The sequence below is a fragment of the Stegodyphus dumicola genome, chromosome 2 (assembly GCF_044657685.1).
Source record: "Stegodyphus dumicola isolate Sdum_Otavi_A_Nest chromosome 2, ASM4465768v1".
Lineage (NCBI taxonomy): Eukaryota > Metazoa > Arthropoda > Arachnida > Araneae > Eresidae > Stegodyphus > Stegodyphus dumicola.
Genome location: NC_140769.1, coordinates 21,431,487 through 21,499,936, shown reverse-complemented (window position 1 = coordinate 21,499,936; position 68,450 = coordinate 21,431,487). Strand labels below are relative to the sequence as shown.

The window sequence follows — 68,450 nt, the reverse complement described above, 5'->3', positions numbered from 1 at the left end:
GATAGGAATAACATTGTGATAATTGCCAGTAGCTTGACCATGGCTGCTTTTCATTTGTTATGCTCTTACTGTAACCAGGTTCTTTGGAAGTTAAATTACTCACACAATTTTTCTCTCTCGATTTTCGAGATAAAATTAGTTAAAAAAATCTGATGTGGACATACCATGACTTTCTTGTACGCCTATTAAATTACATATATTCTTTGCTGCACTAAGTTAAAACTTATTTCATTCAAAAGTGAGATAGGAGTCTCTAGTTCTTTAATAAAGTGGGCAGTTGCACAATTACTAAACTATTAGTTTTTATTAATATCAGATATTTATACAATTAATAATTCAGTAGTCTTACATGAAGTATTACGTACAGTAAAATCCTTTTATTATTCTTTAAATAAACGCAAATCTTTTATATATTTAATAATATTTTTTAATTATTACGTTGCAACCCTCAACAAGATGAAAACAAAAACAAAACTTTGGGAGGTTGCTAAATTGTTAATTTAATTTTGTAGCATGTATTTACTGGGTTTAAAGACCCGAGTAATGAGCCTTTTTGGCACTGCCATTCGCAACCAGAAAGAGAGGTGCACAACTAGATGTTATAGCACTCCCATATACAAAATTTCAACACTCTGCGGATAATCGTTTTTGAGTTATGTAAGATACGTACTTAAGTACAGATGCCATGAAAAATTCCATTTTGGAATGAAAGTCCTTTATTCTGTCCGTACGTACAGATGTCATGCAAAGAAATAATCAAATTGGATTCGGGAGCATTCAGAATGGATATTTCCGCTGAAATATTGAAAACCGAAATATTTCAAAATTACATTACTGCCAATTGGGAAACTATGCTGATAAGCATAATAGTCACATCCACAAGTTAACATCACATCTACATAAATCACATACAGTTACACAAAATTACAACTAACAAGTAAATAACTATTATGAATCTGCCGCCCAGCCGGTATAGTGGTTAGTGACCGATGGAGCCGAGTACGAATGCCGGGGAAGGCATGGTTGTAACTTTTCGTCCGTTAATGTGGCCACCAGTTAGATGCTTTCATAATGAAATGACCACCACTTCCGCCCCTTGTAGTGGCGCAAGGCTATTAAATAAAGCGTTCTGCCATTAAAAAAGAAGAGGAAAAAAGTGAATTTAAATAAAATATAGTTTATACTATTTATTACTTTTATCTGTAAGATACATTCGTTACTTATTAACCAAGTTCACATATTGAGTCATTTTGGGGAGCTAATTTGGTAAAAATGTACACAGATGGTTCATCAGATGACACTGTCCAACAGGGTGGAGCCGGTATTCACATCACTCTACCCAAATGGGTCAACTACACTCTAAAGCCATAAATATTCGTTAAAGTTTTACAAAATGTGAAACAAATAATAAAACAAATTCGGGTGGAGGATAACGTAATTCAAAAATTGATGGCTCTCGGTATCGTCGTTTTTTCACAATGCGGAAAACATATATACATTCATGCAGATTCTTCATTATTTAATTTCGTTAAATATAATACAGGACGATAATATTTGGTGGCAATATTTTGAAAAGTGATTCAGTCATTTAGAGGGATTCAACGGAAAATGTCGTTTAGAGATTGACAGCCCTTCCGGGCTAACGTTCCTTTGGGGTGATAATGTAGCACATATTAAGACTATTTCTATTATATCTAGATATGATATTTATATGAAGCCGCAGAAGAGAATGATTTTCAAAACAACGTTTGATTTGCAGAACTTCAAAATTCTTGTAATGCAGGAATGTTACAAAAAAAATTACTTGTTATTCCTTTGCCCTGTTGATGATAACGAGGCACAAGATTCGAAAACACCTACTGCATTAATTCTTTTTACCGATTCTGGAACGAACGGTAGTCGACACTCATTCCAAAACCTAACGAGAATTATTTACAGATACCTAAATGTCGTACAGATATACATGCAGACGAAAATGTATTTATATTTGTTGATACTATAAAAATAACATAGAAGAAATTAAGTTATGGTAGTAATTTCAAACTACTGACTTTAAATATACTATAAACACTTCATTTTCTTCACTTAAAAACCAATTAAATTATGTTATTCAGCTGCCCATAAAAATACAGTTTTTAACAGAAATAAATAAAGAGACAAACATTTGATTACGTTGATATAAATTAAACCATTTTTTTACACATGACCAATTATACGTTGTAGGGATTTATATTTATTTTAACTAAAAATTTAAAGTTTTGAGTTTAGACCTTTCCTGTAAGCCTTCATTCCCCTAATTGTCAGTGCCAGAATAGTTAAATGTTGTTGTTTTGTTACTAATCTCCATATTTAGGAATATACTAGACGAGGTCCACGAGTCCATTCATCTTCAGAAAATCGAAAACAAGCTTAGGAGACTTGTAAAGGTCCTCAAGAGACAATTCCAGGCACTCAAGGATATGTTCCGGTGATGCCGGTGCATTTTGACATTTAGAACAAATTGGGTGCATCCTAAGACCTGTCTCAAAAGTAAGTCCTTTCAGATGTCCACTGAAGAATCGGGAAAGTGTTGTCTGAACACATCTATCGCGATCAATAGCAAGAAATATTCCAGGACAATCACCTTGATACCAGGGATGATTCGGGGGAACGAGACAAATTTGCCTGTCCGCGTGTCTTCTAATGGAATGCAGTTCAAGATATGTCAATGAATTGGTAACTGGTAATGGTTCTTCAGAACTCTCCTTCGCCAGAATGTCTGCCATTTCATTCCCCTATATGTCAACATGGGAAGGAATCCACTGAAGGTGCATTTCACAGAGTGACGAGATCTGCTTAAGCTTGCTATGAATTGCAATTCCGGCCCTATCACCAACTTTTCGCCAGTTTGAAAGATATTGGATGGCGCTACGACTGTCAGACAAAAACCATACTGCTTTAAGATCTGTAAAGGACGAAACAGCGTTTAGTCCCTCTTCGATGGCTATAAGCTATGGCTCCACCCATGAGTTAAATGTTGTAGCGCGCGTGAACGAATGCAAATTTTTTACTTTGAAGGAAGCAGTTAAAAGCCGAGTTTCGGTACGAGAAAGGGAGAGTTAGGCTCTAGCTGCCGTCGGTACGTTTGCTTATTGCTGGTTCATATGGCTTAAGTGCATTTATCTGCTGCTACTAGCTTCAAAGGGGGTTTAAGTTACGGTATCTCGCTGAGCGCTGTAGTCTAGGTCTATCGTTTTTTCAAATTTTAGTTTAATTACGTGATTTTCAGTTACCGTCGAAGCAGAGGCGAAGTTTGTTAGCGTCGAGTTGACGCATTGTAAATTTTAAAGAGTTAACAAAGGGTACTTTAACCCTTCTCCTGTGTAGTTTCTTGCTACTCCAATTTCAGATAGAAGTTAGCCCCCCTGTTAGATATATAGAAATTAGCCCACCTGTTAGATATATAGAAGTTAGCCCACCTATTAGATAGATAGAAGTTAACCCACCTGGATTCTACAACGTAATAAAACATAATTCAAAATCTCGTATTACCGACATTTCTATTTATTGGAACAACAAATTAGGTTTTGTTTCCAAACGATCAACCGGAAGTATACTTTATTTAAAACTCCTTGTTATTTAAAACATGACCAGCTGCCGAGCGGTAAAGTCGCTGAACATTGGTAGTTCGGTCCGAGGTTCGAATCCCGCAAACGGGCTGGCTGCATGGGCGTTTTTGTGGTTTTCCCCATGTGTAACGTGTATACGAGCCAGTTTTCCTTAGAAATCCTCCACGAAGGCATCCATCCCCTTAGGCGGATAGCCCTCGATGCTTTGCCGTAATTAAATAACCTAACCTAACCTATTTAAAACATGAAATTGGCAACAGGACATGTGCTGGTCAAATCAGACTTTTTCTAAAAATTTGATTTTATATATTCCCCCCTCCATAAAGTAAGATTTAATGGGGGGGAGGAGGAAAGGATCGAGAACAATTGGCTTCGCTTGTGACTTGTGAACACGTGTAATCTAAATTGTTCATGCAGCAGTAAATATATCATTATAGGGATGAATACAAATTACTCTTTCTTCAAAAATAAAAATTTGCGTCAATAAATTATACCTGAAGCTGTTTTTGCTTTACGTTCTCGGTTTCCTTACTCGAGACAGAAATACAGAATTCTGCGTTATCTAAACTGCTGGCCACCCAAATTGCAACGCCAGGAAAGACAAGAGATATCACAACAAAATTTATTTAGTATATAACATGTTGACCAAGTATCAAATGATTAAATTTATAGACTTCTGTGAAGTATGGTTCCTTCCAGAATCAGTAGCCAGAGTAGCTGCCATTGTTGGAGATCACCGCTGCCACACGCCTCGGCATTGATTCAAAGGGACTTTGGATGTGTTCTTGAGGTAAAGCAGACCAAGCAGCTTCCACATGTTGCCAAAGTTGATCTGGTGTTGCAGCTTGGGATGTAATCTGGCTCAATCGTTCAGCAACCATGGACCACATGTTTTCTATCTGCGAAAGATCCGGAGAGCGAGCCGGCCAGGGAAGCAGTTCTATCTGGCGATTGACGAAGAACTCTTGGACAATGCATGCCACGTGTGGTCGCGCATTATTCTGTTGAAATATGGCTGTGGGCAAGCCCTGAAGGTAAGGTAGGACAACTGTTTCCAACACCTCGGAGATGTAGCGCTGGCTGTTTAAAATACCGGCAATGCGTATTAGAGGAGTGCGAGAGTGATATCCAACACCGCCCCATACCATAATACCCGGTTCGGGACCAGTGTGGCGGTGCATAATGCAGCTGTTCAGCATCCTCTCTCCACGGTGTCTCCAGACTCGAATCCGACCATCGTGGTGTTGCAGACAGAAGCGTGATTCGTCAATGAAGACAATTTCATTCCATTCTGCCGTCCACATCCTTCTTTCATCGCACCATTGGCGGCGGAGACGTCGGTGGTTCTGCGTCAAGGGTAGACGAAGCAATGGACGTCTTGCGGACAGACCACTCGGCTGTAAACGGCGTCGAATGGTACGCTCAGACACTGGATGATGCGTTACAAACTGAAATGGTTCGTGATGTGACTAAGCGATCCGTCACTGCCATGCGCACAATGCTGTCATGTCACAATGGTGCACTGAGGTGGATGCGATTGAACACGTTGGTCCGTCGAACCATCCTGCATCTAACGGTCCGCAAATCCGCATTACAGTTGTTTAGTTTCGTCCAACACGACTACCGATTTCCCTGAAAGGTAATCCACTATCCTTCCTCTGACGAACTCGGATACTTGATCAACGATGATCGCTGTTTACTACGAGGCATACTTGATCGCTTTTTTGAAAAAACCACAAGAAAAACACAATTGCCGAACTTGAAATCGTCGAAAACTCCAAGCCTTAAATAGCGCTTTGAAGTGGCGCCACAGGCGCGTGTGATGTGCGTCTGCGCTGAAATTCTAATCATTTACATACCTCCGCTAATGCATGTTGTAAATTTCATGTTATTTTATGAAAATTCAGGTGTTGCATTCCTTCCCTCAGGGTGTTGCATTTACGGTGGCCAGCAGTGTAATTTACTGCGCTTTTGCTAATGAAAACATGAACGGTATGCAACTAATGGTAAAGCTGATCTGGTAAGCTCTGTGGCACAGATTCAGTATAAAAACATTTATAAAAAGACGCAGCATATGAGAAAAAGCTGTTTGAATTTTAAGAATCAATTCTGACTGCTGAGATTTAAAGCAGACATTTCTTGACACTTTTTTCTGCTAGAACAATATAAAAAATTTCATTATAATAAGCAAAACGTATGCCATAAGCAAATTACTAGAACTACCAAGAACATAAATTTCCGAAGAGGCAATAATCGCTCTAAAATATGCGTTTCTCTTATTTATCTTAGATATTAATTTTTTCATAATATGTGTTTTTGATTAATGGATAAATTCAGTTTATCATTTATATTTTTTAAGGGTTAGAATAATGACTGATGCTTGTCAGTCTTGCAAATCGTTTTTAGAATACAGTTATCTAACTGCAGTTTCAAATTCCAAAGCCCACGTTAGAATACCGTGTGAGCTTTGAATGTCTGTTCGATTCTTCTCCCACCCTCTTCTCGTAGGTGTATACTCGTCTATTCTTGTGGCGGAGTATACGAAACGTTCCCAGTGATGACACGAATAAATAACTAATGAGTTTGGCCGTTCTCGGCAAATGCTTGAGATGCAAGTATCCATCTGGGAAGAAAACAAAATTGTCTAAAATGATTTCGATTTCGAATATGAACATCATTAAGAGCAAATTCCAATTAACAAAATACTCATTTTGCGAACTGGAATTTTTAATCTACGAAGATATGCTTTTAAATAGCTAAAAACAAGAATTGCTTTTAGCTATTTAATGTCTTTACGCCTATATTCACAGAGCTATGCTTAACAAACCTTTTCGCAAAAATAATTTGTTAATTAAAACATAATACCGGATATTTTCCCTTTAACTAATTTTATCATCCTAAAATCGAGAAAGGAAAATTAATAAAGTAACAAGAGTTCAGTGATCTTATCCACTTGGTTAATGGAGGATAATTTTAATGTTTAAATTATAATATAACAAAATTATTGCTGAACAAACGTCAAGTACTTTAAAAATTAAAATGAAATAGAAAAGACGCACAGAAATCAAATTCAATTATTCCAACTAAAATCTTAATAAATTGCATTAATAATTTAAGATAGAAGCTTAGCAAATGAATTTAATACATTTTTAATAAAAACACAATGCTAGAAGACTTATTAGAAGATAAAATTGTAATAAATTCTACGTGATGCTGTTTTGTAATTCATATTTATTTGAAAAGTTTATTTAGTTAGAAATTTAATAACAATGCAATTGATACATGGCAAAATAAGGAAGTCTCTAAATTTCCTTTCATCGCTCGCTATGCAGATGCAGCGTTCGTACGCATTTCTGCACATGGAAATGAAGTACTTTTAAGGACCATTAATGAAAAAAAATTAAGGACCCATCTGCAAATGGGAACTGAATAAATCCAATTAAAGATATTAACTATATAGCAGAAGACTAGCTGTTGTTTGCCTAGAGAGACATGCTGATCAGAACAGACCTGAACCCCTGGTGTTGGCAGGGTTAGTAAGTTTTGAAAGTTAGTTATGCTCTATCTGTCTGACGCAGTTAGTGTCGTAGCTTCGTGTAGAGTTTCTGGGAGTTGTAACCCAGTTAATATACTTTAAGGTTCCGATAAGCCACTAAAGCACCAGCTCTGATAAGTATTTTGTATTATTTTAAATCTCATCTGATGCAAAGAATAAGTTTTACACTGATTGGCACATTTTTGTGCTGCATCTTGTCACCCCGCAAGGATTAATGAAAGGCAATAACTTGCTTTAATATGCGGAGATAAATTTTAAGGCAGTTAGTGACAAATAATTAAATTAGGTAGTTAGATATCCTTATTCATTACAGATTTATATGGCAACTATTAAATTTTATATACTTTTTAAAAGTATTTGTTAAAAAAGCACTATTAAATCACAATCTGTTAACATGTCACAGTTTAAAATACCTGTAATTTATGACATTGATTCTTAAACGATATTAAGATAACTACGCATTAAAAGCTACAAAACATTTACATTTTGTAGCAACAATACTCAACAATTATGCATCTTTTTAATTTGAAGTTTTCCAGACATTCTGGCTAATTTACAACAGTTTTATTTAATTTATATCAAGCATTTTCTCTAACAATCAGAAATTTGTTTCAATTATGCAAACCAATATTCCCACTACTTTCTGCGTATTTTATCTCCTACCTTGCCAATCTCTCGACTATGTACGCATGAGGTTTTACTTGATATGATAAAAGTTAAGTAGTCCCAAACCCCCGATAGACGTGAAGCAGATTATCGCTATGTCTGAAAGTTACTACAAAGTCAGATAAAGGTTTAAATAAACCTCTTTTTGTTTAAAAAGACCTTAGAACATAAAGGCACGTCTTTATGCCAGCAAAATCAATTACAGCTTATGGTGATCCAATTAAAGGGGAACAGTCAAATTCAAACTAAAAATGTATACTAGAAGTTAAAGACTACACAATTTAATTTTAATCTAAGCTGCTTGGGAACACGCTGTAACAGAAACAAATTCTATCTTACAATCTAAAATACTTAGTTTAAAAATTATCTAAGTAATTTTTATTCTGGTGAGGAAACGGAAAATTATAGCAAAGGCTGAAATTATAAAAAAATAGTTAATTTACATAATAATAACTGTACATATCTTTGAAGAATCATTTTCTTTCTCTTTATGTATTCGGTTTCTTTCTTCAATACGATTCCTCTTCATTTTAGAACTTTTGGATTTAATTAAAGATTTTTTTGTTCTAAAAAATTAAATGCATTTAGAATGTAGGTGCTAATTTTATTTCTTTAGTAAAATGAACATTCAGAATAAATATGAAATGATATATGGTAAGAGCCGTTTACACAGCCGATGTAGCAAAATATTTAGAATTTAGTGACACATCGAGCAACAAAATCTAGAATTTAGAATCCACAGATCAGATGGGAAAATGCATAGCGCCAGCCCTATGTATGGTGCACAAAGCTGTACCTAAGGTTTTCAGCGCCCGGGGACAACTGAAGATTTTGTGCCCCCTTCTGTACGCCAAGAATGGAAAACATTTAATTCTAAGATTTTGTAACATCAATTTGACACCCGATGGATGCTGCGCACAGGGTCAGATGTCCCTCCTTGCCCCACCCTAGCTACGCCACTGATGATGCATTGAGACATATAAGATGAAACGTTTAAGTTGTCAGTTTTCAATTTCTTTATAAAAAGAAAATGTCCTTTCTATAAATGCCTGTCCATGTGATAAGATTAGAAGCATTTTTGATATTTTCCATGCTTGAGTCTAGTGAAAAGTAGAGAAAACAAGGGGGAAGATAAACGTGTTAAGAAAAGACTTCTAGTATCAGACGTGAAACATTCAAATATTATGTTTTCATTGTTCTTCCGAAAATTTTCCAAAAAGTAAAAGTTCATCACAAACTTTCCGTAAAATACATTCATTACGTGTTAATACCATGCACACATTTTTCTGGAATCTTCCAGATTCGTGATCTATAAATCTTGCCTTCAAATCCTTCTAAACTTTCCAATGTGTAGTGTCAAAAATCCTAAAGAAAAATTAACTCTACCAATTCTGTAACAGCAAAAAGGCAGAAATATGTTGAAACAAAAATCAGAGGGAAAAAAAGTGTAAAATTAATTTTCTAGAGAAAACTGGTGCATATTGAGACAATTACATAAAAAAATTAAAACGAAGGCATTTTTAATTAATTGCATAGCTATTTTGCTTTTGCTAAGAACTGTTTCATAAATTGTTATTTTTCAGATTCAAAATATTGTATTAATTGCAAAAATGGAAAGTAATGTCATTTTATAACATGATAGTGAAAAGTAAAAATGTTTCATTTTAATGTTATTTCTTGAGTACAGTTTTAATATATTAGCATTATTTTAATGAAATTGTTTAATGTTATAATGTTTTAAAAAAATACCGTCGAAAAATTCTCAGATTTTTGAATTAAAAATTTTCTATAGAAACTGATCTTAAAATCGCTAAAATGTTGATAAATCGCCAAATTTTGATCCTTTTAATAAAGAATTCACATTCTCAAAAGCGAAAAATTGTTTAAGAGCTCTTCATTAGAAAAAATGAAATCATTTCAACACACATTTCACTTCTTGCTCAGAAACTTGAGTATCCCACCGTTTATATTAAAAATAGGAACAAATTATAATACAAAACAATATTCACCCATTCAAAAGACAACTATATTTGTCAATAAATCAAAAAAAAAATATATACCCAAAATGCTAATTCGCATTCAAAATGGCAGTCGTAAAAACAGACAGAAATTTCAGATGATTAATATTAAGGACCTCCTGCCGAGTTTCATCGACATTAAAGACTTTTAAGGTCCAAAAATCGATTCCAAGAAACCCTAAGGACTTTTAAGGACCGTACGAACCCACAGATAGTTAATATAGCCTTCAAATTTCAGAAATGTATTAATGGCAAGAAGTAAAAATGATGTGTTTCACCGTAATTTATTTTAGCAACATACAAAAAAATATATTGTTGTTGCTGCCTTATGCTCACTTGTCTGATGTAGTCAGCCCAAGCCTACGAAAGTCCTCATGGCAGGGAGCACTAGAATACACCTGCCGTTGGCAACAGTCTTGAGCACCATTCAGGTGACATTGCGATTTAGTTCAGTTCCGCCCTCCAATTTTGATGGAAAGCACCCGGGGGGAGGGGGGATCTTATCAGCTCGCCACATAGAGTGCCACCATACTGCAGTGACACTATATATTTACAAACATCCATGCCTTCTCCAGGACTGGAACCCGGGCCCTTCAGCATGGCAGTCACTGATGCTAACCACTATAACGGCAGACCCAAAAAAATTTAAACAGTACTAATTTACCTCACTTTTATTATCCAATTTTGATTATTTTTAATTGCATATAAAATATGAATTTAATATGTTTTTAGCTATATAAAGTATAGGAAATAATCTTATAGTACGGGATTTCAGGAAAATATGAAAAGAAATAGAAGGCTTAATGTTAGAGAGAGAAAGAATTCTTTAAGGACTCGCTCAAGTTTTACACTTTAATCCATCATAATTTTCCCCTTTAATTTCTAACTAGTATAGAAATGAAGCTACATGAAGACTGTATAGCTGTGTGATACGTTATGGAGATTTCCGGTTATGTTTTTACCACCAATCCTCGAATTCCATATCACAGATTATGTTCTTACTGCATTAATATAAATATTAACAAGACGTAGTGCACAATAAAAATTAAACTTTATTTAGGAACATCGCGCATACTCCCCGACGGCCTGCCTGTTTCGCTCTGCTCGCTACTCGTAAGAAACTTCTCCTCTAGGGTTGCCACACTTATCGGAGGGCGCAAGGCGCGCTCCTTATCGCCATCACCACAGAGTTTCCCCCCCCAGTTCCTTTAATGGCTATTCAAAGGAACGACATAGGTTATGAAATTATTTCAGAGTATCCGTGCTGTCGGGTACTTTTTTTTTTTATGATTATAAAATTAGAATATAAAATTAGAAAAGATCAAAATGCAATTCAATATATAACAAGGTATTGACAGATATAATAAACATGAAATAACAAGAAATATGTTAAGATATGAATTTTAAAAAAGTGTTTTAAATTGTTATGTAAGAAGCAAGTTTCTTAGGGAAGTGAACATGCCTTCCCGATCTGGTGACAGTTTGTGTCTTAGAGAGTTCGTTTGCAGATTTATTCTGCTGAACTGTCTTTAAGTCTTTATTTGTTTTCAGTTCAGGCAAATTAGAGTCCGAAAGCAAATAGGCTGGTTTCACACGGTCTATAGACACAGTAGATTTCAGACCGTTAACATCAATTGTGAAAGTTTTGTCTGTTCTAGAAAGGACTTTATGCGGACCTGTATATGGTTGGCACAGAGGTGGCTTTACTCGATCGACACGTAAGTATACATGCGTACACGACTTTAAGGTAGCACTTACGTAACACTTTTCTTGGCAATGTGCAGATGTTGCTATTGGATTCAATTGTTGCATTCTATGCCGAAGATTCGTGATAAATTGTGTGTCATACGGAGATATCTTAGATGACGTTATCATATCACTAGGCAGCTTGAGAGTTGTGCCATACACCAGTTCAGCACAAGATAACTGTAGATCTTCCTTTACGGCTGTCCGAATACCAAGCATAACAACTGGTAGTGTTTCAGTCCAGTTATTGGTCTCGTGAGCCTTGAGAGAAGATTTTAAATGTCGATGAAATCGTTCAACAATGCCGTTGGACATTGGATGATAGGCTGTTGTTGTGATTCTGTTCGTACCCAAAATGCGCGTGAATTCTGCAAAAAGTGCGGATCTCATTTGAGAACCTTGGTCTGTTGTTATGATCGATGGGCAGCCAAAACGAGATATCCAACAGTTGAAGATGGCTCTGCAAATGGTTTCCGTTTTCATATCCGGGATGGGAATGGCTTCAGGCCATCTGGAGAATCTATCTATTAGAGTCAAAAGGTACACGTTGCCTTCTGATGGAGGTAATGGTCCAACGATATCCATATGGATTTCTGAAAAACGTGCATCAGGAAGAGAGAATGTGCCCAGTGGTGCTTTAGTATGCCTAGTAATTTTCGATTTTTGGCAAGATTCACAGGATTTCACCCAATTTTTGATATGACGTTTCATATCGGGCCATACATAACGAGAACAAATAAGCTTCGTAGTAGCTGCAATTCCTGGATGTGACAGATTATGCAGATGATTAAAGATGAGTCTGCGAAAGGAATTCGGAACAAATGGACGAGGAATGTCTGTTGATATGTCACAAAGAATATTACCATCAGAATATTGGCACGGTTTAAATTCCAGTTTCAAAGATGATGTGTTGTTTTTGAGAAGGTCTTGTACCTCCGGATCATGGCGTTGAGCTTCCGAAAATTTTTTAAAATCCAAAAATGGAGATTTTGTTATGGAATCAATTTCGATTCTTGAAAGAGCGTCAGCAACGACGTTTTTTGAACCTTGCACATGCCTAATATCAGTAGAGTACTGAGAAATAAAATCTAAATGGCGCAATTGTCGAGGTGAACATTTATGAGGGTTCTGTTTAAAAGCGTATATTAACGGTTTTTGATCCGTATAAATTATAAAATTTCTGCCCTCTAACATGTGTCGGAATTTCTTAATTGCAGAATAAATAGAAAATAATTCCCTATCGTACGCGGACCATTTCTGTTGACTTTTACTGAGTTTCATAGAGAAAAATGCTATAGGTTCCCATGTTTGTTGAGACAACTGCATAAGTGTGCCGCCTATTGCGACGTCTGAGGCATCTACCCAGATGCTTAGCTGGGCTCCGGGAATAGGGTGTCTCAAAAGGGTAGCCTGAGCAATGGCATTTTTGGCAGCAATAAAGGCTTGTTCAGCATTCTCGTTCCAATTTAATTGTGGGGATGAATCCTGAACACGAGAACGAGATTTCTTTTTATTAATATAGCCTTCTAACAATTTTATTAAAGGGGAAAGAATATGTGCTGCTTTAGATATGAAACATCTGCAAAAGTTAAACATGCCTAAAAATCGGCGAAGCTGAGTGAGAGTGGTAGGTTGAGGAAAATCTAAAATACATTTGACTTTGTCAGGAAGAGGTTCAATTCCGTTTTCACTAAGGTGAAAACCTAAGAAATCAATGGATGTTTGACCAAAGGTGCATTTTGAAACATTTATGCAAAGTCCATATTCCTGAAGTTTGGAAAATAAAGCTTTCAAATGCCTGCAATGTTCCTCAGAATCTTTAGAGGCTATGAGCAAGTCATCGACAAAAGCGTAAACGCCTTCTAAATCCCGCGTGACTTCATCTATAAAACGTTGAAAAGTCGCAGATGCATTGCATAAGCCGAATTGCATACGGGTACTTTCGAATAAACCGAATGGTGTGCATATGGCAGTTTTGTGGATGTCGGCTGGGTTAATTGGTATTTGATGGTATGCCTTAATCAGGTCGACATGACTAAAAATTTTAGTACCGTGCAATGCAGCAGTAAAATCGGCTAAGCATGGAATAGGGTATTTGTCTTTTATTGTTTGAGCGTTCAATGCTCGATAATCTCCTACAGGTCTCCATTCCAAACTTCCCTTTTTTGGAACCATGTGAAGTGGGGATGCATAATTGCTGCTCGAAGGTCTCAAATGCCCCGATTGCATCATAGTTTGAAATTCTTGTTTTGCTATTTTTAAGCGATCTGGAGCTAACCGACGAGGTTTTGCAACCACAGGTGGACCTTTAGTTATGATATAATGAACGGTGTTATGTTTAACAGGTTGGTTAGGATCTGGTAATCTAGTAACTGAAGGAAATTCTTTTAAAATTTTGTGATATGGTGTATCACTAAATACAGTTTTTACTGAATAAATGCTTGCATTTTTCACGCAACCGACGGTTTTAAAATGCGTTTTTAAATCTTTGAGACATTTGTTTCTGAGATCAGGCACCAATTCAAAGAAATGGAGAAAATCTGCTCCAAGAATGGGTGTACTAACATTTGCTATAAGAAAAGTCCATGTAAACTGTCGTCTTAATTTGAAATCCAAAGAAAGTGTTTTTTGACCATAAACATGAATAGTAGAAGAATTAGCAGCGAAAAGTGTTTGTTGGGACGAATTCCGTTTTTGAGAATTATTTGCTGGAAGCAAGGACACGTCAGAGCCGGTATCGACCAAGAATGAAAGGTTTGTTCTACGGTCACGAACGAACAGGCGACGTGAAACTTGAGGCAAAGAATAAGTCGCCTCTATTCTTTGCTGGTTTCGTTTCCCTGCCATGAACAAGGTTTTGTACATTTGTCATCTCTACACTTTTTCCCAAAACGTCTATGATACCAGCAAACAGAATAATCTCTCCTTTTGGAATTGCTTCTTTTCTTATTGCGATCTCCGCGATTTGGCGAGCGACCACGAGAAAGAGAAATGCGATCAATACGTTTGTTTAATTTTTCTATTTGTTTAAATAATTTATCCTCAAGAGACTGATCGACTGTGCGAGAAACGGCACAAGTCCCTGGGGTTGGATTTACTTCTAAAATTCTGTCGGCAATTTCTGCAGCTTTATCTACAGTTAAATTGGAAACCGCTGCCAAAATAGACTGAACAGTCGAAGGCAAACGTTGAAGGAATAATTCTAACATTAAGTTATCAGGAACATTTAAAGATTCTGCTCGACGTTTCATATTTCTAAGCAATCGGAAGGTTTTCGAGAACCTAATTCTTCTCCAGATAATAATTGGCGAATTTCTTGCTGAGAAGATTCTCCTGAACGATTTATTAACTCAGTTTTAAGCTTTGCATATGGATCAATAGGGTCTGGTTTCATAAGTAAATCCCGTACTAGTGATGCGATATCTGGAGGAAGTTGAGAAACTACATAATTATATTTAGTAATGGATTCTGTGATAGGTTTGGGGGTGGCAAGAGCAAAAGTACTTTCACACATAATAAACCATAAAGATGGGTCTGATCGGTTATAAACCGGAATTTGGACGGCATGAACATCAGACATTGTGCAAGGTTTTTAAGCCAAAATAAAAGCAAAAATTTAACTAAAGAAAATTAAATTAAATGATAAGTAGAAAACAGAATTATAAAATGATCTATAATTAGTACTCATCTGTGATTCGGAGGATGAAAACCGATGTAATCCATTACTTCTGGTTTGGAGATCTTGAGTGATGGCTTGTAGTCAAAACCGAAAGTGCTTGAGAACTGTTCATACGATTTAACACAGTCCGGGTTACCATTATGGAAATTTCCTGTTATGTTTTTACCACCAATCCTCGAATTCCATATCACAGATTATGTTCTTACTGCATTAATATAAATATTAACGAGACATAGTGCACAATAAAAATTAAGCTTTATTTAGGAACATCGCGCATACTCCCCGACAGCCTGCCTGTTTCGCTCTGCTCGCTACTCGTAAGAAACTTCTCCTCTAGGGTTGCCACACTTATCGGAGGGCGCAAGGCGCGCTCCTTATCGCCATCACCACAACGTAATCAATCACAAATGTCTTATACAGCAATATCCTGCAGCCCCCATGCTACTTTAACAAAAATTAGTACATTGCTTTGTTCATGTACAGCTTATGGGGATGCCGATCACTAGCCTACACTTGTGTGGAAGGTATTCACTATATTCTAAGCCTAATATGGTTTGAAAAATGCAGCAGAACTATTACCTCATGTTTCTAAAGGCCTGTCCATACAAGTATGGTTGTGAATATAGTTGCTTCTATTTTTTTTTCACCATCGTAAATTTACATTATGCACAGAATATTAACTTGAGTTTTGTGTTTAGCTTTTTTGTCCACAATGTAAATGAACAACTAGCTGACTGAGTTAGAATTAAGTGTCATAATCTGAAAGAACTTCTGGTTTACATTTTTTTAATATGGCTTTAGAACCACATAGCAATGAGTTTCTAGTTAAAGAGACTGTAACTAACCATGTCAATAAAATCATTAGGATTGTACAACATTCTCAATCCTCTCAAACTGCATATTGGTATAAATTAAAAAGTCTTTCTTTTTAAAGAAATAAACGGCATATTTATAAAGCAATCATCAAACAAATATATTGATATGTTTCGCTCGTATGGAACACTAGGCAACAGAAACCTAAATAAATTAGTTTCTACAAAAACATTCTCTGCCTTACAAAACACTCCTTAATTATAACAAATATGTAAGATCTATATGTATTTCAGCATCAAAAACTAGCATCAACAAAACAAGTTATAAATAATAAAGAAGTTGACTGTAAAACAGTATCCAATAAAATACATCTACTCAATTTTCGAGGACAATTAACATGCTGGCCATGTGGCATACATTTATTGAATATTAAACTATCTCTATAAAGACTTATTGTTTGATTAGTTTTGTTTTTTTATACAGTAATAGTTAGAATTGCAAAGGGTCATTTACAACTTCAAAGTTTTTTCATTTTTTCACCTCTGCAAATTTCCATTCACCATTTTCTCTCTCTCTCTCTTTTTTTTTTTTAATGTTTCCAATATTTAATCATGAATCATTTTATTCTTATTTTATCTATTATGAATTACTATTGTTTCAAATTCTAGTTTTAAAATGTGCCCTGTTTATATAAATCAATAACTTGCTGGGTTCAGATTTGTCTGCACATCTTGTATAAATTCTCTTTATCTTGTTGCATATTTTATTCTGTAGATAATTTTTTTTTTTAAAGTTTGAACCTCCTCCTAAATAAAAAATCTGATGTGTACACCACATGACTTCCTTGTACGGAATATCAAATTATATGCATTTTTTCTTGTATTTCGTTTCAACTAATTGGATTGAATTAAATCTACTTCGCCGACAGCGCATAAACCACAATAGAATAAATGCATTCTTTAAAATTCACTCTATTTTTTTACCATAGCGACACTCTGGCGCTAGGTTCACTTAACAGTATTATATTTTGTTCATATTATAGCTCAGAATGCACAAAATTTATATCATTTAAAGAATTATCTAATCGTTGCCACATGTTCTATTCAAATACTATAATAAAACTAGAACTATGTATAAAAGAAATTAAGCAAACAAAACAAAAAAGAAACAGTTTTTCACAGACGACTGAGTATTTCTCATTCAATTAAATAAGTTCTCAGTTCACGACAAGGCAAAAATATATAAAAACTCAAATATCTGTATTAAAAATTACAAAGTAAACCTTAAACACTTATTTCCTCGAAAAAATTTCAGAAAGGATTAAGCATGATTTAATTCACAATAATAAATGAAGGCGTTATTTTTGTTGTTGCGAAACTACGTTTCTCTAGTTGACAACAAATCCACTACTCTGCTATTCAAATGTAAACAAGCAATGGTCGCCATCAAAAAAATTATTAGGCTTAGTGGCACTTAAACAACTTTAAAATTGCTGATAATTCTAAAAATATTGCATACAGATTTACTAAAGGCATAAAAACTGGAAGATAAGAACAACATAATTCAATCATTTTTAAAGCAAAAAACTGAGATTACTGAGCCAGGTAACAGAGTGGATATATATAAATATATTTATATATGTTTGGCGCAGCCGACTGCAACCAAAATACGAAGTGCACATCTACATGTTATAGTAGGCCTATATACAAAATTTCAACATTCTGAGGCTACTCGTTTTTGAGTTATGCAAGATACATATGTACGTACATACGTTCGTACAGACACCACAAAAAATTCTCTTCAGAATTCATTTTAAAGCAGTTTTATAATTTTTTGGAGGTAAAGAGTCTTTTAGTCTGTCCTTACGTACAGATATCACCCAAAAACATCGTTAAATTGCATTCGAAAGCGGTCAAAATGGATATTTTCGTTGAAATATGCTGCCTGAAACTTTTCGTGATTACTATACTCCCTTTTTACTTTGTACAAGGAAGTAAAAGTGGAAAAAAATACACCAATAATATTTACATGGCACTATCAAACCCATGAATTCCCGACTAATGATAAACCTTCTTCTGTGAATATTTTTGGTGCCAATAAGACATGATTAAAAAAAAGGGGGGTTGATAAGACAAGTAATGAATATTACTATTAGAATATTACAAAAACTTAAATATTAACCCCCCGAGCGTTACGGCCAGAAAATTCCGTATAGAAGGCTAACTTCTATATTCATTATACATGAAAATTTCTTCTAGCTTTTAATGTATCTGATTTCAGTTGGATGTATATCGGAAGAAACGGAATCAAGGTACAAAATGAAAGAGTCAATTTTTAATTAAAATCATGAAATTACCATTTATCCATGACATTTTGAGAAACTTTGAAATTTCAGGGCTAAACTCGTAATGCTCAGAGGGTTAATTAGATTTTTGATAACAGCTTGTAAATTTAATAAAAAGAAAAATATAGCCACATTTCTTTTTTTAAGCTTACTATAATCACTGGGAGTAAGATGAGAAAACTCATAGAAGGAATGTAAATGCAAACTGTTATTCACATCCGATATTCAAAGGATAAATATTTCAGCTGTAACAAAAGTTCTAGATCAAAGTCGAATCACTCATAATCCAAAAATGAGATGCATGGCCTGGAGGGTTTTCCATAAATTTTAATTAAGCTTAATATTTACATATATACAATGTTGGCTAAAATGCCTGAATCGAATATTTAAGGCTCAAAAGGCAATAACTGAATAGTTCCAGCTAATATCTAAATCGAATTCTATTGCGTAGTGCATCGAAATTCTACCTTCAAGAAGAAGAATATTTTTTTCAAGTCACGTGTTCAGAAGGGGAAAGGTCAAGTAAGCCAATAGATGGACTCCTAACGCCATCTCTTGGCGATATCAAAGAATATTCCTTAACACACTCCCTACCTGAACTCTGACAAGAGTTCATCTAACTCAGTTATACATACAATCAAATACATAAATCACTATTCTGTAAAAATATTAAAAAATACTAATTAGTCAAACACTTCAATTCCAATACAGGTATCAAATAATAAATGTTATAACTAATAAATGAACTAAATTTTAAAATATTTTCCACTTAACTGAACAAACTTAACTAATGATATTCAATTTAATCATTAATAGACAAAAAAGGAAAAAAGCATAACTAAATCGTTAAAGTTCAAAATATCTAAAGTTCAAGAGGATATAGATGTTGAACAGTACGTTTTAAAATCCCATTACCAGTTTTTAATTCGAATGATCGGATTTTACCATCACGTCCAGGAATAATTTTTATGATTCTACCAAGTTTCCATAAGAGTTTGTTTTTATTATCTCCTTCGACTAAAACAACATCTCCTACTTTTAGTTCTGGTTGAAGTTGCGGATTCTTCAACAAATGGGCAGTTCTAAGATCTAATAAATATTGTTGCTTCCATTTCCACCACAACTGTTTTAACAGCAATTCTTGATAACGCTTTCTTTTTAACAGCGTTTCTCTTGTCGTTTTGCTACCGATGATTCTAGCAAAGGTCAAAGGATACTTCAAATCAGTTTGTCCAATGTTTAAGAAGTGCATTGGAGTCAACGGTTGCGGCTCGTCATTGTCGTTGTAAACGTAACTTAGAGGTCGTGAATTAAGAACTAACTCCACTTCGACAAGTAGTGTAGACATTTCTTCGAAAGTCAACAATGCTTTTCCTACGATTTTTCTTAAACATTATTTAACAAATTCTTTAACAGATCTAACAAGTTCTCATAAAACCCTCCCCACCATGGGGCTCGTTCGATTATAAATTTCCAATGGATTCTTTCTTTCGCAATGAAATTCTTGAATTTGTCATCTTTTAAAACTTCTGAAAAATTCTCAAGTTCTTTCTTTGTCCTCTTAAAGGTCTTGGCGTTGTCAGAGTAGATGATTACGCAGTTTCCTCTTCTGCTCAAAAATCTGCGAAATGCAAGTAAAAAGGATTCTGTTGACATATCTAATACAAGTTCTAAGTGTACAGCTCGGGTTACTGCACAAACGAACAAAACAATATAGGATTTTCGAGTGTCTTTAGAATTCTTTATGTAAACTGGTCCGGCGAAATCAATTCCACAGACTGCAAATGGAGGCGATTCTTGGATTCTATCCTTTGGTAAGGGTGCTGTCATCTGGTCTGCTGGTTTAGCTAAATATTTTTGCAAATTATACAACCTTTTAATGCTTTTTTGACTAACTGTCGTCCTTTAGGAATCCAGAAGCGTGATCTGACTTTAGCTAAAGTTGCAGCAATTCCTCCATGCATTATCTTCTCATGTTCTTTGCATATAATCAGAATCGTTAGTCGAGAATTTTTAGGTAAGATTATTGGATGTTTATTATCTAGTGAGAAGTCAGAAAATTCGAGTCTTCTTCTCAACCTCATGATTTCCTTTTCATCAATGTAAGGAAGAAAATTATACAAAGAAGAATTTTTTCCAACTGAATTACCTTCTTTGAAGGATTTATATTCTTCGGCAAAAAACTTCTTTTGCTCTGATCTTATCCAGAAATTTTCTGCTTCTTGTAACTCTTCAGCTGTGAGAGTTCCTTGAATGTCATTAGTTTTTCTTAATTTTCTAATGAAACGTGTTGTCCAAGCAGTGACTCTTTAACACCTTCTCTAATTTGCTATATTTTGATATGTCGAAATCATCATCTGCACCTGATATATGATCAGTTACTAATAATTCAACTTCTATTCTAGAATCGGGAGAACTTCTATGTTCTAAAGTTAATTTAACTACGTCATAATTTTTTTGGATGGGAGAAGTATTCCCAAAAGTGTAAACAGTAAATTTTTCTTTTTTTATGACTTCGAGGTTTAATCTGTCCGCTAACTCGCGAGCACAAAAACTTTTCATACTTCCACTATCCAAGAGAAGTCTGGCAAACACCTTTTCCTTAGTTGTTTTAACTTTTATCGTGCAAGTCTGTAAAAGAATTGTATTATTTGCATTATGTGAAACGGCCAAAACAATTTCTTCTTTCTGTTCCTTACTTTGTGTATCATTTTTCGAAATTAACATACTATCCTTTTTATGACTTGGTGTATTTTTAACTATCGAACTGGATTTAAAACATATGGCTTCTGAATGTTTACCTTTGCAAATTTTACAAACTTTAGTTTGGCGTTGTCGGCACTGTGAGATTTTGTGTTTAGGGGCCAAACAAAGAAAACAACGCGCTTGTTTTTTCAAAATATCTCTCTTCTCATTAACTGTAAGGCATAAACAGGACTCTGAGTCACGGTTTTGAAAACAAAAAATGCAGTTTCCATTTGATGACGCGGCTGCCATAAATTCATGTGTGGTGACAGTTTGTTTATGTTTCGGCATCGGTGGATATCTGTTAATACTTTTCATTTCCAGTTTTGACTTGCATGGAAAGGATAACGAATTAATCTTTTCTCGCGATTCTATTTCTAATCGGAGAAAGTCTAGAAATTTGTTTAAATCATAGGTTGAAGTATTTTCAGTATTTGTATGATGAAATTCTAAAGTTATATCGTTCGGGACAATTTTCATCAAAATTGGAATAAACATGTTGGAATATGTTTCTGGCTTCACACCGAATGCTAAAAGGCTTCTGACTTGAACGTTAATTGTATCATAAAGTTTTCGCAATTTTGCCACTTCACTTGAACTTTGAACGGGATTTAAATTTAAGAGATTAGAAATGTGTGTATTGATAATAAGGTCACTTTGACCGAATCTATTTTTAAGAATGTCTATAGCAGAGTCATAATTAGCCTCTGAGATTGAGAGACCTTCTATGGCTGATGCTGCGTTTCCACATAAATAAGTTCTCAAATAATTAAATTTTTCGATCTTCGAAAGTGTAACATTATCATGAATAGTGACCTTGAATGAATTCCAAAAATTCATCCAATCGTTATAATCTCCGGAAAATTTGTGAATTAACAGTTTGGGCAATTTCACATTGCCTTCAATCTGTCTATTGGTTTCAACTTCTGTAGATGAATTATTTAAATTCGTGTTGATATTTTGAGTATTGTATTTCCTTAAATAACGGTTAATTTTAGACTTCGCTATTATTATTTTATCATTATATTCCATAGAAGTGTTAATATCTGAATCTAATTTTGATTCATCTTCAATCAAATTTTGTATTTTTTCATTTAAATCATGTTCCGTTTCTTTACTATTTAACAATTCCAAACAATTTTCTAACTCTTCTTGATTTTCGTCTTTTAAATACTCATCTACATTTTTAATAATTTGAGTTACAGAAGCACATATATGTGCTCGATTCTTAATTAGTGTCTTCTGTTCCATTTTAATAAATTATCAAAGGAGACTTACCATGAGAAGTCTTCGCTTACAAAGCTAATCCAAAAGGCGAAAAACACAAATTTTCAAATTCATCAGATTCTTTTCTGGAGCCGATGCACCATTATGTAACGAAAGTTCTAGATCAAAGTCGAATCACTCATAATCCAAAAATGAGATGCATGGCCTGGAGGGTTTTCCATAAATTTTAATTAAGCTTAATATTTACATATATACAATGTTGGCTAAAATGCCTGAATCGAATATTTAAGGCTCAAAAGGCAATAACTGAATAGTTCCAGCTAATATCTAAATTGAATTCTATTGCGTAGTGCATCGAAATTCTACCTTCAAGAAGAAGAATATTTTTTCAAGTCACGTGTTCAGAAGGGGAAAGGTCAAGTAAGCCAATAGATGGACTCCTAACGCCATCTCTTGGCGATATCAAAGAATATTCCTTAACACAGCAGAGTTGTGTTTTACTTTAATTACAAGCACATTCCTTCAAATATAACTTTTTAAATGCTTAAACTGGAATATTTTTCAATTTATAGAAATAACAATAACTTAAGCACAACAAATCAAAAGGTAATAATTAACATATTTAATTTTTTAATGAAAAGCCATTTATTTTCTTTTAAAAAAAATAGCTACTTCTTGTTTTTTGCTGTGAATATAATTTTCTCTATAACCTATTAAATTTAAAATTGAAATAAATAAATTTTATTGAATGCACTTCTATAATTTATATTTGTAATATTATTTAGCGAATGATCAAATTATAGAATACTTGTACGTTATTACATGTACTCCCACACATCCCATAAACAATCAAGTTAAAGGGGGAGAACTGTTTGAGAAAACTATGGAGTTGATTTTATTATACAGTAGATGGCTTTTGAAGTTATTTAATTCTCCTATATAGTATAGATTTAAATACACTTTTATAAATCGTAATTTCTATTAAAACTTATTTATAATAACTTTTTATTATGTTTTTTTGTTAAATTAAACTTTCACAATAAAATGAACAATGCAGTGCACTTCTGAGCAAACACTGAAACAGCAGATGAAACACTTTGCACTTGCAACTCTCCGCGAGTACCATGTGATAATTTGTTCTCATTTATCAAACTGGGTAAACACAAATTTCACTAGTGTCTTCGTTTGGATGATGTTTTTCCGGTGATATACATTTTGCTCTCCGATTTACATTGCCAGCGTTTTTGTGTGGAAGCATCTTATGACATTCAGATAATCTGGTCTTAAAAGATTTTTCACTTCCTCTATCCTCAAAAGAAGTACAAGAATCTATTTTGATTGAAAATAATACAATTTGACAACTTATTTATTGCTTTACACTAATAACCTCAAACAGCAACATTAAATATATAACGGTATACTTCCATTTCCTAGAAAAATAAAATTTTAGCCCCATGGAATGTATTTTCTACTTTACAAACACCAATATTTTTTCTATTTATAATTGAATATATACATCACTCTTCATTGATACTGCAATGCCAAAAAGGAAAAACTCTGAGGTTTTGTAAACTGGAGGCATAATATGTGACTCTTCATGTTTTTAAGTGCCTACCTCTAATTAAACACATGAAAGAGGTACAGTTTACATGATTAAAAGCCTGATCAAAAAATTTTTTTTCTGCCACAAGACAAATCACCCTGAAACACTGTGTTTGAAGGGATGCCTCGAGTTCATCAGTGTGCCATTCATGATCACATATTGCAAATACAAAGGCCCTGAATCTTTGAACTCAGATATTTTGGTTCGACTCTAGAAGATGGCTATATGTTTGTTCTGAAGGGTCACCACTGTTTGATGATGTGTATCACAGTGTTTATCAGAAAGATGAAGATCTCAAATGATAACAAGTGACGAGGCAAATTTCTACCTAGAACAGCAATGCACAGTAATAATTATGTTATTGCGAATGAATTTGCCTGCCATGTGGTAAACTAAACAGTATCTACACAAATCATCAGAAGGGTCTGCACAATACTGGACTTAGAGACAGGTGGCCAGCAATGGTTATTTCATTGAATTGAAGCCACTGCTTTCAAAGGCCATCATGGTTATACACCATAACAGCAATTAAGGCTAAAATGGACCTCTCCAGCAATAAGTTTTGTTTTCATTTCAGAAGCTGTGACTATTACAAGCTGGTCTGGAATCTACATGGCCAACATCATCAACAGACTTCATGAGATTGTCATGCTTCTGAAATAACACTTTGCAGCAGCATAATGTTTTTTAGTATCTGGACCCCTTTGGTCTTCCTTCCTAGTACAGATCAATATCATGTTGATTTGGATAAAGAGTCACTATCATCCATTCTTAAAAGGTGTTATATCAGCTACTTTTAAAAATGACTATACAAGATGGATGATGCTAGTACTGGATTAACTTGTGTGGACTTAACATGCTATCATGATCTGCCATTTCTTCAGACTTGCTTTCCATCAAGATTTGGAGTTTCATTGGTCAGATACTGAGAAAGGAAAAGTCAGATATGTTTATGTGTTAGCATCGACAAAAATATTTTCTAGACAATAATTAATCCTCTGATTGACAGCATGGCTTTCTGTGCATAGCTGTTATTCATACTGAAAATATCAAAATTATTTGAAAATTTTGTTGTCTTTTCTTATCATTTGCTTATGACTAAAATATGTATTGATTCTGTGATTTCAAATTTCTACGACCTTTCCATCTTAAGTGCCACAACTTCATTATTGAGCAAGACATATGGCATAGAAAAAATTAATACACATCTTCGCCATATTTACGAAATTACATATGCCAGGGCAAAGTTTATGAAAAAAAATTTACCTGTGTACATATTAATGCATCACTAAAAAAACTCGCATTCTCAGAAATATGTAATGCTTTATTTCATGAATGCTGTTATTTACAAAACTTTAATAAATATATTTTATTAAAAAACAATGTTTATGAACAGAAAAAAAAAATTATGTTAGTTTTTTTGCTTTCCGATAAATAGAATCCACAACTTTTTCAAGACAATGAATAGTTTCAAGGGCTGCTTCGTATGTTTTATCGCTATCAGATGCCTCAAAAATTATAAGTATACCTTGACCTTGATCAAGAATACCTGGAAAAAAAAAAAAAAAAGGTGATGGTTAGGGCAATTTAATTTCTTATATCTTTTTCATAAATATCATAGATTAGTCTATAGACAAAAAAATCAAGTTAAAATCTATGCCTGCAACTTAAGAATATAAATGCAATCAGCTACTTTAAAAATGAGGTGAAATAATAATCTTCAATTACAACAAAAATTGTAATGTTTTTAATGATTTCTCAGCTCTTACCATACAGCAATTTCAAATGCAAAAATGTAATTTATATTATTAAAAAAAAATTAGGTTTACCATTTAATTTCTTATCTAAAATCATCTGTGACATCTTCTTTTCTACAGTCGGCTGAAATAACCACAAAAGACAATTAAAAGAAGATATTTTAAACAAAAAGCTGCATATATAAAATTTCAAAATTTATACGCTTTTAAATACTTTCCCTTACAAAGCATAATAAATGCCTTCTTTCTATGTTAATAGAAAATTACAAAGTATTTTCAATAATAAGAAACTAAAATATTATAGAAATGACCATGAAACTGAATGTAATTGAGTTACATAACGCTAATGTACCATTCAGATAAGCGTGCAGGCGATGACTGACGTAGATTCTTGTTGCTGTGATGATTCTTCTTTTTTATTTTTAGTTCATAAAATACACTAATGTGCCAGAACATCATGACCATCCCCACACTTTTCAATAAACTTGTTTGGATGACATGGAGGACACATGATTAAGTGGGAGCAGTATTTAACTGCTGCTGGAGAAGCTAAAGGATTGCGGGCAAGGCTAATAATCTAAGCGAATTTGAAAGAGGGCAGATTGTAATGGCCTGAAGTCTCAGAACGAGCATCTCCAAAACTGTATGACTGTTAGGTTGTTCATGATCTGCCATTGCTGGTATCTATGCAAAGTGGATAAATGATGGTGAAACCAGCAGTAGACAGTAAGGTGTTGTACGTCCACACATCATCAAAGAAAAAGGACGTTGGAGACTGTTCAACTTGGTATGGCAAAATCGGCACCATAGAGTATCTCATCAGCCCAATACAGTGCAGGTCCAAGTGTTTTAGTTTTGGAGCACAGTTCAGCAGACACACACAGCAGACATTCCACTCGTGTGCATCTGTTGACCAAGTGCCATTGTCAACTATGCCTACAGTAGGCCTGGAAACATCAAGACTAGACCTTGGATAAGTGGAAGACAGAGGCCTGGTCAGATGTATCACAATATCTCATTCATCACATCGATGATCATGTCAGGGTAGGCCATCTTCCAGTTACTCCCCTCCGTACAAGGTCATACAAAGGCTGGTAGGGGTATTATGCTCTGGGGGACTCTTAGTTGTGGTAGAACAGACCATGAAAGCGGCTCACTATCTGAACATAACTACAGACCAGTTCCACCCTTACGTGGCATCTGTGTTCCCAACTGGACATAGTACCTCCCAACAGGACAATGGCACATGTAGCAACGCTCGAATTGTGTTGGAGTGGTTCAAGAAGAATAAGGATGAATTCCAATTAATGTCCTTGCCAGATTTTAAAGCTGATAACAGCACATTTGGGGTGTCATGGAGTGGTACTCAGAACTCAAACACCACCATGGCAAAATATCTTGACTTTGCCTGACTGGTTCTTAAGACATTTGGTACAACCTATCTTCAGCCATCTACCAAGAATTTGTGGCATCCATGCAAGGCGTGTTGCAGCTGTGTTACAGGCCAAAGGTTGCACAACACGTTTGTGAGTAAGTGGTCATAATGTTTTGGCTCTTCAGTGTACATTATTAGCTTAGTAATAACTCTATTAGTGATGTTTTCTCTTTATATATTGCAGTCCTATATCTATTAAGTGTCAGAAGCTCAAAAGTTCCTGCCCCTGCTTAGTGTAAGGTTCCTATTATCAACAATTATATGGATTTGCAATGTTCAACCATTTTCAAGAGGATTACAGGTGAGCATCTTACTGTTATGACTTTTGCTTTAAATGTAACATTTTTTAAAGTATAAGACATAGCTGCTGAAAACAATTTTGAAAAATTAAAATGAAAACATAGTTGAAAATGTTACATGTGATATCTTAGAGGAACATCTAAAAGTTTTAATTGAAGGGGGGAAAAAAGAATAAAATAAAATTCTTAGATACTCAAATTGAACATTTACTCTATATAAACTTAACTGAGAAGTAAACATTAGTACCGATTACGAAGAAAAATGTTTCGAATATGGTAATAAACTTAAACATTTACTGAAACAGAAGGAAACTTTAATAATTTGTTGACATCTAAAAAAATGTTAAGCACTTTGAATGATATCTTAGCTAAGAACACTGAGCTAACTATTTAGGTGAAAGATAAAACAGCTATTTTTTTACAGATCTACACAAGTATCTTTTGTTAAAAGAGACATTGTAGATAAACATGTACAAACTTGCCTAGATTACAGCATAACTGAACCATGTCTTTCCAAATACTCTAATCAAGTTGTAATAGTACAACACAAAGATGGTAGCCCTAGAGTTTGTGTAGAATACCACAAATTAAACAAGGATATATTTAAAGATCCGTATCTTTTACCGTTCATAGAGGATATGGTGGATAAACTTCAAGATGCTTGTACGTTCACTAACACTGATTTAAAAAAAATGCTTTCTTTTATATTAAATGTTGAAAAAACAGTTGACATTACACTTCATTTGCCATCCATAATGGACAATAACAGTTTCTACCTGCACATTTTTGTCTCTACCTCAACTTCTGTATTTTAAAGATTTGTGAAATCAGTTTTCAAGGATCTGATCTTGCAGGGTTATGTTTCACTGTATTTAGAGGATATCATAATTCCTGCAAAAGCTGAAGGTATTATGTTCAGATAGTCAGTACACCTGAAATCCATTTCTCAGTTGCTTCTAATCTAAATTTTTAAATCATAGAATTGAATTTCTTAGTCATGCCATCGAAAATGGTTAATTATTTTCATCTCCTCTTTAACAACTGCTGCTGTTAATTAGCCCAAACCTAAAAGTTACAAGTGATACTGAAATGTACACCGATGCCAATATCGACAGTTATGGTTATACTCTCTAATATGTGGTGTTGCCATGGAAACACCATATGAAGTTTTGTGAGTTCTGTGCATGTCCGCCTCTGAGGAGCTGCGGATGGGGAAGAGAATGGCGTGCATGTAGCGGCAGTTCCTTTTTCTCATCGGAATGTTATTATTGATGTGTTAAATAAAGTTTATATATTTTATACTTGTGTCTTGCCTCACCATAGAACCTCTACACATATATAAAATCCATCACTGATAACTGCTTACATTCTACTGACTGCAATGTCTTCAAAATGACTATGAACAAGAGACTTAAATATGTGAATAGCAAACCGTTCATTGATAGTAGAAGATTTTGATTATGAAACAGAATACTGAACAGGAATACGAATGACACATGTTGATGCACTGAGCATATCCCGTTATGGTCATCACCTAAGATAGCCTCATTTTGAAAACACTAAATGCTCAAAAGCATGATGATCACATTCGGGCTATCAAAGAAGTACTAAAAGTTCGAATTATTTGTTGCTTTAGAATCAAGGCAAACAATTCTAATTAAGGACACACATCTTGCTTCTAAATGAACTGAAGAACTTATCAAATATGAATTTTATTAAGACAAAATTGATAACTATATCGCAAATTGTATTCCTTGCATATTAATTAATCATAAGTGTGGAAAACAAGTTTAGTGATATTCTATACCCAAACAAGATGCTCCACATAATACATATCTGTTCCAAAATGCCTATAGATGGAGATCTAACGCATTTCTTTGAGTTAACGATTAGAATTTTGAATTGTAACTAGACGTACAGACGTAAGGGAGTTGCCAGCCCAAATAATTACTAGCAAGAGAGAATTTATGCTCTACTTCAGTAACATTAAATTGTAAATAAATTAGTTGTTGTTGTGTTTCAAGAGAATTTTATCGTCTATTATTTCAAACCTCAACCACCAAAAGAACTTGATTAACTTTGATGACAGTAACCTTTATTGGATTTGTTTTATATCACATCAATAATTTAGGACCACTTGCAAGTACTCATAAAAATTATAACCATACATTTACTATTATTGACTCATTTACAAAAAATTTTGCCAGTTAACCTAGACAATTATCCTTTGGGTATAACTTCAGATTAAGGTTTAGCATTTACTTTTAAAGATTTTCAAGATTATTGTTCCATGAACAATATGTAGCATATTCAAATTAATACTGGCCTGCCTCGTGCCAATGGACAAATTGAAATATTGTATTCTGTCGTAATTTCAGTTCTCTCCAAACTGTTGATTCAGAATACAAGAAAATGGTATACAAATGCTGGTAAATTTAGTAAGTCATTAATTCAACATGTTCATTAAGTATGAATACAACTCCATTTGAACTCAAGTTTGGAACTAAAATTAAATCTGCTAATCACAACAAAATTACAGAGCTGTTAAATGAAGAGGAGCAGTTGGATTTTGTCAGAGCTCGTGATGATCTAGGAGAGCTAAACAACAGTGCAGGCTGAAAATTGTAAAACCTACAATCTACGATGTAAATCATCTCGTAAGTTCCAGTGTGTGTGTATTTAATTATGGCAAAGCACACTAGGGCTATCTGCCTAAGGGGAGGGATGCCTTCGTGGAGGACTTTCTAAGGGGAACTGGCTCGTATACACATTACACATGGGGAAAACCACGAAAACACCCATGCAGCCAGCCCGTTCGCGGGATTCGAACCTCGGACCGAACTACCAGTGTTCAGCGACTTTACCGCTCGGCCGTTGGTGGGCCCTCTCGTAAGTTCCAGCTTTATGATGTTGTGACAATTAAACGTACACAATATGGACCTGGTCTTAAACTCAAACCCAAGTTTCTTAGACTGTACAAAATTGTAAAAAATCAACCCAAATGATACTTATGATGCTGAAAAATGTGTTTTCTTCAATAGATCTCTCAAAACAGCACGTTTCGAATTTTTTAAACTTGGACTGGTTCATCAGAACATATTACCTGAATTTTAGCACACATTTTCTCATACGAAATGATCGATACCTTGAAAGATTGAAAGGATTTTAACCCTTTCAATCTTTCCACTGATAATGATTCAATATTATTTCCATTTATCTGCTTGCTTTATATTTTTTCTTTAATAGTATTTTCAATGTTAAGTATCACTATCTACATTTGCAATCTGAGGGTAAATGGGAATGCAGGATGGCCATGCAACTGTGAATGTAAGTGCATTATGCAACGCTAAAGTGCTATCTAGATGATCACACACGTGAAAATATGGACGATTGATGCAGATGTTTGATACTGTGATGATTTTTTTTCTTTTCTTGTTACTTTTAATTCATGTAAATAAATCATTCTTTAGTACTAACTCAACGAGCATAGTGATGTTTTTCTTCTATATACAGTGGTTCTACAATATTATTTTGTGGCACTTGTTATCATTTGAACATTATAGTTTTGAAATAAGGCCATAGACATAATACACTACTTGTGATTATACATGCTATCAAAATTTTTTTTTTTATCAATTTAATCTTAAAATTTACTTACTAATGGCAAGCCAATAACTTTGGCAACATGCTGCAGCTAAACAAAAAGAAGAAAAAATATTGTTCTTAATTTATTTAACATAAAATTTTGCAGTAAGATACAAATAAAACAAAGAATATCCTTCAGCCAAAAACATATAATTTCATTCTATCATACACCTAGCAGTAGTGCATAGTATAGGCTGATAATATTAAATATTTTCTGATTACTCAGCCTATACTATGCACTAAATGACTTTTGGCAGAAAATTTACAGCTTATATTTTATCATATATTTAACAGTATTGCAAATAAATCTTTTTATTCTAAAACTGAAATAAGATTGTTTTCAGATGCTTAGTTGCCTTAAATGTTCTTCCAATGCATCTGTCTCAAATTTTGTATACATTTGTCACAAATACCTGAAAAGATATTTTATGCATGTCATAATAAAAAAAACAAGTTCTTTCACCATAAATTGTAGAGGCAGAACGCCTAAATTCCTATGAAATCACCAATAAATAAAATTAAAAAATTCAAAATGTTATATACAATGAAATATAAGATTATATATGCATAAGGCTTAAAAGTACCTTTACATTATTCAACTAATACTACATTAGTTAAATAATGTATTTAGAAAAAGTAAGAAGTAAACTGCAAAATGTTTGTAAAATCTTAAAATCTTTCTTTCTAAATAATCAAATTTTAGAGATGTACATTTTATGTAAACAAAAATATTCACTACATTTGGAAAATACTAAATTTAGTCTTTCATGGAGAAGAGACTATTTCAATTGTTTATAAGTAGTATTATATACTTTTTTATATTTATTTGGCTATTGATACATACCATAAAACCATAAATAATTTTACTAAAAACAATTTCAATGCTCCAAGTTTATGAGAATTAAACATTCAGTATCATCAAAATTTTTAACTAGCACTTGAAGTAGATTGGGTTAAATGCAGCTATGTCTCTCTTGAAAGCTATGTCTTTTTAAGTCTGCACTACCTACATTTAACATTACATATTGCAGATAAAGTTATTTCCCCAGTTGCAATATTTAGATGATAAACCCATTTTAAATTCAGAAGCAATGTTTTTTAAATAACTCATATGAAAGTCATTCATTCACTATATTCACAAAATGTTACAGCAGTAAAACAGTTTGTCACTGAACTTATGTGCAGATCAAGGTTACTCTAAAGATCATTTTGAGAAAGGAAAACTATATTTGTACATGACTGAGTTTAAATAAGTGATATTTCAGATGGTTCCCTATCTCTTCACTAACACTGCATATTTATACAGAAAATACAATAGAAAGATAAACTGTAACATTTTAGAAATACAAAGAATTAAAAAAATGGTTACACATATGCAAACAACACTAATAAATGAGCAAATGATAGGCTCGCATTTTTTAATAAAAACTTCACTAACAGTGGAAAATTATGGTACCTTCTGTTTCCAAATAAGGTTCCGTTTAATCATGAAACTGAAGACAAAAATACAATTCCATAAGAATGATATACAAATGCTTGCTCACTTGTGCTAGATAAATAGCAAGAAAAATGACATAACCTGTTTTAAAGACTGCATATGCACAATGAAAATGCACTAGCACATACTGCTGCAAGAATAATGGTGTTTATGAAGCAGTAGCAAAACAACAGCTAATACATTCCCATCACTAAAAAACGAAGCAATATTGATCCAACTCTTATGTTCACTTGGCAACAGTAAAGAACAACAACAAGCTTATAAACAAATTCTATTTTAACAGATAGAAGGATTCTAGTGAATAAAATCCAAAGTATGTTTCATTTCCAGTCGTAATTTCAGTTGAAATAATAACACAGCCAGATAGAAGCTTTTTTTCAGTATTACCACAGCTTAGATGTGGAAATTCAATAAAAAAGGACCATAAAATAAAAAAGTAAATTTCCATGTATAAGATGAGAATCTTTGCAATTTTTTCTAACCCTAAATTCAGGGGTTTGGCTTAAATATGGATTCGCTTATTTTGCAAAAAACACAGATACTTTTCTGTTAGCCATGTGCAAGTGATAAATTGTCAAATTAGCACTTTTTGATTTTGTTAGAATATATTTCTTACTTTCATGGAAAAAAATTAATTGAATTGTTTACAATGCTGGTTTGTTTCACTGTTGTCAAATGCAAAATCTGGTATTGGGAAAATTTACGCAAGGCTAATTTAAAATGATATCCTAGCTTTTGGTATCTCTGCTAATTTAGGATGTTTCCTTCTCCTCCCTTTAACTTGTTTTTTAGTTCGGAAAAATGCATGAATCCACATTGTTCTTATAACTTTCAGCAAACATGATGATCATCTGTGGTTTGGAATTTGCCATATAAGAATTTCTCTTCCCGCTCATCCTTCAGACAAAAATACCACATATAGTATACAAGACAGCAAATAAATAGGGAAAATGTGCCAGTTTCAGGTAGGGCTACAAGAGTTAAAATATCACCACTGTCACTTAACTTTACAGCATTCTCATTGGATACTACTCTACCCCTTTTACATTATTGGCAACATTTTGCCCTCATTATGACAGGCTTGCACTTTACAGGATTTTTTTAAAATTTCAGTTTACAGAGGTGTAAATTTTTGAAGAAAAAAGTAGTCTTGACTTATAGTAGGAAATATACAATATTTTTACTAGTTTTTATTTCAAAAATCTTTTGATTGCACCTCAAATCAAATTCACTTTCATTTTTTCTTTGTACATATATTATGCATATTTACAATGGAAAAAAAATATACAAAAACTTTTAATAATGCATGCAAACACAGCCTATTATTATTATGAAATTTTTAACATGGATCAGTTATAGATATAAACATTCTGCACATTACATTAAAATATTAAATATATCATTACATTTAAAAATTTATTTTAAATATTAATATTTATCAGGCTATGATTCATTACTTACCTGAACTTTAGAATATGGTTCAATGATCCTACATAAATTCTTTTCCAACATTGTATCATATAATGCATCTAAGTGAGCACGGATTATTGGATCTTCAACTAACTGTGCTTTATATTTCTGTAGTGACTGTAATTGGAATAAAAAGTGAAAATTAAGTGGATTCTCGCAATTTTATGAATGAAAACCTTTAATTATGCTTTTCAGAATTGAATGAAACAAAATCATTTCAATAAAACTTAATTAAAATAGATGAAAACACCACTAATGTTTTTTATATCATGAAAAGTAAAGATATTCTAATACTAACAGGCAGAGTTGCATTTTAGAAATGCATTTTTTAGAAGACAGAGAGGAGGTTGCACATCCATTAGAAATTTTAATTCTTATGATAAAATCAGTGATATTGATTTCGCTGCCCAGAAATGAAACTGGCAGCCAGTAATCCATAAACTAAATAAAAAACAATATAAATATTTACCTCTTGGAAGTCTGCTAAAGATCGTTTTGAGCTAGCAGCTGCAACTGCTTTCATTGCATCAACATCAATTCCTGCATACTTCAAAGCTAGTTTTCCCATAGTAATTGATAGAACATCACCTGGGCTGCAAAATAATTAACTATAATTTTAAAGTCATGCTGTAAAAACCATTTAAATATATTTAAATAAAAGAACTTATTTTAATCATGTTTTTTATTTATATTACTGCCACCCAGATAGGATAGTGGTTAGTGAATCTGACTGCCATATCAAAGGGCTAAGTTTCGAATGCTGGAGATGGCATGGATGTTTGTAAATATGCAGTATCCTTGCAACATGGGTTGGATACCCCCCTCAAGTAGTTATTCCAATCTCTTTTCGTATTATGGCTGATTCCTATCTGAAGTTGACAAAATTCAATTAACATCAATTCCTGACACCACAGATAGATGAAATAAACAGCAATGAGACAAGAAAGACAGGAGCCTTCAAACCCTGTTATTAGTTCTCAATACTCCCCCCCCCACAGCAAGAACATATGTAACAATGTCTGGTTTCTTTGTTTATCTGTTTGAGTCATTGAGCATTTATCTGTTAACTTCATTGAATGATTTTGATAACAAAGTCAATTAACATGGATTACTCATTTGTCTTGAAGAAATCTTATGGCAGCTTTTTAGTCATTCGGTAATTTCCAAATTGTGTGGCCCATCGTACTAAAAAAATGGCAAAAAAATGAGTCATGATATTTCAAACATTAAATTCTTGAGCCTTGATATTTGATATGTTGTTGTAGCATTGTTTTCTCCTTTTATCTTCATTTTTAACTAATGCCACTCTAACAGAATAGTACCTTAAATACTTTTATTTTCTATAATACTTAACTAGCATCATCTGCAAGCTTTACAATGGTACCATCATTGGCAGTAAATATATGTATGTATTGTGTTATGAGATTTGTTTTTACATCTAAGAATTTAGATAAATTCTGAATCTGAATTTCTAAGCATAAAAATATACAATATAATTCAAAAAAGAAAATTAAATTACAAAATTGAATTCACAACATCATAAAATTTTTTTTATGATTATAATATTTTTTTACTATTTACTGGTATTTTTTACTATATAACTTATTTAGCAATTCTTTCTCTATTCTTAATGAAATTGATCTCTATTACATTATACAGCTTACATAAAATTTCAAATATTCTTTCCTACCATACAAAACTGAACACACAGCAAATGGCCTAGGGGGGGGGGGATTCTGAAGATGGTGCATTTTGAGTACAGCTGAAAAATTTCTTCTATGATGGAGATAATGAAAAGAAATTATTTTTTTATTTACTTCATATTATTATATTCATATATAACACTAGTATAGTATCAACCAATTAAGTATTTTCATTATACATATATTTAGCCTTATTTGTAAGCTTACATGGATTTTGAAACTACACTCACGTTTGTGAAAATTGCAACACCAAGAAGGAATCGTCATAATTGAATGCAATTTAATACACAGTTGAGTGGTAGTGGTACAAATAAATGATTAAATGTTCAAAGCAAACAAACAAGAACAAGAGATCAGAATCAGTATTTTGTGTGGCCACCACGCGCCACAATAAGTGCTCCTACACGACGTGGCATGGAGTCAAACAAAGTTTGAATGTCTGACTGAGGAAGAGCATTCCATATCGTTTGTACCCGTACCCAAAGTTCGTCTGCAGACGCAACAGGACGAGGATCACGAGCAAGACGCCGACCAATGACATACCACACATGTTCAATTGGCGACATATCCGGGGAACACTCAGGCCAAGGAAGAAGCTGTACCTGCTGCGCTTCAAAGAAGGATTTAACAATCCGAGCAGTATGAGGGCGGGCATTGTCCTGTTGAAATACAGCGCCTGGCAAGCTTTGAAGGAAGGGAACAGCTTCGGGCTGTAGAACTTCACGGATATACCAGTTGCTGTTCAGACTGCCCACAATTCGTAGCAATTGAGATCGTCTATGATATGCTATGGCGCCCCAGACCATAACTCCGGGTGTTCGTCCACTGTGGCATTCGATAATGCACTCCGGAAGGTGGCGTTCACCGGCATAGCGTCTGACACGAATGCGGCCATCATGGTACCACAAATTAAAGCGGGATTCGTCAGAAAACACGACATGCTGCCAATCAGCACGCCAGTCTCTATGCTGATTGGCCCATTGTAGCCGCAGGCGGCGATGGTCGTGCGTTAGGGGGATCCTGTATAAAGGAGTCCGTGCGCGCAGTCCACACTGCAGCAGACGTCTATGAATTGATGAAGCACACAATGAAACACCTGTAGCTATTGGCCACAGTGCTGCCAATTGTCTAGAGGAAGCTGTACGGTCCGTCCGCGCCATGCGGACCAGGTGTCTATCATCGCGAGCTGACGTCACATTTCGGGGTCCACTCCCGGATTTCCGAGTTGTCCGACACTCGTCCGTCCACTGCTTCCAAACGCGCATCACTGTGCTGCTGTTACACTGCACACGAGAGGCTACTGCACGATACGACAATCCAGCTTCACGAAGGCCGATGATTCTCCCTCGTTCAAACTCTGTAAGTTGTTCAAATCTCGCTCTCTTTCGTCGACGAGGCATAAGTACAGATTGAGTTTTACCACTAGCAGATAACCACCGATAACCATACACGCCTCGCTACAGCCGTCTATTTATTCGGATCCATCAGCCGTTCAGAGGGCGCTGCTCAGCATACGCATGCGCTACGGATTTGCAATTCTAATCATTTGCATATCATGCGCTACTTTGCATTTCCTGAAAATTTCAGCTCACTCGCGTAAGTCCTTCATGGTGTTGCAATTTTCACAAACGTGAGTGTAAATTATAGTGCATAAAAGCAATAAAAATAGAAAATTAACATTTTAACTGAAAGTACAAAAACAAAATTGAAATCTACATTATCATTAACACAGCATAACAGAACAGAATTTTTTTTCTGATACATACAATACTTCATTTCTTACATTTGAAATCCTGATAAATTATTATTTAAAAAAAAATCACTTATTCATTTAACTTCAAATGATCTTCTTACTGGGATAACCAATCAGAGATAATTTTTTAAAAATTACTTTGCATTTTATTGCAGAAATAATAAAATATTTATTTTTATATAAATTCAACTCCTTTACCTGTCCTACAGGTGCATCTGTAAGACAGCTAAAGGATTGTTAATTTTTTCCGCTATTCAGATGAAACCCAATCTTGCTTATAGGATTTCCTTCTGTACACTTAATTTTGATTTCTCATTTAAAGGGGAAAAAATTGCATGCAATATAAATTTAGTGAACACATTTGTTATTTATGCCTTATATATCTTACTAGCAAAGCCACCTTCATAATAATATACATCTTTTATATTTATTTAATGTATCAAACAGGAAAATGTCATCACACTTTTTCAAAGACTTTAAGTAGCTCTATTCTTACAGAAACATTTGTCACTACTTTTTAGGAAAATTATAATGTTAATTTCCCCCACAAGATTGCATGTCTTTTTGAAAGCCTGAAAGTATTTTATAAAAGCTATCTTAAGAAATAAAACAGTAACTGTTCCATAAATAAAAAAAAAAAAAAAAAGAATCAGCTATTACTCATAACAAACAGATCAGACAAACGTTTTTGATGTTCTGATACAAAAACTCTTAATTTTTAATGAAGCTGGATGAGAAAAATTAAATTTTTAGAAAGGATAAAATATCTGGCAATTATGCAATTAACATGACAAATATAATCCATTTAAATGCTTTCCTTAAACTCATAACATATAAATGCTCCTCTGAAGCTACAAATAAGTGTGACTGAAATGAAAATCGACACACTCTTTTAAAAGACATGAAATATTAAGCTCATAAGCTATGCAAAGAGAAAGAATAATGATGCTTAACCTGTTTTGTTCCCAATGCACCTCTTTCACCATTGCTAGATTATTTCTTCCCTTCTCCCCAAAACTTGAAAAATATTTGAACATTTATTTAGAGTTTGATTATTGTTAAAATGTTTTTATAAGCTTAACATCAAAAAGTACAAAAGATATTGATAAATAACATAAAAAATAGTTCTTTTATATTCATAAACTAAATAGGTAAAAATGAAAGGCTCGCTGCAACCCCTAGAGAACCAAATACAAAACAATCATATTGATATAAGCCTGATTTCTACATACTTGCTGCATGTTTAAAGATGACTATACCCCATTGCACATATAATGATATATTCATAACCATTTTTGCCTTGTATAACAAATTGAAATGAATGGAGAAAATAGGTACATTTCAAAGTGTTCAAGTCAATAGCAATAATAAATACTGAAGTGATGAAAAGCAGAAAAATCGTCACTAAATTCAAAAGGTGGCATGAAAATATACATTTTGTGTGCAATGCACCAAAGAAAAGAATTATGAAATAATAATCAAAGAATTCCTTTGATATTGATATTCCTTCACTAAATAATCAAAAGAATATCCAGTACTGAGAAAAAGTGCATTATGAATCGGGATATCTTTAAATACAAAGATAAAACTTATGAAAATAAGAAAATAACAGCATTTATAACTAATATTGCTTAGCTTCTTTCTTTTAGGTTTTCTTTATCAATGACAAAATTTTCTGGTCATAATCCTTGACAATACAATAGAAGCTAAACACCAATTTGTTTTGTTTCTGTTTCCATCGCATGCTGCATAAATATAGTAAATCATTATTAGAATTGACCTAAGTAGTAGTTAATACACAAATACTGAAAATACAAGTAAAGGCCACACAGTATATACTAAACAATAATCTATATGGAATATGTCTATACATCGTATTTAATATCTGACCTCTCAATAATCTCACAGCATAACGTAATACAGTCAAAAGTCGTTAATTCGGACATCCATAATCCGGACCTCAAAGCTAAAAACTTTCTGCGCATGCGCCACGTTGGCACATGCGCTTTACGCGTGCGCGTAAGACCTTGACTACTGCGTATATGCGTGTGCGCAAGTGCAGAATACGTTTTCGCCTGCGCATTTAATGTATAACGGACGGTGTAAGCTAAAATTATCTAATTATCTATTTCAGTTAATGTTAATGATTGCGTTGTTCCTTAATCTTCGAATTGGATCCCGCTTATTATTTTTTTGCAGACTGTAAGAGCAATTTTATAAAAGTAAACTTGAACTTTCGATTATGTCAAATAGAATTTCCGATGCTGGAACTTCCAAAGGATCTACAAAACGAAAGTATGTTTCGATGTCCAACAAACAAAAAGTGGAATTGCTGCAAAAAATGGGTAAAGACATGAAGAATGTGAGACATGAAGACATGAAGAGAGGTTAGTGAAAATGAAAAAATTTCGATTGACAAGTTAGTCGGTATTCTCGGCACAGCAATTAACGGGACTTGAACAGCGGAACTTTGTAACTGAACAAGAAATTATGTCTGTTTATAGAATTAAAGAGAAAATATTATCACATAAGAAATGTTTAATAAAGTAAACAAATAAATATTAAGCTTTTTTTTTTGTAAATTTTGATACCCTTTAGATCATAATTGTTTTTTATTTCATAAATTACGGTTTCATATTTTTAATTTTAGAATTTCTGCATGCCATCTTACGAGATTTAAACTGATGATCTATATAATCCGGAATCGCCGAAGTCCCGACGAGTCCGGATTAACGACTTTTCACTGTATGGCTTTTTAGCAATACAAAAAGTTGTTTAATTTAAAACAGCTGGTATTTAAAATGAATTTGAATTCATACTCTAATTATTTAGAATTGCCATAAAGACACAACAATTCATAAAATTAACGAAGATAAATCACGGAAAAAAATAATTTTTTAAATAACTTACTCTCCAAGCATTATCTTTGATAATAACATATACTTCAAAGCAACAATAGCTTTTGGATCATCCACTGATTCATAGCCCTCAAATGCTTCATAAAAATATGAGAAAGCAGTCTTGAAATCTTTCTCATCAGCTGCATGCAAAATTCCTGATTGTAGATCTAAAGCAGCCTGAAGTTTTGGAGGGCAATATATTCCATTTGCTGTTGTCCTAGCTGTGGTCAGTGCAGCTCTAATCAAGAAAAGTTTTATGTATTTTCTCTCATTAATTAAAAACACAAGATAATTTTTTGTCATTGCTTAAAAACACAAGGGAATTTACAAGACACACCATAAAACTATAAAAAAATAGACTAAGCTTCACTTAATATACAGTTACTTTCCAGTCCAGTCATCTGGTTCAAAGAACATTAAAAAACTAAAGTTTTAGCAGTCAGTCTTTTCTGATATAGTGCATTCAGTACATTATTAAAACTTTAAAAATAATTAAAATTCTTTTTTGTTAACAGTCATAATTGCATACAAACTATAGTGGCAGTCTGTTTACATCATGTCAACAATAGCTATGAAGTGGTACCAAAAATGTACATAAGCTCAGTAGGATCCCATCTAGCTTTTCAGTTGCTTTTTTGTTCAAGTGCTGATCTTATTTAAGGTAAGAATCACACTGTTGGGAGCAGTGCAAAATAAACATTAGCATGGCACTCCTGACAACATCCAGATAAGTGGTCTTATATTTTCAGCCCACGGGTTGAATGTGGACAATAAAGCAATTTCATGCAGAATGTGAAAACTGCTTCATTGGCATTTCAGTTATGTCTTTGCTGCAAAGATTTAAGAGATTTTGATTATTTGAAGCCTGAGTTTGTATCAATTTCATTTCCTTTAAAAATGAACATATTGACACAGCAGAAAATGCATAAATGGAGCTATTTAATTAACATGTTATATTAATCTTAAGGATCTGAAGATACAGATTTCATTATCAGACCGCAGGTTGCAAATGGACCATGAAGCAATTTTAAGCAGCCTGCAAAGACATTTGAATTATGTATTTGTTGCAAAGATGTTTGAGATTTTGAATATTTGAAGTCCGAATTTGTACTATTTTCAATTCCTTTTAAAATGAACGTGAATAACGCAGCAGAAAATCTATAAATGGAGCTACTTCATTACAATGTGATATTAATCTTACTCAAAGATCTGAAGATACAGATTTTGTTAACATTTATTTGTAATTGTCAAAAAATAAATACTCTTAGTTACAATTTTTGCTTTGTTTGGGAATACATCAATAAGTGAACAACTTTTTTTTGGGGGGACAACTGAAAGTTAATAAGAAAAGAATTCGATTGACTGATGAGCATCTGCAATCTGTGACGAAGGTAGTTTCTATTCAAGGTTACAAACTTTTTCAGAATCACAATGCCATTAACCTTCACAAAATGCCTAAACTCAGGGACAATGAATTAAGTTTACTTCTGCAATTCCTGTAAATTCATGATGCTTCAATTACTTAACAGATTGAATTCATAATGGAGTAGCCACTGTTCTGCTAGATTGTAAGGTGAAAGAAAAACAAACTTCCAATTCAATCTCTAAGAAAATTTCATTGTCAAAATAGTCACTCATGGGCTTTACAATTCGAATATACAAGGTGTGACACACACACACAAAAAGAGAGACTGTGTAGCTTGAAAAAAAAGAGTTGGCAAGTGCTTTGGTGATGTCATCCCATACATCTCTATCCATGCGGCTAGTTTCGACTTGAACTGATCACACCAGTTGGGACTACTGCATCATTGAGTGAACATGTGCAACTGCATTCTGCCGAAAAAAAAAAAAAAAAAATTTAAAAAACAAACAGAGAATAAACATCAAGTTTCTTGTGAAACTTAAGAAATCAGCTATTGAAACATTTCAAATCTTAACCGAGGCTTTTGAAGATGAAACTTAGTCTCGTTCACGTGTGTTTGAATGGCATAAGCAGTTTTCAGGGGGAAAGGACAAAGCACACATGTTAAAATCAAAATTCAAGGCAATGTCAATTGTCTTCGACATTAATGGAATTGTAACGATTGAGCGGGTTTCTAGTGGTCAGACTGTTAATCAATACTACTACATTCAAGTACTAAAAAGACTTCGTAAGAAAAGGCCGGGTGAAGGATTGTTATTGCACCAGGACAATGCACCCCCTCACACGGCACTGTCAAACAGTTTCAGACTAGCAAAAACATTACTGTGATGGAGGATCCTCCTTATTCACCTGATTTGGCTCCATGCGACTTTTTTTATTTCTTAAAGTTAAATCTTGCTTAAAGGAAAGCCATTTTACCTCAGTTGCACGCAAAAATAAAGAATCTCCTGAAGGGCCTTCCTAAAACCTTGTTCCAGAACTGTTACCAGCAATGGCAGCACCTAACGCAGAAGTCTGTGAATGCTGAAGAGGCCTATTTTGAAAGTGATAATGTCATGGAGAACTGATTCTGTAAGTACAATGATTTATTGGAGCAGTATCTTTTTTGTCACACCTCGTATTCTTCTTCCGTTAAAAACTTTTCTCTTACACATCGCACTATTAGTTTAACTCTCTTACCTGGTGCAAAAAACTTATGTCTGTTATCTACAGATGCAAAGTGAATATAAATTTATATTCCTAAACTCCGGCTCAATACTCTCAACTCTATGGAACATGACGATGGCACCGGTTTAAACAGGCCCCCCCTCCCGGAAGGTGGAGTGAGTGGGACACAAGCCATTGGTTTTTCTTGTATACAGTCTAACCTCCTTATGCTTCTGTGCAGCAGTAGAACGACTAATTCCAGTTCCTGTGCCAGCTTGAAGGTCTAAAACCAAATCTCTTGTAGTCGCTTCATGGATTCTTTGAGCGGACAATGATATAAAACAGTCTTCTGATGCAGTTGTTGCTCTTGGCTGCCCTTGACCAGGCTGTCTATCATTGACCCCTTGTGTCCAAATCTTTCATATGATACATTGAGGGATACTCAAATCTTGGGCGACCTTCATTTGTGTTCGACCTCCTTCAATTATATCAATTATTTACCACTTTTGACCTTCACTTAAATCATGACCTTGAGCCATAACTACTGAATACTGGTCACTCTCAGAAACAACACTACAGGCTGGAATTCCAACATACGTTCATTGCGCACTACGTTGTCAGTCACATAATTTGCATATTTCTGGCAGTAATGTATGCTCGAAAGTGCAATTTTGTGTTTCATTGAATTTAATTTTTAACATAAGTGATTACAGCATTGGGCATTAGTTGCAACATTAACTTAGTGAACAACATTAATTTTGATGACCAGTGTACTTTGTGTCAGTAAAAAAATATTATTGAAGTTGGTAAGTCCTTTGAAATACATAATAGAATAATAGTCTGTCTTTATGTATGCTTTTCAATGTGCTATGGTTATCATTTAAGCTGTCTCTTTAGAAATAGTATATTCTGGATATTTTTTTCTTTCCATTTTCAAGCAATAAAATTAGAAAGATAAGGGGGAGGAATACATGAGCAAATACAGTAACTGTTTCAAAAAGCTCATACCATCAAAGTTTAGAAAGTAAAGCCAAACAATAACGAAAGTAGAAAACAGAATTTTATGAAACAGTGTTAAATAAAATGAAAACTATTCTTTGAGATATGAAAAATTTTTTACCGATTTTTTTAAGTATTTTTGACATGTACTGAGAGAGATTGCTAACTTAGATATTGCTCAGGATGGCAAAAGCTCTGAATTTAGAGTCTGCCAGAGGGGTGGGGAGACTTGAGCAGCAACTGTCACGAAATAAAAGACAACACTGAACAAAGTGTAGCAAACTGCAGTGGCTCTTAAGACAGGTATTATTATTATTTTTTAAATGGTATTAATTTTTCAGCATTAAAATCACAGAAGATCTGAATTCAGCACCAACCCTTTGTTGCTCAGTGTTCCCATACAGGGAAAATACCACTTGGCCAGCTTCTCAAATCGTTAAATTCAGTTATTTATTTATTTTATAAAAGGATGAAAATTTAATTACCCTTTTCAATCATAAATGGCATCACCACAGAAGGCAATTACAATCTTCAGCTATGATGTATTACTTAAAATTCTCATATTTACAAGAAATTTTTTGTATATAATATTGCATACAAAAGATTTTGTCAAAAAAAAATTTTCAAAAAAATTTTTGTTATATTGTTGGCTGTATTCTAAACTATTTATTCTATAATATTTTTATTTTTTGTACAGGAACAAAACGAACAATCTTTGAATAAAATTAGTTGTTAATTAAACCCAAACACTGTGCCACAGCTCTAACACAACCAACATGATGATGAAAGAAAACAACTATTCACTTCCTCCCTTTTTTTATGGTTGTTGTCTGAGGAATGAAGTGATGGCATTGTAGCTGTTAATTACAGCTACATACTAAATGAAATGCTAAGAGGGACAAAATAAAAATAGCCAAAGAATTCCACCTGAATTTGCTGTAATTCCTCTGGGCCATGAAGCAGTCAGAAACAACTACATCGTAGAGACGAAGCCTTAAAGATACCCCCAGTTTGAAAGTAAAGGTTTCTGATGGTAAACAATATGACAAGGTCGAACACATTCCTGTGAAGAGTATGCACAGACAATGTGTGTACAGTAGAAAGAAAACGAAGCTGTATAAAAACAGATTCATGTGAAACGCCTGCAATGTTGGTTTGGGCTTTTGCCAAAAAAGGATGCAACAAGCTTTAAAAAATTTTACAAAGCCAAAAAAAAAAAAAAAAAAAAAGAGGATTGTAAATATTTTTTTACATAGGTCTTGTGTGTGTGTGTGTATATATATATATATAGCGAGAGAGAGAGAGAAAGGAACTGTAAATATTTATCTCGTTATTTCATAAAAAAATCATCTCAACAGGACTTTTTTTTTTGGAGGGAAGGATGGGGTGTAGAGTAGCTGACCTCTCCATGGTATAGTCTAGGTTATGCTAAATCAGCTAGCTAAACAGATGTAATACAGTGTTTTTGCATTCATATGCAAAAGCTTTTACTCAGTTACACACTTCACTGCGATGTTCGCTTAGGGGCATTTTTAACAGCTCTGGTTGGTGCAGTGTTCTTGCTTAGGAAACACCCACAAAATCAAAACAGCGAGTGCAAACTTTATAAAATTATGCCTGAATATACCTTTAGGCCTAAGTAGACAACCTACAAATTTTCTTATTGAAATTCCAACTTTAAACAGTACAAGAATTGTAAGTAAAAGGTTAAAAAATAGGTAAAAGAAGCAGCTATCCTAGTTTTTAATCCAGCACATATTTCCTTACACATCTTACTGTGTGTGACATACATAGCACTTCTGGCTGTGATTCTAGAAACATCATTACCTATTTGTGGTGTGCATCTAACTTTGCTTTCAGCACTTTTGCTGCCTTACTGCCATGCCGCAAAGTGATATACATGTATTTATGAAGTACAATTTTATTAAGTGGTATGCGACAATTAAATGTTTCAAATATCAAAAATATATTATGTTTACCAATCTAGTGAAAATACTGCAGGCAATTGTGAAATACCACACTTCAAAACTGCTACTTTGATTGCATGCTTGATGGTCCCTGAAAGTTTGGTGCGAATTGTCATCGGAAATCTGACAGCTTTCCTCAAAAGTATGCTTTAACTCGAACAAATTATGGAATGAAATACGTTAATAAAATTTTTAAATCCTATACATACAAGATTATCATAATATCCTAAAATACATTTTAAAGAGAACACTATTTTTCATTCAAGCAAACATGGCGTTATCTCTATTTTTTACTACTTCAGTAATTCCCTCATAGATCTTTTCATTTACTTTGATAAACAATTAAGATTTTCATAAAACTGATATTTTCTCATGCAACATACATACAAGACGGCACAAACTTTACATTATGGTTAAAAATTTTTTTTTTTTTTTTTTTTTTTTTTTAAATTTACATTTGTTTGAGAAATGCTTTTTCAAGAATGGGAATTTATGTCACACTGACAGATACAAAAAGAAAAACATTTTGCAGCCAACAGTAATTGCAGAGATGTGGCCAGCAGAAGCAAGAAATAACCTTTTGCCATCCTCTCCTATCCGCGAAAATTTCTCCCCAGCGGCCGTCTGTTTTTCGTAGCGTGTAATGTTGTTTTCTCTGTACATCATAACTTTCCATACATAACTTATATAGTGGATGAATGTCAATGAATATTAAGTAAAATTATAAGGAAGTAAAGCATAATGGCAAAATAATATCTCTGCTTATTTCTATTAGTAGGATAATTTGATAACATCTGTTCCAGGAGGTCCACTCCTCCCATTTTGTTGTTGTGATCTTACACCTGTTGGTTTTTTTTTTTTTTTTTTACAGTTCTTTTCCATGTTCCAACATCAATCATCGAGTTATTATGGACTGTGTTCATCAAACGTATATTCTTCTTGTCTTTCCAATTCACAACCTCAATTTTTCTCTTTTTTGCTCAGCAGACATTGAAGCCATCTCTCACTGTCTTGTATCTTATGTAAAATGGTGTGAATATTCATAAAACCTGGGGCAAATTCATATAGAAATAGAATGCCTGATTAGTGCTACACTCTAAGAAGTATTAGAATAAACAAAAATAAAAAACTCAAACAAGAAAACGTTTAGAAAACGCTTTAAACGTTTAAAAGTTTTAAAATGTAGAAGAGCGCTTGTAGCACATTATGGCCGCCCTGCGAATGTTTCACTTGAACGCCCTAGCGTAAAGGTTAAAAGGTGTATAGAAGAAATAAATGCAAGTATAATTTTCCATGGCAGTTTTTTTATTTCCATGTATTCTACTTGATGGTTTTTCCCCCTACTGCTCATTTTGTGTTTGATGATTTTCTTGCTTCCTAGTTACCACAAACACACAAGCGAGTAACTTCTAAACATTTAATGATTTGCAAACAAACAAGATACAAAATTCTCAATACATAAGCAACTCATTAAGTTTCTTTACCTTGCTCTAGGAAAATTACTCAGAGAATGATACACTTTGCTTTCCAATAACTGAACTTCTACAAGAAGATTTTTATCATCTAATTTCTTCAGCTCCTTTAAGAGTTCACTTCCTGTTACATTAAAAATATTAATTATTCGCTGCATGTAATAAAATAAGAGTCCATTTATTAGAGATCAAAGAAAATGTCATACCAAGGCTAAGAGCTTCAGTAAACTTTCCAACATCATAATATAGTGAAATAAGTCTAGCCTGCAAGATAATCAGAAATGTATTATGTATGATAAATGCAGCAAACTTATATAAACTGCTATAAAAACAAAAATATTTCAAAACAGAACAACTATTCAATAATCCTAAAAAACTGTTGGATTTTTAAAAAATATGAAACATACAATTCAAATTATTAGTTTCCTTTTTTTAAAAAAAGTCTGCAATACTTATACATTACACTAAGAAAACATTTCAGTACTTACATACTAATTCAATCCCCTTGGTACAGTCTGTAGATTTTTTTAGAGAGGAAAAAGAATGGTGACTTATAATTTAAAAAAATTATTGTTTATTCTATACTTAACTTTCATTTTAATTGCACATACATCCTGAAAATCAATCAATATGCCTACCTACAAGCAGACTTTTATTCCTTTTAATATGCTAAAAATTTGGTCGCTGTCACTTTGAGAAGTAATTCAAAGTGATTGTTTGTTTAAGCAGTTTTGCAGTAAAACATTGTATTCCTGTAATCTCATCTAATGCAAGCAAATCCTGTAAACAAACATTTTAAAACCGAGTTTGAAACATATCATGATTAACCCATAAAAAGAATTAGAAGTTGGAATACAACCAAAAGAATGCCTATGAAACCTGTGATATTGCTTGTTAAAACTGAAGAACTGTTACGTGCATGTTGCGCATTTTGAAGAAGTTGGTAACTTCAACTGAGACGGCTTCTTCATACAAGTATATCTGCGATGTAGTTGGTGCTATATTTTTCTACTGGGGAATCAATCAAGTTTTGTTATCTCTTCCTATAAATTAATGCAATTAAGATGACAACCTGTGAGGTGGGAGGGCCATACATTGTCCACAGATTTAAACCACTCACTTGTTACACTGCAGGGCGCTTCAATCTCACAGCGCATTTTTTAAAGCACTCTCACTTACACCCCGGGGCTAAATTTGGCCACCGGATGCACATCAAACCACAGGTCTTAGAGATCACCTCAGGGAAGAGACACACTATGGATACAATCATGAAGTTTGACTGGATGCTAATAATGCCTTTGCCAGTACTATGCATGCAACCCATCACCGAAGAACATTACCAGAATACTCAGATCAGCTGAACTACCAGTGCCCCAAGTTCTAGGTCTTAGCCAAGCCTCTTCAGTCCAAACATATGAATGATCTTCCCTGGGGTTCAGCTGCATTATGCAGAGGAAGTAAACGTGAGTTCAGAGTTTGGTCTGTTAAGCTTTTCCTACCATGAAGCGATTTTTGCCTGAGAGAAGAGAGGCCTTTGTTTCTAAGAGAAATTGGCTCATAAACATGAGGAAAACCAGAAATGCCCACACAGCCAGTCTGTTCACTAGGATTTGAACCTCAGACCAAACTAGCAGTGCTCAGCAAGTTTATTGCTCGCCCACTAGTGGGTCCATCTGCAGTGTGAACGAACAATCAATAGCTGACTGAATCAGTATCACATTACATAATCTGAATAAAACTTCTGATTTACACTTTTCAATAGGCACCTGAGCCACATAGCAATGAATTTTTATTCATAGAGATCATAACTGACCATATCAATCAAATCATCAACACTGCTTATGGCATCCTCAGTTCTTTCATATCATGTACTGGGAAAAACTTCCAATTTTTTAAAAAAAATAAACTGCATATTTATAAAGCAATCATCAAACCAATATATTCATATGCTTTACCTGTATGACAACCATAAGCAATAGGAACATAAATTATAATTTTGTACAAAACCAAACTCTGTACATTACAAAATGCTCTTCAATAATTGCGTGATTAATAAATACTTGCTACTTCATGCGTAACAAGAAGCTCTATAAGTGTCTGAGCATCAAATACATCAAAACTAATATCTTCAACAAAATAACTTATAAAAGCACGAATCATTTTAGTCTTATCAATTATTATTACTCTTTTCAATTCTAATTTTAAAATGTATACTGTGCACAGAAAACAATAACTAATTATGTACTGATTTATATGTGCCTCTTGTATAAAATATTGCTTTATTTTTATCTTATCGGATATTTTGTTCTGTACATAATTTAACATAAAACCTTTTCATAGCTCAAACCTCATCCTAAATACAAAAATGAAAAATATAAACCAAAAATAAAATTATTTACAACTAAAAAAAGTTTCTGTCGTTTTGCACAGTCTGAAAGAAAAAGTCATAAAACAAATAATAATCACCGCTAATCCTCAAAGTAATCACCATCGGCATCTAGTGCCTTTTTGCCAACAAGTGGCTAGCTGTGCGATGCTATCATAGTAAAACTCAGGAGTCTCGGACAAGCGCCTTTTCAAGGTCTGGCTGGTTGTTGAAGGATTTCCCACAAAGATAATTGTCTAGGGAATGGAAAAGGTGGTAGTCTGTTGGTACGAGATCCGGGGAGTATGGTGTAGTGTCTCCCAGCCCAGTCGCTGGATGGTGTTCCCTGGCCCCCCCTAGCCACATGCATCCTCGCACTGTCATGAAGGAGTACTCCCTTATGATTGACCAATGCATCAGTCTTTATGCAGCAGTGCCTGATGCACACGTGCAACCTGCTGCGAGTACAGACCTGCCATGATGGTTTGGCCCACTGGCAGGAGCTCATTAGTGCACCACTTGGTGACTAGTCCATCATATATACAGAGCATGATCTTGTGTAGGTGGAGAGAGGGTCTTGCAGTGTGAGGCACAGGATCCCATGGTGACAACCAATGTCTGGAATGCCTGGTTGTGTCATACTGGATACACTTTTCATCGCTGGTGAGTACTCTATCAAATATGGATGCATTGCAGTGACGAGTACGCAATGACAAACAAGAAGCAACACTGTTGCTTGTTTGCATTGGACAGTGAATGGAGTAACCCCACTTGCTCAGCTTGTATGCTTTTCATATGTGATGCAAATGGAGACTGATCGTTTCATTAGATACTTGGAAGTGTGCAGCAAGCTCACCACATGTTTGGCTGCTCTCAAGGCTTTTATCGTCCATTGTTTGTGGCCGACCACTGCGTGGTGCATCACTGAGAGACATATTCCCTGACATTAACTTCTGGGACCATTGCCTAGCCGTTCATTCATTAATGGCATCATCTTCAAAGGCCTGACAAATTTGGCGATTTTATTCTGCTGCTGACAGGCCCACTTTAAAATCATACAGCAAACAACTCCGAACAAGCGCCCATGATCTGTCCATTTTAATTAGTTTCTGTGTGAGTTATGTTTGAAATACCGATGCAACGCACTTTTATACTGTTGGTCAATGTCCAAACTCCCATCCTAACCACTTTATCACCAGGTTTGGTGACTATAGCCCTGTTCCCAAGAGCAGGTTCAACCGGTAGCAAAAACCGGTTCTTCCAAAGTGTAACATTCACATGGGACAAACATTAACTGCCTCGCCGAATTGGAGGTAGAATTTGGTTAAATGTTCCTTACCTCTCGGGAGCAGGGCAAATGAGGAGATTTCCCTTACTATACTGCGCGGTTCACTTAATTTTAGTTACTGCTCGTTGGACTGTCAGCGAAACAATCACGCTGATAATGTCCGGGGATATGATAGCATCACCCCAAAAATTTGATAGAACTGTACAAGATACGGAAATTATAGACAAATACAGACAAGGTTAATCAAAATCGTAAAAAAAACCTTGTATTTAGCGTAAGTATAATGTCGATTTCGAGGGCAGCTAAAGGTCCCTCCTCATTAGGAGAAAGAAATACCTAGAAAGAAGAAAATAAAGGGGAAGGAGTCTCAGAAACACATGGTCCTTATCAGCACTGCACGTGGTTATAACTGGATTTTTAATCAGAGTTGCACTGGCCACCTACTTTTACTGAGCCAGGCGCAAATTTTTCTTGCCCTTTATGCTTGATCAGATAGCCTGGCTCAGTAAAAGTAGGCGGCCAGTGCAACTCTGATTAAAAATCCAGTTATAACCACGTGCAGTGCTGATAAGGAGCACGTGTTTCTGAGACTCCTTCTCCTTTATTTTCTTTTTTTAGGTATTTCTTTCTCCTGATGAGGAGGGACCTTTAGCTGCCCTCGAAATCGATTGTTTCATTATACTTACGCTAAATACAAAGTTGTTTTTACGATTTTGATTGTCACATTAGCGTGTTTCTCTTCTAGTCTACAAACAAGGTTATCTGATGCTAGGTATTCCAGAAATATCGTTCAAATTAAAAATAAAGTTAAGACAAATGCATATCAGCTTCATTGCGACAAGGGACTCGGTACCTTTTGAATTGTTTTTTTTTTAAATTAAGCATTTCCATCTACTTTTTATGAATATTATTAAATGGTTTTGTGACAAAATAATTTTACGCAGAAAAAAGTTTTTGCTAGTAATTTTTTTTAATTTAAATTTTTGAAGAAAAATTTTACAATTAAAATGTCTTTCTTCTACAATTTTCAATGTCTCCCCCCCAGTTTTTCAATTTTATTTATTAGTGTTTTTAATAACTTTAAAGAATGATTTTGAAATTAATGAATTAGTTTCTGAAAAAAAAAAAAAATACACTTTTATCTAAAATCTTAAAAAAAAAAAAAAAAAATACAGTCAAAAGTCGTTAATTCGGACACCCATAATCCGGACCTCAAAGCTAAAACCTTTCTGTGCATGCGCCGCATTGGCACATGCGCACAGGCGTTTTACGCGTGCGCATAAGACCTTGACTACTGCGCATATGCGTGTGCGCAAGTGCAGAATACGTTTTCGCCTGCGCGTTTAATGTACAACGGACGGTGTAAGCTAAAATTATCTAATTATATATTTCAGTTAATGTTAATGACTGCGTTGTTCCTTAAACTTCGAATTGGATCCCGCTTATTATTTTTTGCAGACTGTAAGAGCAATTTTATAAAAGTAAACTTGAAACTTTCGATTATGTCAAATAGAATTTCCGATGCTGGAACTTCCAAAGGATCTACAAAACGAAAGTATGTTTCGATGTCCAACAAACAAAAAGTGGAATTGCTGCAAAAAATGGATAAAGACATGAAGAATGTGACAGAGAGGTTAGTGAAAACGAAAAAATTTCGATTGACAAGTTAGTCGGTATTCTCGGCACAGCAATTAACGGGACTTGAACAGCGGAATTTTGTAACTGAACAAGAAATTATGTCTGTTTATAGAATTAAAGAGAAAGTATTATCACATAAAACGAAGCAACTTAAACAGCTTACATTGAAAGAAATGTTTAATAAAGTAAACAAATAAATATTAAGCTTTTTTTTTTTTTTTTGTAAATTTTGATACCCTTTAGATCATAATTATACTTTATTTCATATTTTTAATTTTAGAATTTCTGCATGCCTTCTTACGAGATTTAAACTGATGATCTATAATCCGGAATCGCCGAAGTCCCGACGAGTCCTAATTAACGACTTTTGACTGTATGATCTCAGTCACATTTTCATTTCAAATAATTTTTCTTTTCAGTATTTTGCAAAACCCATCCTTGTTTCTATAAAGTATATAATTTTAAATAAGCAGTAAAAATAATAAATAATTTAATCCATACCTGTATATGTTTCAGGACTTTAAGTAAAAGGATTTATTGAAAAAAATGCATAAGGTTTCTCAGTTTGCATTTGCAGTTTAAAGAATACAAACTGTCTAAATAGACATTTAATCATTTCAAATCTTTAAAATTTTATTACTGAATTTCAATACACACATATATATAAATCAAACCTAGTGCTATTTATTCAATTTATACTATATAAGTTGTTATTAGTTCAGTGCAATTCAAAATCTTGCACTGAACTAATAACAACTTATATAGTATAAATAATGTCATAAAAATAGTGTGGTATAATGAGATTATTACTTTGAAACCGATGTTTCGAATTGATGCCCAAGAAGAACCAATATTTCCCATTCTGCTTCATTGCATATCTTTCAAAAAAGTAAAAAAAAATCATCCAGTTAATTTCCTTTATCATTTTTTGAAATGTGAAAAGTTTGTTTTATAAGCTGTGAAAATGTCGGAAGTTTGTAATCGATACATTATATTTTTAGATATGAAATTTTAAAATTAATGGGCATCAAAAAGTCTAAAAATATGAATGATTTTCAAAAATTCTCCCAAAATATTTTTTTAAAAAATTACACTAAAAATTTGATTAATTTTTTTTCCCTCCACAGTGAGTTATGGTGCAAACTATAATATTCTGAGATTCTCAGTTTATTTGTTAATATTTGCAAAAAATCGTTTCAACTTTAAATTTGAAAAAAATCTAATCCTCTAAAAATCAAAAGCGTGACACCACATCCAAAAGCAGTGTATGTACAAAGTCTGAGTTCTATATCTTATCGGGAAGCAGTTTAAAAATTCATTACCATCTTTTAACCATAGTGACAAGCACCAAGAGTGAACTAAATAACAGCTTATAAAATAATAATAATTAAAAGCAAATATTTTTCAGGAACCATTACGAAAGTTCAAGTACCAGTTGCAAAGTACCGATTACAAAATTAACAACAGTAAACAATGTTAAAAATGTGCAAACAGTATTAGAAATATGCCAATTCGGAGACGTGATTGTTCACAGAGGCTTAGGTGCAAAGGGAATGAACGGGTCCTAAAGCCGAAACTCTTTCATGTCTCCTTTTTCTCCTCTTGCTGACAGCAGCTGTGCGAAGGAGCATTGCTTGTGAACGGGGCTTATTTTTATGTTGGGGTTCACTCTTTCAATGTCATATCAGAAATGGCAAGAATTCTTTTCGTAACCTTATACAAATTAGTCTGGCAATATCAAAGTCATCAATTCTAAATCAATGATGAAAATTCTGATTTAAGTCTGCGAAGACATTTTGTGCTAATAAGAATTTTTTTTTTTTAATTTGAAAAGTAATGATTATTATTATTAGAATATTCAGGAGACATAAATATTGATAAAATTTTTCAGTCACCCTCTAAATAACTTGTAAATTTAATGAAAAGAAAAATATCTAAAAAATGCAGCCACATTTCTTTTTTTAAAGTTACTTTAAGGCCTAATTCAATTGAAACATTTAGTGATCGTTAGTTGCCATACGTCATCAGTTGCGATTGATTTTGCTGTTTCGATATTCAATTGAAACACAACGATCACTCTGAGCTCGCGATCGATCGTTCTCATAGTGATCACTTCGAACTCATCGTTCTGAAAAACGATCGAATCAATATGGCGGCTGTGTTGTTTGTGCTTTCACGAGAACAGAAATGAAGTGTGCTAAAGAAAATGTTTTAGATCTACTGAGTGAGCAGCAACTTATATCAAAGTATAGGGTGTATAAGGACCCTAGCAAGGGGAGCCGATGCATCATCTATGTTGTATCCAAATTAAGGGCAGTTGTTGCTAGTGGACATTGGGAATAGATTCCGAACGCAAGACCGTGCGCTTTTGAAGTTAGTTCAGCTTCGTATGTTTTCATAATTATTAAAAAAATAAGTGTTCATGTTTCAGCGAAATTTGTATTATCATTTAAGTATTGCTAATTAATGACAAACTGATTTATATGTACAAAATGAATATCAGAATGTGTATAGTTAATACACAGATACCGACGGCGGTAAGTAGATGCTGATGTGATTTGTTTTTATTGTTATTATCGCGAAAGGGTAAAGTTTAAATAATTATATTTTACATTTGATTTTAATTTTGTGCGTGATTATAACTATGAAGTGCAATTTTTATTTAAATTTTAATGCGCGATTCATGGTTTAAAATCGTATGTTATTTTTTTACCCTATTATATTAGATTGTCGACAAATCTGTCAGTCGGCCTCCAATGTAAAAAAAAATATAAACATAGGATAATATCATCGAAATTATGCATTATATAATGTTTCCCTTAAAGTAACATAAATATATCGTATTTATATACATTTTGAAGAAGGTAAGCACCAATTTAGGTATTTAACGAATAATTTTGACCGTATTTATGAATCATGTAACTATATTTCCAGCCCTTTCATTTAACTGAGATTGCTGTCAATTTATCAACATAAAATATATTTAAAAATGCTGTACAAGCTTAGTCACTAATTCTTAATTCAGACAATTTTTTAATGTGTAATTAAAATAATTTTATAATATATGTTACTGTAATTTACTACTTTTGATTTTAATGTTTTAGAAATTTGCTAAATCAAGTTTATTTTTGTGTGACCTTGCATCAGAGGTGCCAATAATAAATCTGTTTTGACTTTCACTGCTAAAGTTTTTAATGAAGAACTTATTACTGATGTAAAAGAATGAAAAAATGATATTAACTTCCTAATCAGTGCCTTATTTATGATATTGTAATAACTTAAAGGACTTCTTATTGTTTCTTAAGTTGCATAACTTGTTTTCATCTTTATGTCTATGTTATCAAATAAATATAAAAGGTATGTTTCTAATTAAAATTCTTCCTTTCATAGCAGTGTTATGTACCATGATGTGATATGTGTTGGCGTTTATTATATACAGTCAAAAGTCGTTAATCCGGACTCGTCGGGACTTTGGCGATTCCGGATTATAGATCATCAGTTTAAATCTGGTAGGATGGCATGCAGAAATTATAAAATTAAAAATATGAAACAGTGATTTATGAAATAAACAACAATTGTGATCTAAAGGGTATCAAAATTTACAAAAAATAAAAGCTTAATATTTATTTGTTTACTTTATTAAACATTTCTTTCAATGTAAGTTGTTTAAGTTGCTTCGTTTTATGTGATAATACTTTCTCTTTAATTCTATAAACAGACATAATTTCTTGTTCAGTTACAAGGTTCCGCTGTTCAAGTCCTATAATTGCTGTGTCGAGAATATCGACTAATTTGTCAATCAAAATTTTTTCGTTTTCAATAACCTGAGATGAAATTACCTGCAAGGCTTGTCTTAAATAATTTCTTTTCTCTTCTTTAGCCCATTCAATGCACTCAAGACACATTTCAACCTAGATCATACAAAATATTTAAAATTACTTAGGAAATTACATCTCATGAATAAATAAATGTAATTATGATGAAATGCTTGGACAAGTGTTTTTAACCACTTAAATATGAATTAAAAATAAAATAATTAAGTGACTTTACTTCTAAGCCAGTAGAGGCTTCCATGTCAAGGAACATATCAACTAAAGCTCTGACAAGTTTTGTGGCTTTTGCTTTACTGACCAAGCCCAGAAATGGTCTTGTTAATTTGATTAGGGTGGCCAATTCTAAAAGAAAAAGTTCATTTCTAAATTTTGACTTGTCACTTAATATCAAGGATTTTAACATGTTATTAATAAAATTTGAATGACATAAATTAAAGTATATGGGAAAATGCTTTCAATATTAGATGACAGTTGCAAATTAAATAAGATGTAAATATACAATATAGATCATTATATAACATTTGACATCAAAAATCCCCCCCCCCCCATTTCACAGAATTATAACAATGCTAGAATTAGATATTTGATTGCAAAGTAACATAAACAATTCTTAGCTAAACACTTGGCTACTTGGAGGGTTAAAACATCTTGCATAGTTACAAATAAATTATACTTTTCAGTAAATTCCATCACATAAACCGACTTCATGACCTTATAGCTCACTAATATGAACCTAAAGTATCATATCATGATGTAACAGTCTTCATAATTTCCAAAATCAGATCCAATTGTTTCCAACTCAGTCAGCTCTCTGGAAGGAACCCATTCTAGCTAACCCCTGGTGAAGGCATGCAAAGAGTTCATGCTTCATCAGATAATGTTTTTTGTATAATCACTATGCAACTTGCTCATTACACACCACAGCTCATGGCTACTTGGAATTTGTATCATTACCCATCCTACTACATTTGTGTACATGGGTTAAATTAAGCCTCCTTACAAGAACATTCAGATCAATCCCATTTACTGAACCCATAATTTAAAAACCATATTCTTTATTCTTACACATGTATTTAATTATACTACCAGTTAAGATTTGAGTATTACGAGTACAAAATTTTCAGATTTTTTCATATTCTATTGTACATTTTACAAATACCTTAAGAATAGAAAAATCTCTTTATTTATAATTCCTATAACATATTTTATTCATTTTTTATTACTTTCAATACCTTAAGAATAGAAAAATCTCTTTATTTATAATCCCTATAACGTATTTTATTCATTTTTTATTACTTTCAAATTTTAAGAATATTTTCTAGCCGCACACCTTGTCTTATAAGCTCACTGTAGCAAACTTTAACAGTGACCACATTGCATAATGCTGAAAATATATTTGTGGAAATAATAAAGTTAACAGAAATGTAATGAATTAACTAATTTACCAAAATTATAGATATACAATCACAGCTATCTCACAGTATTAAAATATACTTAATTACCTAATATATCAAAATAACAGATATATAATACTAATTGTTTCACAATACTACAGTATCAAACTTTGAAAAAAAAAAAAAAAAAAAAAAAAAATGTCACACCAATCAAGAAAAGGCAAATTACCTTTAGCTTTACCAGATTCTGCAAGTGCTTTAGCAAGCTCCAAGAGATTCTGCTCTTTGACTCGAATGACCTCTTCATCTGGTTTAACGTCTTTAGGTAATACTAAAATTGAAGCAAAGCTATTTTAACAACATTCATATAATAAAAATTTTAACTACACAGATTTTCAGTATGGGGTACAGGAAGACCACAAAGTAAAATTTCATTGTATGTACCTTATTAAACCTCCAGGTACTTTTCTATTATCAAGACTGGATTCAAAAATGTATGTATGCACGTGTATATGAGCATATATGTGTGTGTACACACACATACATAATGTACATACATATATACAGGCTTACATACATCCATACATTTCTGAACCTGGTCCCAATAACAGAAGAGGGTACTTTTTCGTTTTGCCGGTGCAAATCTCGTCAAGCAGACTTTGTTGGCAACAGCATACAATATAAACATAAAAAAATGTTAGTTCTAAGAATATTTTGTTTTAAAATCATAAAAATTTTAATATGGTTTAAAATTTTGTAAAAAACCAATAAATTTGTAAAAAGACATTAATTTAAGAATTTACTAGGCTTTCATGGTTCAACACCCTGATTCGCCGATTCGCATCACGTGATCCATCTCACGTAAACTACACTACAAAAATCTAATTCTCTCAGTAATTATGTACATTAATTTCAAGTTAAATCTTAATTTGGAATAAAGTTTAAATGCGAGAATTATTTCAATTCGTACAAATAGCTTACTCAGAAATTATGTAAAACCGCAGTGCTTTACTTTGCTAGCACATTCTTGTTAGGATTGATAAATTTAACCCTTGATTTTACCTTTTCTATATTTTCACCTTCAGGTGAGCGGTGTGATTGCATTCTAATTGACTTAATTACAACGAATGGTCTTAGGGCATAAAATTTAACTATCTTGTAATTGTATGCTAGTATTGTATGTAATTGTATGCTAGTATTGAAAGAAACAATCGAATAAGAAAAGGCTGCAACTTGTTTTGAAAATGAAGCGTAAAGGGTTACTAGCGAAGATATTCCATTTGGCATCAACTGTACCATTATTGGTGACTTTATCGTTTGTGCCGGCAAAACGGAAACGTACCCAGAAAAGTACCAACTCCATCAGTATTGCCCTTTTTTTAATGCATACTTGTAATGAATATAACATATAACTAATATTTATGTTGTTATCTTCAAGCTAAAAATGCATGCAATATTAGTGTTTGGAAAATGTATTAATGTTTAAATATAAGTTATGATCTGTGTGAAAGCAGATAAACTAACACTCATATCACACAGCGATTGTTTCACATGAACTACTGTTTCGGACAATTTTTCTGCCTGGTTTTACTATTGAAAGAAAGACGTGTGACTATTTCCTTCCTTTCCAAAAAAATTGCAGTTGTTCGTTTTCAACCAATCAGCTATCAGCTTGTTTGTAATGGGGAACCAGGTTCCCCTGTGTTAGCCCCAAAGCGATCGATGGTGATTGGCTGTTGTGACAAAGCAAAAGAATTGTTCCAAACAGTTGTTTTTCCGAAACAAACTGACATGTGATAGCAGCCTTAGAAGTATTACCTATAGATAAGACTGACAAAATGATACAGGAAAGAGGTGAAAAAATACATAAGCAGTACATGCTTTAGCTGTAAATGAACCTTGTATTCCCATAAAAGAAAAACACGAAACTAAGAATTTTTTATTTTGTGCGGTACAACACTGATATACACCCTAATTTCACCAAATGTGGCGATATATGTTCTGCACTGGTTATTGGCACGATTGCGTTTTCTATGGCAACCCTGTTGACGTTGAACAATCTTTCGCTGGAGCTCGTTGATTCGCGTCTGAGAAGATGGGAGGGAAAGATAAAATGGTAGAAGTTGTTGAATTGAAGTTCGGCAAAAGGAAATATCATTGTGGCCATCCTGTTGACGGGTAGTGGGTATTTGGAGGTGTGGAAAGAGGGTCTGGGAGATTATTTTTAATGGCTGTGCATGATAGAAGTAGGGATTTGTGATTTTATTTATTTGTGAACCATAGTATGAATTTTCTGGAGTGTGTACGATAGTGATCATAAATATGATAGTGATTACGTGGCGACATGTTAAAGGCAGTATGAAATTAGTATATCTGCTGCTCGAAGAAGCATTAATTTATGGTAAGTGCATTTTATTCTTGTTCTTATTTTGTAGAATGTTATGTTCATTGGTTATTTAGTATGAATTTCTGTCGTTATTGTTGTTTTTGAAACAGAATGCTGTGTACATGGTATTATTTGAAATTTATTGTTATTATGTTATTTTATTAAAGCGAGGTGTGCGTAGATCGTAAATTCATTCCTTGCCTAAATTGCGCAATTCGTAGATGTTTTTTTTTTTAAGTTTAAACAGGATGCTGTGTACATGGTATTCTTTGAAATTTATTGTTGTTATGTTAATTTATTAAAGCGAGGTGTGCGAGTTCGTAGATTCGTTCCTTGCCTAAATTTGCAATTCGTAGATGTTTTTTTAAGTTTAAACAGGATGCTGTGTACATGGTATTCTTTGAAATTCATTGTTGTTATGTTAATTTATTAAAGCGAGGTGTGCGAGTTCGTAGATTCGTTCGTTGCCTACATTGTGCCATTCGTAGATGTTTTTTTAAGTTAAAACATGTCGCTGTGTACATGGATTCTTGCCAAATATTTTTGGTTAGAAACTTTACGTTTTTGCTATCTAAATTTTTTGTTTTTGTTTCGGATTTTTAGCTTAAATCGTGTGTTCAAAACGTAGTTTTTGCATGTGCAAAAACTGCTGGAGACATTTTAGGCTTAAAGTTCGAAATATACACAAAAAATTTAGATAGTAATATGGCAGCATGAAGTTTCTCGCCAAAAATGTTTGGCGAGAAATTTGGTGACTTGAGGGCGCATATCAGAGTAGTTCCTTTTGTGCTTACATAAATTTTAGGCAAAAGGATGTACAACATCTTCATATTCCATCACAATGCAATGCATGTTTTCATTTAATACTCAAAACACTACACTATACAATGTAAACTGAAGAAACTTAGGGTTCTTATCAAAAATACTAGTGACTATTAGCGATGATGAATAATTTCAGTGTTTTTAAATCAGTATAGTTGATGCTCCATATAAATTAAATTTATTAATATTTGTTAGAAGAATATGCCTTTGTGTAGTTGTCACTTCTACGAACGATATACAGTCAAAAGTGTTAATTCGGACACCCATAATCCGGACCTCAAAGCTACAAACTTTCTGTGCATGCGTCATCGCAGAGAAAGATCTTTACAGCTGCGAATATGTGTGTGCGCATGCGCAAAATACGTTTATGAATGCGCGTTTAATGTATAATGGACGGTATAAGCTAAGCTAAAATTATCTAATTCAGTTAATGTTGCAGATTGCGTTGTTCCTTAATCTTCGAACTGGATCCGGCTTATTATTTTTTGCAGACTGTCAGAGCAATTTTATAAAAGTAAGCTTGAACTTTCGATTATGTCAAATAGAATTTCTGATATATATTTACTAATATGTAAAGGATCTACAAAGCGAAAGTATGTTTCGAAGTCCATTAAACAAAAAGTGGAATTGCTGCAAAGAATGGATGAAGGCATATCCTTTGTTTCTCTAACCATTCCGAAATCTGTTTATCAATTTCACGCTGCTCTGCCGGGGGGGGGGGGGGGGCGCTGCGGCGCACAATGAATTAGAAGTTGATCTGCCAGCACTATCCTTATCTTCAGAGCAGATGTTTTTATTTTATTTGGCTTATAATTCCTTATTAAATGTAGTATTTCATCTCGATGTACTCCGTCTTTGATACGAGTTAAATCAAATTCCTCATCATTATAATTCGCTTCCAATAGTGAAGAAAGTGACACAAAGGTTATTGAAAACGAAAAAATTTCAATTGACAAATTAGTCGGTATTCTCGACACGGCAATCATAGGACTTGAACAGCGGAACTTTGTAACTGAACAAGAAATTATGTCTGTTTATAGAATTAAAGAGAAAGTATTATCACATAAAAAACGAAGCAATTTAAAAAACTTACACTGAAAGAAATGTTTAATAAAAAAAAACAAATAAATATTAAGCTTTTTTTTTTTTTTTTTTTTTTTTTTTTTTGTAAATTTTGATATTCTTTAGATTATAATTGTTCTTTATTTCATACATTACGGTTTCATATTTTTAATTTTACAATTTCGGCATGCCATCTTACCAGATTTAAACTGATGATCTATAATTGAGAAAAATCGATAATCCAGAATCGCTGAAGTCCCAACTAGTCCGGATTAACGACTTTTGACTGTAGTTTCCATCTATGTACCTTGCACATGAAATTAGTCCTGTCAGCTGCCAACTAAGCACAACTACTAAAATTTAATTGCAAATTTGTGAAACGCCTGCCATGTTTGCAACCATAAAACAAAAATTTTGTGCAAAATTCAAAAAACCAGACAGACTGTTTATTAACCAATATTTTAAGGGAAAATGTACAATATACATAAGGAAAGAAAACAGCTGATTCATACGTCATTAAGGTTGGTTTAGTTTATTTATTAAGTATGGCAAAACACATTAGGGCTATCTGCCTAAGGGGAGGGATGCCTTCGTGGATGACTTTCTAAGAGAAACTGGCTTGTATACACGTTACACATGGGGAAAACCACGAAAATGCGCATGCAGCCAGCCCATTCGCGGGATTTAAACCTCGGACCGAACTACACTACCAGTGTTCAGGGACTTTACCACTCGGCCGCTGGTGGGCCCATATGTCATGAAGATGTAATATGGTTTAGATTATGGAAGGTCATCCGTAAACACCTTGTAAAGAATAAATAAAAAATTAGAAATATATTTAGAGAAACTGAACAACTATAAATATAATAATATGATTCTGACATGTAAATTTTAACATGCAGTTCCACATACTACACAAAGCTAAAAGCAGGGCTGTGAAGTCTGGCAGATTTTGAGGTAAAAGTCGGAGCTGGAGTTGCTAAAAACAGGTCGAATCTTTGTTGGACAGTTTGAATTTGAAATGAAATTAAAATGAATTGAAAAAAATTAATGATATGCTGAGTTATTATTTGTATCTATATACATTAATAAATAATTATTTTCTATTTTATAGACATATTAATAAATAATTATAAGGAAAGATGATGGATGTGATATTTTCCATTAGTGATTGAACTGATTCATTTAGTTACAAATCTCCCTGGTAAATTTAGGTAAGCAGCAATACCAGCTCCTAAAATTGATGCCATTCTTAGGAAGCAAGCAAGAAAAGGAGAATTATTGATCAAGCAATGCGATAAGGAAGTACATATTTGATGATAAAGAAGTTTTTAAAATTAAGAACTTTTTAGGAGATGAAGATAACCCCAATGTTTCACTAACAGAAAGACTGTGGAATGATCTTGCAAAATCGGAAACTCTTCTTTCTATACCGTACATAGCCACAAAAAAGTTGCAATCTGAAGAATTGACAGGAGGCGAGAATGGAAGAATGGGATGTTTCTTCTTTCTGAAATGGAGGGTTTATTGCAGAAGGAATCATTTCTTCAATGAAGAAAAGAGACACTACTTTGCTAGACAATGAGATCTTGCCGAGTTCAATATATGGAGATCCGAAACACTGAATTTTCTCGGATGATGAACAAATTAAAAAGACAAAGAAAGCCATCTATGAACTTTCATTAAGAATGAAATTATTCTCAGAAAAATTGGAGAATTTGAACCAGGACGCTCAAACTCCAGACACTGCAATTGAGTCTCTATCATCTTCCAAAGATGAATTAGATTTTAAGAAATATTTTTAGATAATATTAAAAATGCTAAGGCAAAGCGAATGAAAATAAAGAACCAGGAGCCTTTAGATATAATAATGAGAAAATACAAACAAGATTCCACATGGCTTTTGAAGAAATAGGGAAATATGACTGTGCTTGCACGCTACCTCTTTTAGAACTTATACAAAATCTATACTGAAAAGTCAAAAGAGGTAGCCCTAACAGTAACAGCTTTTACTCCTGCTCAAGTTAGTGTGGAAAGACTCTGATGTTTATCAAATTGAGTCTACAGCCCTCCCACAAAGAAAGTCTTGCCGAAGCTACACTATTTCTTAGAAATAACTAATGCCAGTTTTTCTATTTCATAATAAATACTAATTAATATAAATAATTTGCTATGCCATCAATTTTTTTTTGTAGCATCTATTACTTCCTTTATATTAAAAAAATAAGCTGTAACCCATGTGTAATGTTTATATATTTATATATGTATGAGGGAGTCGGAGTCTTTAAAATTCAAAGAGTCGGAGTCAGTCATTTTCCCTACCCACTCCATAGCCCTGGTAAAAGAATTCAAACCCTTATCATATAAATCAATTCTTAGGAAAGCAAAAGCTCATCAATGGTTCATATTTACAGCTGAATATTTTCATTCATTCTTTTTTTAGCTCATTTTTTTCTTATATGATATTTTGTATCTCACTTCTCTTTTTGATATTAGCTGAACTTCAATTTATATTTTGTATTTCTAACACTGACAAAGAACCTTTTCTGTAACTTTTAACAATTTTTCTAGAACTTACATATCATCAGGTAACTATTTCAAAGTTAATATATGTACTACCATTTTTATAGTAAAAGGTAACTTTTTTAAAATTAAATAACAGGAATAAATGGGATAGAACTTATATATCTGAAAGGAAAGTTTAAAGGTGCATATGATTACAAAGCACTTCTTAAGACGAAAGGGTTAAACATGAAAAAATTAACTACGACAACGAACATAAACATTTATTAACTATAATATTAAATATTATCATTAGAAAAAGTTGTTTCTCACCAAATTCTTTAACAATAGTAGCATTTAATTTCTCAGGATGAGACAAGACGTCCCGCGATTTCAACACTGCTGCTGCCGCCGCCATTTTTTTTTTCAACATCAACAATCTTGCTGTTGCCAAATCAATGTCACTCATTTCAGCAAATTTGCTGACAAATTATGATACAGAGCTTGTGGCTGGCATATTCACAAAGCCTACAGACCATTTCTCTACTGCTTGCTCCGATTGGTTAAAAGAGTAAACGTAGGGTTACAGAATCTTGTACTTGGCGACTTTTGCTTCATCGCCTATACTATTTCTTTATCAGCCTCGTGTACCGAAAAGTGTGCGACGAAACCGCAGCTCAACGGTAACGAGGATGGAAAAATTTCTCGGACTTCTAGATCACCGATTCTATCTCCTCTCGTGACTTTTACGAACTCTGCTCTGGTCGGATTTATTTTTATCCTCACTTTATTGAATGACTTTGTCATTATTGGCCTTTCCGCTTTCGGATGCGGTGTTAAAAATTTAACTCTTTCATTTTCTCTATTATTATTAATAACAATTTTTCTTATTTTTATTTACTGGTTTGTTCTCTTTGCAGTAGGTACCAGTAGCAAAATTATGTACCAAGATCCCGAAAAGCGTTTCTATAGAAACAGAGCATAATAGAATAAAATATAATTTTAGTTATACTTACTTTCATAATTTAGATTAAAAGAATATGTATCCGATGCCCTTAAATGTTTATTGAATTGATTAATTGCAAATATTGATTGTAAACCTTTTTTCTTGCAAAACATTTATTGTAATTTTAACAGCTTAAATTCAAATACACATAAACTATTAATAACATCAGTAGGTTATTTAAAATATATTCCACACAATTACACTTAGCTTTCATTCAGAAAATAAAAAATTATCGAATGAAATAAATGCTGTTTCTCCTCGCTGTACTGAAAGCCTGCAAGGTTTGTTTGGCGTTAATTACCTCGCCTACAAGGCGATAACTCACCATTCCAAATATGACCGACAAGTAGATGTTTCATCTAATGAGAGCAGACCGTAGTAGAAATGGTCTGTAGGCTTTGTGAATATGCTTGTGGCTGCTAGCAAGTGCAAAAAAATATTCTGAAAAATGTCTATTCATTCTGTTGAATTAGACACAAAAATATTAAGTTGTTAATATCTGGAAAAAATCATAACTATTATTACACATTCTATTGGAATTTTGCTTCATTTACTCTGAAATGAGCAAATTTAAAGGTCTTCATTTACTGACCATATTTTCCTGAGACAAAAATGGGGCATTTGCAATTCTGGACAGCGCAAACGAGTCAAATTAATCATGATAAAGATGAAAGCTTTTTTAACATTGTGCTAAATATGTTCTTCTTCAATAACCAATCTCAGATGAAAGTTTTTTTTTAAACGTCGGTATTGACCGACAGATGAGACTTCATATCCGTTTAAAACGTCGAATCAGTTATACGTTGGATAGAATTCAAATCTTGCAGTGCAAACTAAGCGCCGGAAAATGATCTTGCATAAATTGAAAACATCCTGGAAAAGATAATTCCGCGTGATCAAGAATTTGAACGACGCGTTGGTGAGTATCCATACATCGTGCAGCGATATCGAGAGAGTCACTGAACGCTCACAAATTTGAAAGAGTCAGAATTCTTGAGCCTAGCGCATGGGAGCTCTTTTGAGCTAGAGGTGGGGAATTGGGCTCGCATGAAACAGACCCAGGATCGAATCCCAAGATCATTGTCATTTTCAAGGATATACGAAGCTCGTACGCTGCTGAACATCTCATTGGTGCTAATAGATGGCGACACGAGCAAGCAACTACATACTCAAAGTCAACGAGGTCTCTCGTACCGCGTGATCGCTTAAAAGGGCTTTTCTAAAGTTAAAGTTGTGAGCTATGACAGACTTGCATCTTATTTTGTCATCAGGACTAGATGTCCCTAGTCTTGGAGCTTGCACTGACTTGGAAGTGCGGTCCTTAAGAAGAGACTGTTGCTGTAAATTTCTGTAAATATTCAAGTTTGTTTCATTGTGTTATTATTTTCATATTGTAGCAATTACGTGGGTATCATAATATTACTTGGCGCTGTTGGTTATGCCGTTGTCTGGTAGTGTCGACATCTCTGTTAGCACCTCTGAGAAATGCAGCAACGCACGACGTTAGTTTGGGCCTTGAAAATTATGATGAAGTTAGGACTGGATTTTAGTTCTTTTGCGTAGCATTCCAATACCATACCGTAACTCAAAACAGCTCTTGTGCAGTAGATTCTGGTAATGAAACTGCTTTGTCATGTGACGTTCAATTGGCTATCGAGATCATTAGCCAGTCCCTTTCCAAGCATTTCTGATGTGATAAGAGGAGATAGGATTGGTCGTCATAATTTGAGCTCCTGTTCTGGGCGTGATGTGAGAGCCCATGAGCAAATTGATATGATTGTGGGTTGCGTAGAAGGCTGTGGCTGCGGCTCCAGTGTGTGTATGGACACGCTTTAGTATGACCCCTTTTCTGTATGATGAAGCATGGTTGAAGGAGTGCCTTGCCGTGTGTGCGACAGTTTGTTATGTGTCCTCAGTAAGCAGGTCTCCGGATCGCCGTAAGTGCGCAGTTCTCCGGATTTCCTTGTAAAGATCTAGAATAACAAGTCCGGGTCAGTACCGTAGTGATATAGTAAGTGTCGTAACCTAGCTTGGAGCTGCTCAGAGTGCTTTTGCTTGCTTTTGTCGCCATCTATTAGTACCACTGAGAAATGCAGCAGCGTAGGGGTTGGTTTGCGCTTGAAGACTGCAACAGGCTTATGATCCCAGGTCTGTTACGCGACAGTCAAACATCATAACTTTAACGCAAAAAGAGCTCAAGTGCGATACATTCTGGCGTTCGAACTGCGTTGTACTGCGAGCGTTTGATAAGCTATAAAGATCACTACAATAAAAATTGGTAATATTTTGCATTGTATTACTTAATTACTTGTTGCTTTTTGGATAATAATTTTGGGGTTCAGTTTGTTTGTAAGTCAATTCGGGACCACATGTTTCGAATACAAATAATTTATTACGAAGAGATATAGATCGTTCAATTCTGAGTCCAATTACGTTTAAATAATAAGATATCCCAACTATATCGCGAGATGTCGACAAATACGTTCCTGACAAGCTCAAGTTTAGCCTAAAATTGGCAACATTTTGCTATTCTTCGCCAATTTAATAATTTTCGGACCAATTCGAGAAAACGCATTTTGGAAGCTGTAGAACCTATTTCTCCTAAAACTTCCACTAGCGTTACATAAACATGGCTCCAAGAGCTGGGAGGTGGAATGCCTCAGTGTCTCAGAGCTGAGTGGC

The 68,450-nt window shown here is 33.7% G+C and overlaps 1 protein-coding gene across 1 annotated transcript; it reads right to left on the bottom strand.

Moving 5' to 3' along the window:
* Positions 1–25,308: 25,308 nt before the first annotated feature.
* LOC118189909 (26S proteasome non-ATPase regulatory subunit 11-like) lies at positions 25,309–65,252 on the bottom strand. Its single transcript, XM_035360622.2, has 12 exons — positions 65,096–65,252; positions 58,220–58,321; positions 56,814–56,938; positions 56,603–56,674; positions 47,679–47,736; positions 47,485–47,596; positions 40,476–40,703; positions 34,579–34,702; positions 34,101–34,226; positions 31,155–31,190; positions 25,835–25,886; positions 25,309–25,554 (listed from the first exon to the last, which is right to left on the bottom strand). The coding sequence occupies exons 1-12, from the start codon at positions 65,229–65,231 to the stop codon at positions 25,412–25,414; spliced, it is 1,314 nt and encodes a 437-aa protein (XP_035216513.1). The 5' UTR covers positions 65,232–65,252; the 3' UTR covers positions 25,309–25,411.
* Positions 65,253–68,450: the final 3,198 nt, after the last annotated feature.

Coding starts and splice junctions, on each gene's coding strand:
- LOC118189909 (XM_035360622.2), bottom strand. CDS start 65,231: ATGAGTGACATTGATTTGGCAACAGCAAGATTGTTGATGTTGAAAAAA. Junction 56,675..56,813: donor AAGCCTCTACTGGCTTAGAA/GTAAAGTCACTT, acceptor TGTATGATCTAG/GTTGAAATGTGTCTTGAGTG. Junction 25,887..31,154: donor AAGTTATTGGCTTGCCATTA/GTAAGTAAATTT, acceptor TGGTTATTTCAG/CCGACTGTAGAAAAGAAGAT.